This window comes from Phoenix dactylifera, unplaced genomic scaffold, assembly GCF_009389715.1.
Source record: "Phoenix dactylifera cultivar Barhee BC4 unplaced genomic scaffold, palm_55x_up_171113_PBpolish2nd_filt_p 000112F, whole genome shotgun sequence".
Lineage (NCBI taxonomy): Eukaryota > Viridiplantae > Streptophyta > Magnoliopsida > Arecales > Arecaceae > Phoenix > Phoenix dactylifera.
The window spans coordinates 637,569-691,126 of NW_024067684.1; the positions used below are offsets into that span (position 1 = coordinate 637,569).

The window sequence follows — 53,558 nt, forward strand, 5'->3', positions numbered from 1 at the left end:
TATATTATGATGTAAAGAGACACTTTCTATAATTATATGATTTTATTATAAATATTTGCTCTAAAAAAAAATTATACATCTAAAATAGCTTTCTGACGTATGCTAAAAGTACTTTTTCAAAGAAGCCCCATTTTGGAGCTTCTTCCATGTAGATATTTTCAACTTTCTGGTGAAGTTAAAACAACTTTTTAATTTTTTTACTAAACACCCCTATTCCATCCAAAAGTACTATTGAAGAATCAGAAAATACGTTATAGCCCACCAAAAGCTTTGCCAAACAAGGCTTAAGTGATAGACATGTAACTCTGTTTTTTTTTTTATGGTCCACTCTTCTTTTTTCTATATTTTATTTCCGATTTCAAAAATACCCCACCCACCACCCGGAAGAGATGAGCGAGGAGCGATCGAGTATGCTCTTCCGCGAGATGTTTCTTTCCTTTCTCAGTTAGGCAGCAAACGAAAGAAAGGCAGTGCAGGTTGGGGAGAGAACGAACGAAAAGGGACATCACAAGCTATTCAATAAAACTTGCATTTTGAGTAAATGATGAGCGTTCACAATTGATCCAGAAGGATCATCAGATATGATATGGATTACTTTGGCCACTATGGGTAGGACTTGATAGGGTCTAGAAATAAGATCTACCATATCAAAAAGCCGAAACACATGCCAAACTTTTGAAGGTCATAACTTAGTTATATGATGCCCGATTGAGATGATCTATTTTTATGAAATCGGATAAATTTTCGATATTTATGATGTTGCATGCCTTCTAAAGGGGACTACATTGCTAGCAATCAAGTTTGAATTACATCATTTGGACTTGGAAGCAAGTTGCTCAATTGAAAGTTTTTTTTTTTGAAAAGATTTTGATTGGGCATATCTCCTAGTCTGAGAAGAATTAAGTAGAATAACAAAAGGCAAAGTTGATATAGAAATCGAGATCAAACTTCTATAGAATTTTAACTTTTCAAGTTTATTTCTACTAGTAAAATCTATTTTAGAAAAGTAGTTTTATTAGAACTAGAAGAAGAATCTGATTCGAATCGTGCAATGATGAACCTCACTTTTGTAAATATGACAATATATCTTAGTTTATGGTCATCAATGAAAGAAAAGAAAACGTAAACCCTACTTTTGTCCCTTTTTTATTTTTTTTAATTTTCTTCTGGGAGGTTTAAGTTGAGCAGGTTGAGTAAAATTTTGCTTCTCTCTAATTAGATTAATGATCCAACCCACACGTAGCCTATCCATTTGATATCATTAGAAATTTCAATTTCGAGAATTAGTTTCAATCATTCTCCTACACATAGTTTATAATAATAAATGTATAATAAATAATTTATTGAAAAATTATTAGATATAAAACTTTATTTTGATAGCAACATGATGTGGCACTTGGTTGATGGTTGTCATAATTGCCCAACTCAAACAAAACCTAGCTCCACCACTAGTCCAATTGATCAGATTTTTTAATATAATTAAATGTGATAATTTTATTACTTTTATTTATTTAATAGAAATTTGCAAGACTTCGAATAAGCAAACTCAATTGCATAAAATTGTTTTCATTAGAACAAGACATAAAATAAATTAATAAATTGACATAATATATATTAATTTATTATTTTAAGATAAAATTCAATACATATGTCAAATATGCATCCAACACATGCCTCTCATTACGTAGTCTCATCTAATATATTCAATTCTATGTTATCTAAGTTGTATGCAAAATAATGACTTTAATAGCTAAAACTCTCGACATTACAAATGTCAAGATAGGAATAAACTTGATATTATCAGAAATGCCCAGAAAATGAAATATTCATGAAGTAGAAACATAAATGCATTATTGTGGAATATAAATATATGCGGAATATATTGAAGTATTCAAATCAAATTAGAATTGTCAATTCATCTAGAACTTATTAGGCAAAACAACAATTGATTTTTACCAAATCTATTTTAGAGTTTGTTTTAGATGATATTGGAGAGTTTTGCGGTCATTGTGGAAATTTTATTCTTGTTACGATTAGTTTAGTAAAAATTACTAAAGTTTACTTTGCTTGAACTCAAAAACTTCATTTGTCCTACAGTAACTGGAGCTAAAACTCTTGACATTACAAATGTCAAGATAGGAATAAACTTGATATTATTAGAAATGCCTAGAAAATGAAATATTCATGAAGTAGAAATATAAATGTATTATTGTGGAATATAAATATATACAGGATATATTGAAGTATTCAAATCAAATCAGAATTGTCAATTCATCTAGAACTTATTAGACAAAACAACAATTGATTTTTACGAAATCTATTTTAGAATTTGTTTCAGATGATATTGGAAAGTTTTGCGGTCAATGTGAAAATTTCATTCTTGTTATGATTAGTATTGTGAAAAATTACTAAAATCTCAGAATTTGGTTTACATCTATTCATTCAATATTTTTCTTTCTAGAGGGCAAATTATTATCATATATAATTATGTGTCAGATATATTAATACCTTATCCCATCCATCTAGAAAACTGTTGTCAGCTGAATGACCACATTGGCGTATTTTTCCTAGTAAACTAAAATATTTTAAAAACTATGTTACTACTACTATCTTTTAAAAGATGGGAAAGTTTTATCATGTTACATAGCTTTAGTAATTATGACCAGCATAAAAATAAATTATAAGAAGATAATAGGAATAAAAGTGGGAAGCACTTATTTAATGATAATTTTAAAAAATAAAAGGAGAATACATATGCATATCTATATTATTATATAATACTATAATAGAACTTTCGGATGTGTTTGGTACACCCCCAAGCTTTGTTTAGGTCCCACATTTTCTTTTGGCTCTATTTCTTTTTTTATTTTTTTCTCAAACACGTCGCAAGTGAAAAATCTTTTGAAGTCTTTCATTTTTTTCTTCAAACGTATTGTTTAGGCACCAACACTCTCAAGGCTCTATTTTGATTCTCTCTTTTTCATGCTTTTTGCTTTTTCAAGTGCCTCGAAAGTCTGTAACTTCTCTCTCCCTTTTATTTCTTTTCTAAAAGGGACTCCGTTTCATTTCTTGTCCCATATTTTTTTTTGGCTCCATTTCTTTGATTTTTTTAACCATTTTGCAAGCGAGAAATCATCTAGAATTGATCTTTTTATTTTAAATCTATGATACTTCACTATATGCCCTAACACTCTAATTTTGCTCTACCACAAAAACTGCATTGTACATGCTAAGTAATGATGATGCATCAAGAAATTTTTTTTTCTATAAATATGTATTAGCAAGTTTTGTAGAAAAATTTTACTTAAAAATAAATCATATAATATCCTAGTGAATAACGTTTGAAACAATGATGGAGCAGCGGAATGTATAAAGTATTTGACGAGTAGAAAACTAGTCATACTATCATTTTCCAATAATATATATAAATTCAAAAATACTATATATATTTTTATATTTAATTTAAATTCTAGTTAAAAATAATGAAATGTAAGTAGGAATAGTTAAAAAAGCATAGCCAATAGATACACCTAACTAATGCTATATCAATTATAGGGATTTGATATACTCCCTAAGGCTGCAAATGGGTCGGGTTGACCCATGACCCGACTCGACCCAACCCGATCTATTAGTCTTGATCCGACCCATTTTAGAGGACCCGTAGGGGCGGGTCGGATTCTAAAATTAGATCCATTCCATTTTTCGGATCGGATCTGGATTTACTGAATCTCAACCCGACTAGAAGCATTGGAAGCACTGAAATCGGTGGTCGACAGGTTTGGCAATAGCAATGTGTGCATAGGCGGGCATTCCTTGGGTGCTGGCATTGCTCTCCAAATAGGCAAAGCAAGGGGTGCTTGTCGAATGCCATCTGTTTAACCCACCCTCTGTTTCTCTTGCCATGAGTCTAAGGAGTATTGGGGAGAAAGTTGGTTCTGTTTGGAAGAGAATCAGGGCTGCAATGCCTCCGAGTGGTGAGGCTGTGCTTGATAGGGAGGAGGCAAAGGATTCTAAACCTGGACAGAAGAGACTGCATATAGAGGCCAAGAAATGGGTGCCACATTTGTATGTGAACGGAAGCGACTACATTTGCTGTTTGTGATATCCAGTTCAGAGCATGTGTGCATTTTCAAGCTGTAGATCCGAATTTTTTAGGTCTGATTTGGATTATATATGGACTCAACCGAATGACTTGTTGGGTCAAAAATTGTAGCCGTAGATTCCATTCGATTTTCAAATGGATTGGATCTGGGTCTAAAATTAGGATTCGAAAAAAAAAACCGAATTGGATCGGAATCACTCAAGATCCGATCAAAAATCGCAGCCGTGGATCCGACTCGATTTTCAAATGGATTGGATCTGGGTCTAAAATTATGATTCGAAAAAAAATCCGAATCGGATCGGAATCACTCAAGATCCGAGCTGATTTGACCTATTTACACTCTAATACTCTCTTGTCAAAAATGGAATCCTTTGAGGCTTTTATTTTGAATGAAAAATGAGTAGAGGAAGAGCAATAGACGGCAGCCCTGCGCATCCATCCCACAAGGAACAGCGCTTGCGAAACATATTTATTTATCATAAAAATGTTATTGTGGTCGGACGGCCAATGTTGGACTTGTCTACCAGATCGGACGGCTAACGTGGTCCAGCTTATATAAAACTATGTGCATGGAGAGAGAAACCCCCTTTAGTAACTTAGTTTGGCGCTTTGAGTCAAGATTTTCTACCCGAATTTTTTAAATCAATAATCTCTCCAAGATGATCACCGAATTCTTTCTTTCTTGCTACGAAATCGGAGACAAATTTCGCTCTCAATCCTACCCAAGAACTTTTCCCTTTCCCTCGAGGATTTTGATTCTTCACACCGCCCCCTTTGCTACCTTCTCGGTCTCTGCTCTTCTCTGAGCTTTTATTAGGGTTTGCTCTGGAGTCCGCCTAGGGTTTTGGGTCTCTGGCGATGGGTTTGCCGATTTCTTCCTTGAATTGAGAGGGGGAAGGTAGATAGAGGCATTGGAGGTCCAATTGAAGCGGTGGGAACAAGAGAAAGAGAAGATGATTACGGAGAAACCCAGCTGGATTCGTCATGAGGGGGTGCAGATCTTCTCCATTGACGTCCAAGCGGGCGGTCTCAGGTTCGCAACCGGTGGGGGAGATCACAAGGTGAGATTTTTATGTCGAATCCATTTTTGATTATTCACAACTTGAAGTAATATCGTCGATTATAGTCATCTTTCAGTTGTTCTTCCAGTTCCTTTTAGTATCTCGTTAAGGGATTTGACAGGAGTGTACTAGAGTGCTATTCGTCTTCTTGTTTTAAATAATTTGCTGATTTTCAGAGTAATAATACTATCTATTTTGTCTTCCATTAAGTTTGGTAAACTGAGGAGATGATGATTTATCTATGAAATTTGACGGATTGTGTTCAAATTTCAGTCTTGATATAATTCTTGGTAGGCACTTGTTTTCAGGAAGTTTGCACTCAATTGCCTTTAGTACATGCCTTTAAATTCTATTTTTGGTTAACTTTATAGGTCAGCTAGTTATATATAAAAAAAAATATCTTTTGGACAATTGTATGTCCTCTATGCATTTGTAGTTGACTGTGATTTGAATTCTTAACATTTTGATGACATACATAAACAATATGTAATTTGATTATGACAGATCAAAAGATGTGATGGATATCTTCATATTGGTTGCCAGTGACCATTTTTTTAACTCTTTTAGCTTAAATCTGTTTCCATTTTGCGACATGCGTTCCATGTTAGTATATCACTTCTGTCCACTAGTTGGTACCTGAAATAAGTTATATTTGAGGAATATTGTCTGTAAACAAACAACGATTTTGTGGCCATGTTTATGGTTATCTTGAATAGCCTATTGAGTGAATAGCTGCTGGACTGATGTTACATATCGTACTTTTTTTTGCATCATATGTTAGAACATTTATATGTTGTTCATCTGATGGCATATTCTTGATGTAGGTTCGAATATGGAACATGAAATCAGTGGGGAAGGACTCAGACAATGATCATTCCACCCAAAGATTATTGGCAACTCTTCGTGATCACTTCGGATCAGTAAATTGTGTTAGGTGGGCTAAGCATGGCCGTCATCTTGCTTCTGGGTCTGATGATCAGGTTATTCTTATTCATGAGAGAAAACCTGGGTCAGGAACGACTGAATTTGGCAGTGGAGAGCCTCCAGATGTAGAGAATTGGAAAGTCATCATGACATTAAGAGGTCATTCTGCAGACGTGGTAAGTACCTGCTTGCACTTATCTTGATATTAGCTTTGTTTTTGCTGCAGCCAAGGAAGCTTATTGACTTCTAAATTTTTCTTTCTTTAATCTTGGATTGAATATGTCTAACAGAGGAGTTTTTATTTTGCTCAATGCCTGAAGTAGGTGGATCTTAATTGGTCTCCAGATGACTTGACATTAGCTAGCGGCAGTTTGGATAACACTGTTCACATCTGGAACATGACCAATGGCATGTGCACTGCTGTCTTGAGAGGGCACTCTAGCTTGGTTAAAGGGGTTGCTTGGGATCCTATTGGTTCGTTTATAGCGAGTCAGTCAGATGACAAGACTGTCATCATATGGCGCACTAGTGACTGGAGTCTTGCTCACAGGACAGAAGGGCACTGGGCAAAATCTGTACGTGTTGAAATATATACTTGTTTATTACTTTTTCTGATATAATCAGATACTTACATAAAATTGGCACTTTTCAGCTTGGTTCGACATTTTTCAGGCGACTTGGGTGGTCACCTTGTGGCCATTTTATCACTACCACCCATGGGTTTCAAAAACCTAGACACTCAGCACCTGTGCTAGAAAGAGGTGAATGGTCTGCTACCTTCGACTTTCTAGGCCATAATGCACCTGTTATTGTAGTAAAATTCAACCATTCTATGTTTCGGAAGCATCTCTCCAGCAGTCAGGAGTCCAAGGCTGCACCTACTGGATGGACCAATGGAGCCTCTAAGACTACAGCAAAAGAGCTACAACCATACAATGTCATTGCTATTGGAAGTCAGGATCGCACTATAACTGTATGGACAACAGCAAGTGCCCGTCCTCTATTTGTTGCCAAACATTTTTTTACACAGAGTGTTGTTGATTTATCATGGTACATGTCTCTATCTAGTTAAAAATTGTGATACTGCATTTTTGACTTCTTATGTATCCAATTATTGCCCTTAATCCTAAAATTTACCTTTTCTGAAACAGGAGTCCAGATGGGTATGCACTTTTTGCCTGCTCCTTGGATGGAACAGTGGCTACTTTCCAATTTGAAGTGAAGGAGCTGGGACATAGGTTAACCGATGCTGAACTGGATGAGTTGAAGAGAAGTCGATATGGTGATGTCAGAGGAAGGCAAGCAAACTTAGCTGAAAGCCCAGCACAGCTATTGCTAGAGGCAGTGTCTGCAAAGAAATCAGCTAACAAGAAAGGTGCCTCCAATATTCAACAAAATCAGATTCCTGGTAAGTCCTCTGCCGATATTGCGAACCCAATCATCAGTCAGTCTATTCCAAAGGCTCCCGAAACCCAACTGGAAGATGGAAAGAAAAATGGAATAGCCAGTGGTGATGGTTTAAATAAAATTGCATCTGCTAGGGTTACTAGTCCTGTGAAACAGAGAGAATACCGGCGTCCTGATGGACGAAAACGAATAATTCCAGAAGCACTTGGAGTTCCTGCCCATCAGGAAAATATCTCTGGTGTGGCCCAGGCTCAGCAGGTGGATTTCTCTTCCTTAGCCTTGGGTCAGCAGAAGGATGATTGTGGAGTGCCTCTTGCTGATGGAGGAATAAAGGAAGCTTCCTTTAAGAGACTTTTAAGTGGAAGCTCTGATCCTGGCAAGTGCAACACTTGCGGGTCAAAGGAGCGTTCTGGTGTTACTGCAAGGGCTAACATTAATGAAAGTCTTGTTATTGAGAAGGCACCAGCCTCTGCTAGCAATGATGGAGGGATGAATATAGAATATTCAGGGTCAATATGTATGCCAAGTGCTCTAGCTTCTTGCAATGCTCTTTCTATTCGGGTATTTAATAAGAGAGATAATGATGACAGCTTACCGCTTTGCTTGGAAGCTAAGCCCATAGAAAGATCTGTGCATGACATAATTGGTGTTGGAAATGCCTTTTTTACGAAGGAAACTGAAATAACCTGCACAATTGGAACTCAAATTCTTTGGTCTGATCGTGTATCCGGAAAAGTAACTGTCTTGGCTGGGAATGCCAATTTTTGGGCTGTTGGTTGCGAAGATGGCTGCCTGCAGGTACTTTAGGAATCCTTATGCTGTGAATGGAATGTTATTGAAGTTATACAGCCTCTTAAACTCTCAATATATGGTTTATGCTTTAAGTAGCACTTATTTGGCAATGATTATTTTAACTATAATTTACCGAATAACAGGAAAAGTGCAGGATGGATGTTTCTTGATGGCATGAGAATACTTTCACATGAAGTGCATTAAGACAATTTGGACTTATAGGCATATAATATGATTATATTCTTCTTGGTCAAGTTTAATGGGACAAATATCCTCTTGAAACAGTTTTGATACCAAAGGTAGTCAAATTGCCCAAGTGGTTGTAGATGGTGAAACTTAGGTATTACCATGAAGTATGTGTCCAATATAAGTTTGTATATGGAAACTATTAGCAGTGGAAATATGCAATTCCATCCGATGTTTTGATTTAGCGAATGAACAGTAAGATTAGAGATATGAAGTGTCCCATTCTATTAGGGAATGAAATAATTAAACTGGCCCTTGCTTTACTGAGTCTATTGAACCGGCTGATTTATGGATCAGCTCAACTGGAAAATGGTCCATCCTGCAATGAAATAGTTCCCTGCTTAGAACCTTTAGCATAGTGGCTGCTGTAGTAGGCTTTTGCCCGATTTTTCGGCTACTTCATACTCAAGCGTGATATAGCACCACTATGATGCTTAGCATAGTGTTTAAGGCTACACCCACTATAGTGACCACTATTAGCAGTCATAACGGCATATTTTTAAAACAATCTTGTTTTCTGCCTTAGTGAAAACTGAAATAAGTGAGATAATTTCTTAAACCTGAGAGTGACTGTTAGAGGTGGGGAGAGTGGAAAACTGGTAGGGCCATAGAATTTGCATCATGTTAGTAAACGATGTAAAAGTCTCCATGTCCGGCTCCACTCATGTGCCAAGCATGTGACATGATGAAACCCATACTGACTGCACATTGTCAGGATCAGAAGTTTTCATGCTATATACTGTAAGATTTTAAGCTAGTAACAGGAATATGCCCATGTGCAACATTTGCAGATAAATGCATTCTCTTTCTTCTACAGATAAAGGAGACTGCTGTGCCTTAGTGTAAATATGAGAAAAGCTATATATTGTTGCTTAATTACTTTTTCCGTTTTTATCTTTTACGGATCATATCTCTTTTCAAGCCCTCTCTTACTGGAGTTGCTGGGATGTTTTGATAATATCCATGACATGTGGACTTCTATTCAGGATTATTCATAATTTCATATCTTTTGTTTCATTATGTTTTTTGCATGTGCCTGTGGACTAGTATTTCAGATGAACAAAAAAGATTATCTGCATGATATCCAAGCAGATTTGATTACAAATTTGTAACTGAACAAATGAACCAATGAACCAGAGAGGTATGATTAAATTACCGACTTCATGAAGGGGTAAAACTATGATCCAAAGTGCAATTATAGTTTTTTAATGACATCTAGGCACTCATGCAATCATATCTAATTTCTTGATGAGTTAATATAGTTGACATTTATAACTCATGCTCATTATAAAGTTTTAGTAGACTTCCTATAAACTTAACTAAAGCTCATAATTGATTATCTGCTTACCTTGCTCTTTGAATTTCAAAAATTGCTATATGGAGATTTATTCCATCAATTTTGTAGTTAGATTTCACTATGCTACCTACACTAACAAATCTCATTTCATGTTTGCCAATTAGTTGACATTCTCTTAAAGCCCAATTGCTTGGCATATTTACCATGCTTAAAATCGTTAGATAAAAGTAGCAATGACCTACATTGATCTCTTGTAGACCAATAGTGTAATAATGGTTACCATGATGTTCTTCTACAAAAATGTGCTTCAATAATGACAAGTCATACCATGTATTGTGACTTGCACTATATTGATTGTCATTCTTGATGCTTACCTCTAAGTGAAAAGTTTTTTCATGCCTTTTTTCGTTAATGGCATCCAAGTTAATTTTGTGCTTTCAGTTCCTTTTTTTTGCTCCCTTTGACCTGAATGTCAAATAACCTATTTGCTGAGATTGTCTTGTCTGAACTGGACACCTTCTTTTTTCTATTATTGTAATTCTTATGGTACCTTTGATATGTTTTTGTCACACATTCTGCTCATCATCCTCATATTTGCTTGCACATAATATGTTCAGAGTTCCTAGTTAATCTCTTTTGGTTTCCTTGAAAGTTTGCAAATTTACTCCACTAGGAATATTAAGGAAATTCATAATTTATGTAAATTACCCAAAAGCAATACCTCCAGTGGATTCGAATTCTTGTAGGAATTTCTTGTAGATTTCTCTACATGCAGTCAGAGTCAGTTGCTTTTCTACTTCCCAATTTGTTACCCTATTGCCTTCCTATTTGATTTGTTTGAGCCTCGTTAAAGGTTTTTCTCTTCTCCATTGGGACCCAAACTTTCCAGACTTTATACTTATATTGCGAGATAACTCCTCTCCACTCTCTTGACAGATACCAAATATTTACTCTCTTTCACATTTATTTGGATTATTCATATCAAATATGGATATTATCTCCATACTGGATCCAATCCATGCATGAACCCTGTATTACAAGCCAATGGCCATCAAATCCCATGCTTAATTCCTGCTTATTTGATCTAATGGCTTAGATATTGGAAATACACAGCCTTACAGTCTCGAGATGATATGCTAAATATCAAGTGATCAAACTGGTCAATCTCTCTGTCTCCTTACTATGTCATATTCCCTTTTGGTAACCCATGCTAAAATGATGTTCATAAGGTGCCGAAACAACTCCCCCTTCACTCGGTAATAAAATTTATCTCATGATGAACTTGACCGCTAATCTATCTTGGCATCCCACTATCTATTTCCATGGATGACATGAGAACACATTGGAATGGGCCAATCTGGTGATGTTGGTGGTGTACATGAAGGCCAGCATAGTGAATGAAATCGCACAGTGCTAAGCCTACAATATGATTCCAGACCTCAAGGCCTTGGTCAAAAGTCTATCATGTTCAACCATTTAAGCTATAGATATGACCTTTACTCTATAGACTTGAACAAGCTTTAAGAACTTAACATACATTGATGCAATGAAATGGTATCTGAAATAAAATTAAATACATTTTTTTTGCTTCTAGCAGTTTGTGGCCCTTGTTTTAGTTTCTTGTGATATTCTTGTTAGTCTAACTTGGCTAAATGTATCTCTTAGTTTAGAAAGGAAAACTAATTTAACACTCAACATCTTGTCACTCTCCTCATAATGAATTAAATATTACTTCATTTTCACCTTAACTGTTAAGTCTCATGATCTTATAGGAAGCTGTGTTTTTTTTTGCATTCACATTATTTGCATGGAATTAGTAGCAAAAGAAGCATCAATTTAGCATTTTTTTAATTCGTTCTAGATGTCACGTGTTGATCTAAATTAAGATATTGTTATCAGTCTATATTTACAATTTTCTTTAATTAGAATGAGTAGGTCCATGGGAATTTCTGCATGTGCTATGCAATTAGTTTTCATACATAGATGTATGTGTATACTTACATATATTCGTGCATGCATACACACTTGTTTTAACATATGTGCTGATGCATGCACTTGCAAAAGATTGTAGACTTGAGATATTTTAACTAAAATTTAAATTCTGAAAACATTGAAATTCTTTCTTGACAGGTCTTAGAATCTATATAAAAGATATCTTTTTTAGAAGTTTTTAGAGTCTTCTTCTCAGGGTTTGCTGCATCATACCGAATTGAACGATACGGGGCGTACCATACCATACGGTTTGGTACCAGTAGTGTGCGAAAATTCGGTATGACGAGGCGGCCCCGTACCTTACCGACACAATGATAGGATAACACCGGTATGGGACCTAGTACCGAGATGGCGTATCTTGCTTCTTCTATAGAAGTCTACCTTGTTTTAAGCTTTTTAAAGAGAAATCTAATTGTTGTTATATTTGGCTTCGAAAAATTGGGAAAACATAAGCTGCTTTTGTATTTTTTAAGGATTTCTTGAGTACATATATACATGGGGAAGTCATTTATAGTCTTATATTGTGCATCAATTGTTTGGTGTCTTGGACTTGCAAAATTTTCTAAGGGTAAATTTCCCCATCACTCAGCCTGTTTTGGATTTGTGAAAGACTTATTTGGATAATCTTTTGTCTATTAGTTCCAACTACATCAATAACTTAAGTCAGCCATTGCCCATAGCTTGATGCCGTCGTAGTACAAACATGTCCAATCTGATTATCGATGTAAGGAAACAGCATATGATACCTCTTATGGAACATTCAAGTACAATATGACTATGGTTATTATGAAAAATGTTTTAGGCATCTATTAGAATTTGTGTGCCAATACTATCTAGCATTATGGTACTAAACTATCTGGTTTTGTGTTGGATCAGTGTGAACTGTTCTGAGTCACATGCAAATTCCTCATTACTTTGTATTTTGCCATAGCAGTTCATAGTTATATAGCATAATGAAAAGATCTTTTCCTTCCATTTGATAAGATATACACGAAGTGTGGAAGACGAGCAATGCCAGCCATGATGATGGGATCTGCAGCAGTTTTTATAGATTGTGATGAGTGCTGGAAGTTACTACTTGTCACAAAGAGGGGATTGTTATATGTGTGGGATCTTTTTAACAGGACATGTGTTCTGCATGACTCTTTAGCTTCTTTGGTCACTTCAAGAGAGGATCCGTCAGCAAAAGATGCCGGTATGAATTTTCAAAAATTTATGCTTTTGGTATAAAAAAGTCTAAACATTTCAGATTTTAGGCTAATAATGCTTATACTGCACCTTGATTGCTGAAAATGGTCATTCTAGGTATATTATATTTATGTAATCTGCATTTGGTTCCATGGCAGGCACAATTAGAGTTATATCTGCAAGGTTCTCGAGGTCTGGCTCACCCTTGGTCGTTCTTGCAACTCGTCATGCATTTCTTTTTGACATGAACCTGATGTGCTGGCTAAGGATAGCTGATGATTGCTTTCCAGCTTCCAATTATGCAAGCTCTTTTAACTTGAGTTCTATTCAGAGTGGCGAATTAGGCAAATTGCAAGTTGATGTGGGCAAATTCATTGCAAGAAGGCCAAGCTGGAGCAGGTTTGTGCATCTTTTACATTGTTGGCGATTTTAAGAACTACAGAGCAGCCATAAAAAGTCATTCCATCATCTTGCTGTTCCTTTAGTGTCAGATGCTAGCATTTTCTAAATCTTCATATAAGCACCAATTCATCAGGAATTCTACTGTGGCCTTATGCTGCAGGGTAACAGATGATGGGGTGCAGACACGTGCTCATCTGGAGACACAGCTGGCATCGACACTTGCTTTGAGGTCACCTAATGAATATCGCCAGTGCTTACTCTCCTATATACGGTTTTTGGCCAGGTTAGTGTGTTTACATTTATCTATTATAGATGCTTTAATAATTCTTCAAATTGTTAGAATTATTTTAATTTGCTGCTTATGTTTTTAACTTTTCATCTTTAAAATTGAGCGAGAATTAATTTTCAGCCAACTTTCAAGGATGCATGTTGTGTGATGAACTCATATAACGGTATCTTGTTTCGCTGCATTTTGTTTACTAAAAAAAAAAAGAAAAAAAGAAAACAGGTAAACTAGAAGATTGGATTCTTCATAGAATATTTATCAATTTAGGCAATATTCCTGACTTATTGTAATACTGCTGGGTAACAGGATATTTGATGAAGTTAAATTCGCAGAAAGCAAGATACAAACTTGTCAAATTTTTTTTTTTTTCCTTTAATGATTCAGAACAATGAATTATTGATAATAGACATTTGATAAGACCAAATGATAAAAATTTCCTGAAAGCAGTATACAGACTTGTAAATTTTGAAACTTAAAGTTGAAAACATAGTTAACTTTGTATTTCTACTATAACCATTTGATCCGAGCTTGTCCAGTGTGTGTGTGTGCGTTTCAAAATCTACTCTCTCATGGGAGTTACTTATCATACTTGATGTAACAACTTCATTATTGGAGCAGTTAAGCCCTTTTGGGCTACCAGAAAATTTCTGAATTCTGTTTTATAGCTTGCTTACATTCATTACATTAGACCTCGCTTATAGATTGACTAGAATTTCTGATCCCATGTGCCAGCTGAACTTACATTCCTACTAAAGGGCTTATAAAAATTGTGTACAGCTTTGTTGGGATGCAGCCTATTACGGGTGCATAGGAATTGGTCATATGTAAATATGCCGAGCCATCCAATTTATTTTGTAATTAATGTTCGACATTGAAAAGTTGTAATTCTAGATGTTATGCTGATAATCCATTTATTTGGGTCTGTTCTACTCTCCCATAACTGAATCTAGCTGCAGGTTTTTGTGGCTGCAAACAACCATAAAATGTGCTTCATCTGCACTCTCAAGGTGTAGGCACAGTGGTTGTAAGCAAGCCCCAATTACCTGCATCTAAATTCAGTTTGAAGGGAGTAGAGCAAAATTTCTTTTGTTATGTTACAGAGAAGCTGATGAATCCCGCCTACGTGAAGTCTGCGAGAGCTTTCTTGGCCCTCCCACTGGAATGGCCGAGGCTGCATCTGCTGATGCAAAGAACCGAGCATGGGATCCTTACGTGCTTGTGAGGCTCTCTCAACCTCTGCTTGTCATATGTTTTTATATTCATCTTTATCACTAAATATATCTTCTGTTGTTCTTTCAATTTGATCAATGTCTTTGCCATCACAATCCACGAGCTGACTTTTAAGTAGATTGATCCTATCTGGGGAAAGTAAACTGAATATAAGTAATGCATGCTGTTCTGCATGCCAATTAAGATGTCTTGCATTGCTGGTTAGAATTGTCCAGTAATTATTTCTGCTAGCATCATTGCTTTTTTTTTTTCTTGGGTTACTCAAACCTTCTAAGACAATTGAATATTAGTAAGCTTTCTATAATTCCTATGCTTCAGTTGCCTTCCCCTTTTTTTTTCATGTTACTTTGTAATGGCCATTTAATTTCCCTCCCAAGTTATAAAATCTGTGTGTTATTGCAGGGAATGAAAAAGCACAAACTCCTCAGGGAAGACATCCTTCCAGCCATGGCATCAAATCGGAAAGTCCAGCGGTTGTTAAACGAGTTCATGGATCTCCTTTCTGAATATGAAGCTGCTGAAACAAATGCAGATCAAATGGATGTGGCCCCACCAACAATTGATGCCAGCTAGTAGTTTGGCTTATGTCAGTGGTGCCTTTGCCTTGACACATGAGTATTAGTCACCTGTTTGTGTTGATGTAAGGAACGCACTGAAAGAGAGAATGAGATGGTACATTTTGCCATCATCTCTGTCTGTCAACATCTAGCTTATGCCATGGAATAGCCTCACGACTTCACTTTTTACCAGTGTTGTCTCTCTAATGCCATGATGTAACAGTTGACTGTGCAACAAGGGGATAATGTAAGCAACATGAAATCTAGGGAAATACTACCAGTCCAATCTCATACTTTCCTATATTCCTCAACTTCGTTATAGAATTGGTGCTATATGGTTATTGGTTGTTGGCAGTTTTATTTGAGTTTTTCCACTTGTTGACTGTGTTATCTAGCAGCTGCAACAGGCCCCTCTATCAAAGGTTCTTTTATCGAATTTATGTCTCTCATATGTTTAAAATTTATGGTTATCTTTTCTAGTTCTTGTATAGCTTCTTTTCCTCCCAAAGTCCAAAGTTTCAGGGTGGCTTGAGACCATGAAAAAAACTCCGAATTGGTTATCAGCGTGTCGACTGGTTGAATTGGCAATGTTACTGCTGTCTCTCTATGCATATGTTTCTTTCACTAAAGTTCATTGTGGGGATTGCCGATGAATAATTGCCGGAGCTGGTATTTATTCCATTACGCAAAATTGTTGAAGTTCACAAAAGCACTCTTTTAGACAGATGGTGTAAAGTAGAAAACTGATACAGGTTTAGGCATTGAGGATCTGAGCTCCGAATTTTGGAGAGATCAACATGTACGGAGAACGTATGGAAACATAGGTGGACACAGCACCAATCCCGGGGAGCAACTCTTAGGCATGAAAAGAGATTTAGTTATAATAGCGAATCATATCAAAAACCCTTTGCAGTACTAATTTTTGGATGCTGAAATCAAAGAGTTCAATTAAAAAAAATCATAGTTTTTGAGTCTTGAAAATGAAAGGAAGGAAGAGGGGAAAATTTTTGAACATGTATGTGAAAGCATTTTCTGGAATATTTATGATTAAGATGTAGGAACTGAAAAAAGGTGGAAAGTGAATGTGCCTTGACCGACTTTTTTTTCTTTTTCATTTTTTTAAGAATCATACTTTACTTGATACCAAACGACTTTCTTTTTGCTGAATTATGAAATTATAAATCATATGTAAAGTTTATAGGTTATGAGATTCTATATAGACTAGCATACATGTACATGCACTGTACGTTTAATAAGGAAAGTTAATCAGAAAATAGATGATCAAAAATATTAGATAAATACAAAAAATTAAAAAGAAAAGTGGGAGATAGAGATTTAAGATGGATAAGGTTGTTAGAAAAGTTTGTTAGGATAAATAGTGAGGAATTTAGGGCCAGTGGGTTTGGATGTAGGAAAGAGGATGCATGTGAGCTATCACATTTTTGTTTCCAAAATTACCAATGCTAATGATTGTTATGAAATAAAGTTTTGTATGTGAGTCAAATAATATTCCATTCATTGGCTAATTTTACAGATCCAAAGACCCACAATGTTATTTTTGATATAGTATAAATACAATTTGAAATACTAAAAGAGTATATTTTCCTGTAACCAATTCTTACGAGGGCTTTCATGTAAAATATAGCCAAGACAAATTGATGAAGCAGTAAGTGGAAAAAGTTAAATCCAGACAATAAGATGGAAGAGAATTGTTGATCACCAACTTCATTGATGAGGTAAAAGCCTCATGTCATCTCTTTACCCTTGATAGGAACAGATAATTAACTAGCCTAGGTATTATGGGATTATTTAGAGAGATTTTATGTTGATCAGTAAAAACTCCACAATCAAAACATCTCTCGCAGTGCTATGCTGTTTTATTCTTGTTGAGGAATGAAGAGTTTCCTGGAATCCTTGTGAACACCACCCCAAATCCCCACTTTGTCTAATTTTAGTTTTATTCATTTGTTGACCCTGCTGTTGGGTCTGTTTTTACTTTGTAGTCATTCATTTCCTTAATAGTTTTGATGGGTTTCACCTTTACTTGAAAGGATTTTTAGACCAGTCTCTTTTATTCAACCCAATTCCAACAGGGCCATCATAAAGACAACTGCGACTGACCAATGATGATTTTTTTGTTGTAGGAATATAAACTCTAATGATTTGCATCTCCACTCTCGGATTATACTAGTAGAATAGATTAAGATTATAATTACCACTCAAATATAAAGAATTAAGAAAATTGATTATCGATTGGACAATAGGGACTATTTTGGTTAAGTTATACGTGAGTTAGGTCGTAAATGTCTTTATGTTGAAATTGGGATGATAAGGGATGATAAAGGATGACTAATACACCAAAAACCCTAAAGTAAAATAATGAGAGAGAGAGAGGGGGGATGGGCAAGTTCTTCAAGGAGTTGTTCTTTGAAAGACAATGAAAATTCAATGCTTAAAGAAATCTCTGCGGCATGTTGAACAATGGCTGGTTATAATTAAGGCAGCAGCTGGATGGTTGACAAGGATAGCCATATCATATTACTAGAGAAGCTTGCTTTCTGGAGTGAACAGAGATAAGCAGGAACATTATCATGAAGCTGGAATTTTTTTTCTCCCAGCTTCTTTAATGATATAAAAATTCATTAGGGTCCTCTAGGTTCTTTTAACCAGCATGCTACGAGCAGTTTGCCTTTTTATTTTTCCTTCCAATTTCACCTCTATTTGTATAGGAGTAAAATTTATATGCCCTCAAAGACACAGCCCTATGGTATCTTTCATGGACAGTAAACTGAAAGCAAAGTTGTGCTTCATTGAACACAGATCAAGGTTTCAGGCCACATGCTATTAAACCAGTCTCTTTGTAGGATCCCAACCACAAGGCAATCAAGACAGCAAAACATGATAGTTCGAGCAGTTCTCATATGAATAGATAGACAGATGACGATGTTTCAACCATGGAATAGAAATTGTACGTTCACTTAATAAAATATATAACATCTGTCATGTAGAAATTTCATGAAAGCACCAAAATATTTGGTGACTCAATGTGACAAGTTAAGCTTTCAAATCCAACATTTACAGTCGTAAAGAAGAAGAGAGAAGCAAGTTCCAAATAAACAGATAGCTAACACCTCCATATCAGATCCATAGCACAAATCATATTGGTAGCTGAGACTGATTTCTGTTTTCATGGTTTCATAAGCAGTTCTTTGATAAATGCAAGAACTCCAGGCACATCAACTGTCCATGCAACTGAAATTGGTGAATAGCCTGACCAAGGGTTCATTGTGTTCCACCTGCACCAAAAGTTTGGTAAAATCAGCAAGTACCAAGAATAAGCAATAGGAAACCCACTTACAGTCCTACTTTTTTAATCCTTGGTCCATTAATGTATGTCCTACACAGATGCCCTGTGTCTCCACCCTCACAACCCCTTTTCTGAATGTAAAGAGATCTGATCGGACTAGTGCTGCAAAGCTGACTGGGTCATGGAGGAAAATCCCTGAATTATAAAACTTGTCTAAGTCAAACCATTAGAAAGGTGGTTGCAAGTAAGAATGAGGAAAGATGGGGAAGAAATGTAAATATACCATAGACACCATCAGATTTTACATGCCAGTCTCTGTAGAACTTGCACATGTTACATATGAATTGTGTGTGCCTTCCTTTTGAATTTCTTAGTTCTGAGAGGTCTTCATCTGCAATCACAGATTGCACACATAATGAGTGAGAGTCGAAAATTACAAAGCAACTACGAAAACCAACTTGAAAACTTAAATCCCGGGACTAGAACCTGTAAATCTGACTTGAGTGGTGATGTTTATGCCAACAACAACAATATCTGCTCCACAAGTAAACACAATGTCAGCAGCTTCTGGATCCCCATAGATCTGCAAAGTGAGGAGTGAAAATCTTTAGAATTTTCTCAACTTTATTACTTAACACTACAATGATGGCTTGAAAATATTTAAATCAGCACTTCTCATGAACCAATGAAACAAACCCAAAGCAAGTACTGAAAAGTTAGAAAGAAGGTTCAAAGAGATTGTTCAAGAGAGGGAGCCAAGAGTTAGATCTTAAATGGTGTCTAATATACTGTTACCCGCCACATTCACCATCCAGGGGGGAGACCTTTTGGTTAGGAAAACAAGAAACTGAAACTTGGTTTGACATGCAAAATCCTAATACAGGTCTGAAGCCAAAGTATAGGGAACACATCAATGGAGAAGTGATATTGTGAGACAATAGACATGGACATGGGCCTGAAACCAAAGTAGCAAACTCCTCCCCTTGGTACTCATATACTGATTCTTGAGACCTTGTATTGTGAAGGATGATATGGGTGCAATACTTTTGGTGGCATCAAGGCCTACTGAAATGAATACTTTAAATATAACAAAGGGCCCTGCCTTGTTGATACCACATGAGAAGCAAGCTTTAATTCTGATAATAAAATTATCATCCAAGGTGATGCAAGCTAAACAATTTCATGGGCCAGGGAAAGTATATTACATCTCAAAAGATATTTATAATATTGTCACAGTTATAAGTTTGCCAGTTTCGGTCGAGGAAGCACCCATCACAATGTTAAGAATCAACAAAAATTCAGCGTAGACAAAATCCATGCTCAAGTAATCAGGGGCGATTTGCAAATTTGTTAGAAGCTCAGAAGAATTAAGATAGACCAGTAGTTAGTGTACTTTATAACAAAGTTAAGAACAATATGTGAAGAAATTCATGTAGTCATGTGTTCTCTGCTAATGTAACCAAGAATACTTAGGTTCGCATGGAAAGATAAGAATCATAAATTAAGTTGGGAATAATTGGAGGATTTCGTAATAATTCAAATAATTTCATTGCTCAAGTAGCACATAGAAGAAACTATTCCATAACATGCTCTATGAGAGGCCACTAGGTTAGCATATTCTGTTCCTGGTGTTAGAAAACGAGTACTTTTTTTTTGTGCTAAAGTGCTACTTCGATTGACCCCTCATGGATCAATTAAGGCAATTCCTTTCTTTCAATAAATTGTACTGATTATAATAGCAAAAGTATTTATGCTGCAGTAAGAAGCTTTTACATGGTACAAGACAACTTTTGAAGACCAATAACTAGAGAAAGATAAACAAATAAAGTGATAGAGAACATATCGAATTGTTTTAGTAAAAAGATGGCTAAAATCCTAGTCAAATGCATGCTTTTCCATAAATATGTAAAAGAAGATAAAAAAAACCATAAAATATCATGGAAAGAATGATGGGCCCATTCTTTTACATTTGCTTCAGCAGCAGGATTGACATTTCCAGATGCAAAGAAAGCCCCGCCAAGTATAACCACCCTCTTCACCTTTCTTGCAAAGGATGAGTCCCTTTTGATGGCCTAAGCAAGTAACATTCAGGTCAAGAAAATCAAAATCATAATGATGGCAAAGAAACTAACGTAAAAGACACAAACCATCGTCCAACTAATTAAAGTGAACTTTCCCAGTTTAAGGTTCTATCATAAATTTCAGTAGGAGACATAAGCATCTGTTGCAGAAAAATCAAATAGAAGATGGAACAATCGTCTTACCAATGCTAAATTTGTTAATGGTCCCAATGCAAGTATTGATACATCACCAGGATACTGAGAAACCTTCTCAACCAAAAACTCAGATGCACTTTTCTCAGATTTTTTCCCTGCAGGTGGTGGATGAAATATATTCCCAAGGCCATCAGATCCATGTACAAAGTCAGCAACACGTGGCTTTCCTCCCTACAAAAATGAGGTAACTTTCTCTGTTCAATAACCATAGAAAGTCATTGCAAGTTAACACAGAACTTATGTTCTCTTGAATAGAATATGTGACAGGATACTGCAACAAAAGCACCCAGGCAAAAGGACATTGCAGCTTAAAGGTTTACAAGCTGCTGTTATGATTACCACTAGCAGAAAAGTAAAAATGAACCATGCAATTTGTTCATTTCATTAACAATTAGATAAGAGAGGTTGGACTCAAACAAGAATCTGAAAAATGAGGTAATCTAGACAACTCTCTAATATACATCCATATCATAATAATAATATATGACATTACAAGTGATTTTTTTTTAATCAGGGGTTCTAAGTGTATTGTTTTCCTGCCTAATGAAGAGTTTTTAAAGTAATACAAAATCTTGAACTTCTAATTTGCTAGTGCGGTACATCCAATATGCACTAAAAAGGCAACAAAAAGAACAAAATGTAGAACAGAAGATCAACAAATAGTTTATCATGCAATTCTTATCATGGCTCGAAAAACATTTTCTTGGTTTCATTTATGTGACAGTTTTCTTAATTTAGATAACAGATACCTTTCTCAAATTTGGAAATAAATATCAGCGTTACAAGTGGTGGTGCTGGGAATTCTTCGCTTCATACTTACTGAATTGAAGGATCAAAAGTTTTATGATAATTGATTTTTTTGGGACCATTAAAGCTTTTGATTTAGATGAAATGAACTAAAATTCATGATGCCAACCATTCCACAAAATCGTCAAAGCAGAGTGTAACAAGATAATGAATATATTCATATCCATAAGTAACATGAAGTGAACAAAAATTAGATTTGTTAAGTGCAATAGCACCACATGGACATGAAATTATATCAAGGAGAGTTTGTTCTAGGAATCTCTAGGGGGTTGAATGATTATTAGATGGCTTTTATAATGGAAACTACCTTGCTATTTGGTGGCTAATTGTTCATACTCATTAATAAGTATGCACTCACTATCATTATATATAAAAACTTTTATGATGGAAACTACCTTGCTATTCGGTGGCTAATTGTTCATAGTCATTAATAAGTATGCACTCACTATCATTATATATAAAAACTTTAAATGGTCTGACCATGTGCAGTACACATCAAATGCCTCAATAACACATCTCAAGCATAGACAGGGATGCATCATCATCTGAGAGCTCCTTCCAATGGGCACTTAGGAAGAAAAAGAAACCCGGAAACAAAAAGGGACTGAAGACCAATTTTTTAAGGCCTTCAACATAAATGATTTATGAAGTATGATATATAAAGCTGAACTCAAATGAATATAATGAGCCTTTCTAATTTTATATATAATTACCATGTAGCATATAATGCTCGTGCATTGTCAGTACAAGAATGCTTGGCAAAATCATAAGAGACTTCATAAATGCGTAAACACTTTTTTTTGGGGTTGTGTATGAAAAGTATGGATAATTTACTAAATTTACATAAAAGTGTGTGCAATCATCATATATAATCATCCAGGTTACCCAAAGACTCAGACTATTAGAAAAAGTACAAAATAAGTCAAATAACACTTGGAGTTTGTAGAGACATTCCCATTTAGCCCAATGACAATCTCCATTAGGAAAAATCAAAGCTGGAAAAGATTTCACAACATAGAAAAAATTAACCAGAGTAATGAAAACCAATGCTCAGCACTGAAAAAGAAGGTCATCAATATAGAATAAGGAATAGAAAATTTTGCTGATAAATTGGAATTCTTAGATGACACATATATCAATGACAAGAAGTCATACCTTTAAAGGCTCATGGCTGCCCTCTGCTACCAGAACATTTGGACGCCCTGCGATCTCACACTATCCTTTTACACATTATATGTTATATGTCATCATGAATGTGTTTCTAAAACATCAGAACAATACTCCAAAGAAATAATTCAAGAAAAGCAGGCAAGTGAGATTAAACTGGACACACAAAAAAACCATATTCTAGCATGCAGTATAGGAATCAAGGAAAAATACGTACCAATAGTAAAGCATTGCGAGTAGCATCTTCTGTACTAACATTGCCAAATATTGTAGTTAAACCTAAAACTTCAATTTCTGGTGTTTGAAATGCCATCATAATAGTCATGCTATCATCTGTAATCAAGGGGGAGAAAAACTGAATGGTTATTAATAGAGATACATTTTTTACATTGATTCAAATAATAGACTGCCATACCACCCCATACTACCCAGTACGGAGCCTACCGTACCGTACCAGATGGGAACGAATATGAAACTCAAGTTTAAGTCAGTATAGGCCCCGTATCGAGGCATACCGAGGTGTCTACCGACCCATACTGAGGCATACTGAGATAAAAGGTGAGAAAAATAGTTAGAGGACTATTTTAATATAGGGTGCGTATTGTACCATACTAGCTATATCGCACCAAATCAATAAGGTACCAATACAGTACTTGATATTGAGATTGCAAACCTTGATTCAAATAGATATTATATGTTACAAGTTCTACAAAGGGTAAACACAGTCACTTCAACATATCACATATCACAAAACTTTTTAAAGTATGGCAACATCAGAACTTAAAACTTGAGAAATAAATCGATTAATTGTGAGAAATGAAGGATCAAAGAAAATCAACGGGGTGGAAGCTTAGGAGATATTGTTAGGAGTATTCTGCATTGTCTTGAAAATGTAGATGTAGAGCAGAGGTTGCACCTGTCCTCCAAAATAGTAGTTCGGTCTTCAAATATTAGGAGACTTTTGCCACAAGTAATTCTTTCATTGTTTCTTTAAACCCAATAATAGCACAGCAATAGTATGATCGAAAAATATGTTACGAATTGTCCTAGATTTTTGAGATTTGCAGAGAAAATTTAGCAGACCAGAAATGATCGGTTTTGCCAGGTACCATGCAGTCGGATAGATTGGAGGCTACATATGCGAATAGATGAAGATGAAGATGAGAATGTTGAGGGGAATATGGATTTAGAAGTACTATTATAATGACTACTGCTTAGGAAACACCTAGGCAGGTCCTCCCAGGTGTCCACGAATGGTCTGCCACCTGAGTGGCACTCAATGTATATTTTGGCAATTGGTGATCTAGAGTGCTTAGGTAGCTGACTGATTATCCAGAGAATGTCTGGTATTCAAGAGCCCACCTAGATACACATCATATATAATTTAATCCAGCACTATATTATTATAAAGGGTACTCTTACTGAGATAATGAAGATCCTCAACCATTGCTTTCACTTTCCAATTCGGACCCTCTGTTATTGTGACTATTCTAGGAAGAAAATTGGCCATTTATTGTAAGATATTAACAAATTGGAAGCATAGGAAGAAGTGCACTTTCTCAAGAGGTCTCACCAAAGTAATAGAATTATTAAGGTAATAATATAATAAAGATACGGTAGGATGTGTGCATACATAAAACAGGTTATTAAAATTGCTAATATAATAATATCTATTGCAAACATGAAAGTTGTAAAATATGTATTACTCTTGCATTGGAATGTTTGGATTCCGTCGACCATAATGTGACAAAGAAATGGACATGGAACTAAAAACGTTTAATACATGCTAGCTTATATTCCTTTAACCAAATATAATTGTGTCATTTAGGAATTAGTAGATTTATTGCGAGTCAAGCAGTTATAATTTTTGAGACAAAATTAATTAAATTTCAGGTTTGTAAAACTCTAGGTGACAATTGAGCTAATTACATGCTCCCACTTAGACATCGAAGAGGACTCATTTGACTATGCTGACTAGGAAGGGTAACTTAAATGTGAATACATCAAAGAACAGGAGGCAAACTGATAGAAAATCCTAGTCAAGGGCTAAACCTACTGTTGATGCCAGCCTCTCTAATCCTTTCCCATCTTATCCAATCCAATGTCAAGTTCCTGTTCCTTCCTTGTTTTCGGTGATCAATCAAGAAAAGAGCAGAAAAGGTTATGAAAACAACCCCAGAAAACCAAGTGTTTCTTATAATTTAATACTAACATTAACCAAATCAGGCCAATAAACCTGGCTGACTCGATAATTAGGCAAGTATGAAGCAACCAAAAAAAAATGTCGCAAGGAAGGAAGCAATGTTCTATCTTGGTACATTCTCTCTTCCATACCCATCAAAATTATCGACAGAAAGTTGTTCTCAAAATCCATCAAACATAAGCTTTTTCTCTATTTGTTTTATTTCAGAAATATAAAATCTCCGAAAAGAGAAACACATAAATAAACATTTGGAATTATGCAAAACTTCCACCACCATGCCCGAAGTGAACATCAAACAGCAAATCAAAGAGGCAAAGGAATCGCTTTCAAGCAAAACAATGCAGAATGAGAGGGAGAAAAACAAGTGATACCGATCCCTGGATCCGTGTCGATGATGACCTTCTCCGGTCCAACAAAGGGCGCGTGATTCCTGCTGTTCTCCAACGATTTTCCGGCATTGGCGTTCGATTCCATCCCTCTCTTTCTCCCTCTCTTTATCCCTGGTGGAGGTTAAAAAATTTGGGTTTACGGGAGGAGGAAAGAAAGGAGGAAGGAGGAGCCGAGGAAACACGTTTCTGTTCTTCTCCACTCGCTACCTCGCTCCCTCCGTCCCTCTTCTTTCTTTACGTAATATAATATGTTTCCTCCCCTCTTTTTTACCAAAGACAGCTATTTTTTTTTCCCCTGGATTCACGTGGAACATGTGCACGTGATTGTATGCGCCCATATTTTGCATAAAGGGTCAGAGTGGATTGAATGATATACGTGTAGACTCGTTAATTTCGTTTCCATAAATATAGATAAAAATTTAAACATCTATTCGATCCATGTACAAATATTTAATTTTATTTATAATCCTATTTAATTTTATATAGTACTAATAAATATTTTAAGAAAATAGATGACCATATTAACATGCCATTAATTTGATTTATCATATACATAATAATATTTTTGATTTTATGATCATAAAGTTTAATTATTCGATTTACATCTATATTGGTATTAATTTATATTTGTATCCATTTGAAATAAATATGAATATAAATTTTTGTAACCACCTAATATCCGTATCCGTATTTAAATTCGTCAAGCAAAATGAATATGGATATGCATATATTAATATCCGATCCGGGTCTAATTTGATATTAGTTATGCAAAGCTTACCAAGAATGGAACTCCTCTAGCTGTCTGTTTTGCTCTTAGACATTAAACCAAGTGGTTTCAAAATTGAGATTGGCATTGCCTCTATCGTTGAAAATACTCAAATACAAGTGACTAGATAGAAAGATTTAGCATATGGAACAGGATCCTCTGCATCGTGTGCTTTTGGGGCTAGTATAAATCTCGAGATAAAAAGTTTCTCTTGATTCTTCATCTCATGTGTACAAATTCTTCATCTCATGTGTACCTTGGATAGCACCAAAAAGTTTCTTGAGATAAAAAGAGACCCATCAATCTCCGAAATGGATGACATGATAGCTTTTTAAGCTTGTACTATACTCTACAGTGCAAAATGCATATTGCAAAAGATTTAGAACTCATGGTATATTCTATGTATGTAAAATGAAACATGGATAATTATGCCTTTGTGAAATTTTTTTGAAGTTTTTGTTTTTAATTTCGAAAGATTATGCTCAAGGTTGCTAACAGCTGCTCTACTTGGTCAATTTGTCTTGTTGCGACTCCTAAAAGCATGATTAAGAATCTTATTGTAACTTTTAGAAATTTCTCCTAACCATTCTGTCTATATCAAGCACCCCATCTTTTCTATTCTTGTGGATTAAACTTCTTCGAAGGGTATTTTAGTAAGTAGGACTAATTTAGTGAATTCTCAAAAATACATACAAAGAGTATTTCTATTACAGAGAGAAAAATTGAGATTATGAACAATAACATCAAGCAGAGAATAAAAATTTGCATGTGGAGTGAAAGCTTCTTCCCGAACTTGATAGGATCCATACTCAATTGATATCATATATATAGTCAAATATAGGGGTCCTACCCTTGAGAGTTTTAATTATAAAAGTATAGATAATAATTTCATTATTTTGTGTCTGGTTTGCATCTTTCATGTCATATTTTTTCATGCTTATAGTTTATGCAATTTATAGAGAGTTGATTTCTTTTCGAAGATAACATGACACCTATCTATCACATATCGCCATCACAATATGGAGTGCCAAACTACTTTTGAGCAAAATAATCATATGATATTGGGCTAAGTTCTTCATTCTACTTTCAATAATTTACATAAAACATGAAAAGTTAAAAATATTGATAATATTAAATAATGATAATATTGAAAGTATTATATCATAGTTTAAACAATACAAAATATGAATAAGTTTGGCAAATCACAAGCTTTTTCAATAATTTATATTTTGAGCTTAGATTTTAGGTTTAAGCTAACTGGTTTGTGAGCTACATTGAGATGGCAATGATCCGTTGAGCTAACTCATTTATGAGCAACATTAAGATGGCAATGATCCGCTGACAAACATCTCTAAGTGGCAACACATCGAATTCCCTTGTTTTACTAAAAGGAGAGCTATGTTGGATCTCAATAAAAAATCAATACAAAGTTAGTAAAAGAAGCCTGGTGATGGAGATGCATGTTGAGGTTATTCTTTATTTGGAAGCTTGAATCATATATTCAATGAACTTTGTGATTGTACAATGTCAAGGAATCGATTAATGAAAGAAGTATTTATTGATTGAAAGGAGAGAGCACATGAAAAACACCTAGGTTAGCAATTGATATGGCTTTGATTTGCCATTTCTAAAATTTCGTCTGACAGCTCAGCCTGCCACCCAACAATGATAAGTATCAAGTAAAATCAATAGCCAATCAAATCTTCGAATAATCAACATGATCAGCTACAGCTCGATACAATCTCGACATGCCCTAAAAAGAAATGACGTAACCTATCAACATATAAGAAAAGTGCTCGATCATGGTATACTTGAAAAGAAATTTCTAACCACTCCCATCAGCGGATAAAAAAAGCTCAACTGCTCATCCTCGAATCGCATGATCTTAATCACGTAGATTTGCATCCTCTCCTCTATATATAGCAAGCATGGGGACCCTAAGGTATAAAAAGAAATCTGAATACCATTTTCATACTTTTGTCTCTCTTTCATCTCTCTGTTTTCTCTTGAAATTTTGTTGACTTAAGCATCGGAGGGCCCCTAGCCAGACACGTTTCAATGACCCTCTGAGTATTTTTTGTGGTTGCAGAACATCAAGTGCCATGCTATGCTCCTCCAACTCAACCAACTAGAGCAACCATCTACCGTCAAGTTGGGTTTAAACAGGAACAGATTGGCATTAGACAAGGAGTCCTCTTCTTTCGAGATTTTTCTAGAGATTTAAGAGAGATGAAGTCCAAACGAAATATCTACCATTCCACCAATCAACCATAATTGAGGTCTAAGGACTCCCAACCTACTCCTCTGCAGTCTTCGATTTCACAACCAGCTTTGGAGGTAGTAATGGCTGAGTAGTTTAATCTGCTCGTTCAACAAGTACAAATATCGATAAAGGTAGTTCAAGATATGCAGCGCCTAAAATAGCAAACTACCGCTGCACCACTAGATCGACAGAATGGCTAGCATAGCATACTGGTTGTCGCCCCAAGAACTCCGGTCATCACTAAGAAGATCGTCTTTCTGGAGCTCATTCCGAAATGGGCTCCAACCCAAGAGATTCAATATCCCTCCAGTCAAAAAAGCTCTCCAAGAGAGGCCGACCTCGATTGAACAATCAAGGAGAAAGCAACAAGATCGAATCCTTGGGAGAAAGGCAAGCCGACCAAGAAGAAGATTTAGAGATTACAACCAACCCATAATTCTCCACCGTAATTATGGATGAACCATTCTCGAGGAGATTCAAGATCTAGTTTGAGATGCATGTAGGTACCTTGGATCCAATGGACCCATCAAGAGCTTTAAGGCTCTCATGATATTACAAGGGGCAAGTGATGCAGTTTTATGCCAAGTTTTTCCTACCAATTTGAGAAAAGCAGCTCGCCTGTAGTATTAAGATCTCCGACCAAGATCTATTTATTCTTTTGATCAGCTCAGCAGACAGTTCGTGGCTCACTTTGTGAGCAGCTAGAGGTAGAAGAACGATACCACCAGCCTAATTGTAGTGAAGCAGAGAGAAGACGAGTCTCTCAAGAGATACATCAACCTTTAATATGGAGTTGTTGAAGATTCATGCCTTGAACAAGAAGACCGCAGTATCAACGGTAAAGAATGAGCTAAAATCTTTCTACTTCTACTTCTCCTTAGAGAAGAGGACTCCTAAGGTTCTTATCCAACTGCTATCCCGAGATGAGAAATACATGAAGGCCGAAAAGGCCATAGCAGCTTGAAAGGACGAAAGCAAAGGTATGAAGGGTAGAAGAAGGGGACAAGAAAAAAAGAGAAGAATCAAGAAAGAGGCCAAGACGTGAAAGGGACAACTGCCAACGATCGAGGAGCCCACCACCAAGGTTTGACATGTGCACTTTTGTTAGCACGTCCAAAGCCCTAATTTTGGTGGAAATAGAACATCGAGATGAAGACCCCTTTAGCTATCAAGAATCCTAGGAAATATTGTTGTTTCCACAAGGATCATGGCCATGACACTATAGAGTGGGTTCAGTCGAAGGATGAGATTGAAGCTCTTATATGCTGAGGATATCTTGGTTAGTATGTAGAAAATTGACATCGAGAAGAGGGAGCATGGTAGGACAGACGCTCACTCGAGAAGTCAAAATACCACCAACCTATGGTAGGAGTTATTAATACCATCTCCGGTGGACCTGCAATAGGAGAGTCGAGTTCGTCAGCCCAAAAGGCTTACACTTGAGCAGCCTGAGCAAGAGATTCAGCCCCAAAGAGGTTAAGACCTAAGGAAGTTATATCTTTCTTGGATGCCGACTTGGAGGAGGTACAAACCCTCCATGACAATGTAGTTGTAATCTCTCTTACAGTAGAAAATTATGACAAAAGAAGAATTTTAATAGACAATGGAAGCTCTACAGATATCTTGTTCGATGATGTATTCCAAAAAATGAATTTGCCAACAGATCAGCTAAGAAGAATAGATTCTCCCTTGATCAGTTTTTTAGAAGACCTTATACCAGTGGAGGAAGTAATCATCCTTTCGGTCATAGCCGACCAAGAACTTTAATAAGCGACCGTCATGATAGACTTTCTAGTCATCAAAGTTTCTTTAGCATACAATGCAATCTTTGATCAGCCCAAATTGAATATGATGCAAGCTTTGGTGTCCACTTACCATCTGATAATGTGATTTTCCAAGAGCAATAGTGTCAGTGAAGTCAAAGCCGACTAATAGTGCTACATGGCCACCCTCAAAAAAATGCCAAACCTTTGGAGATGTTGCCCATCGAAGGTTTAGATGTCTGACACAAACAGAAAGAACAACATGAGGAACCAGCTGAGGAACTTATCTCCATTCCGCTTTTCGATGAGGAAGACAATTGAGCAATCTAGATCGACTTGTTGCACGATGAGGAAATAAAGAACCAGCTCATTTAGTTCCTCCACTTCAACACTGATGTGTTTTTCTAGTCGGTCGTCAAAATGATAGGTATATATCATTTTTTTGTGATGCATAGGTTAAATATAGACCCCAAGCATCGGCCGATACATCATAAAAAGGGGAGTTTCACGCTTGAATGACAACCAGCCATTAATGAAGAAGTCGATAAGCTCCTAGATACTAGAATTATTCATGAAGTCAACTATCTAGAATGGATAGCCAACATCGGGCTCGTCAAAAAGACAAATAGATATTGGAGAGTCTGCATCGACTTTACCAGTCTTAACAAGGTTTGCCTGAAAGATAGCTTCCTATTTTCGAGGATCGACTAACTTATTGATGCCATCTCAGGCCACTAGCTTCTCAGTTTCATGGATACATTATCGAATACAATCAGATAAGGATGTACCTAAAGGATGAGAAGAAACCTACATTCATCACCGACAAGAGATTATATTGCTACTAGATGATGCCATTCAGACTGAAGTACCCATAGCTACATTTGAATCACTACTCAATCGAGTTTTCAAGGATCAAATCGGCCAAAATATGATGGTATGCATGGACAGCATGCTTATGAAGAGCCAGAAGGTTGAACATCACGTCATCGATCTATATGAAGTCTTCTAAATCTAGAGGACATACAATATGAAGCTCAATCCGAGCAAATGTATATTCGGAGTGACCTCGGGGAAGCTCCTAAGATTCATGGTGACCCTATAAGAAATTTAAGGCAATTCAGAGAAAATCTGAGCAGTGTTAGCAATAACTATTCTGAATACGATGAAAGAGGTCCAGTAGCTTGCTCGTCGGGTAACTACTCAAAGCTGATTTGTGTCTAGATCGACAGAAAGGTGTCTCTCCTTTTTCAAGATTCTGCAAAATGCTAGAAATTTTGAATGACCGAGAAATGTCAATCAATGTTTGATCAGCTAAAGCAATACCTCGGGTCTCCCCCACTCTTCATTAAACCCCAGGTCAAGAAGAATATATAAGTCCACATGGTCATCTCTCCTTCAGCAATTAGATTGATTCTTGTCAAAAGAAGCTAAGCATTAGGATGAAGAGTCATGCTTTAAACAAATGACCAAATATCCGGAGGGCCAAATGACCTACCTTTTTAGGAAAGGGGAAGTAGGCACTCGGATGACAAGTCGATCTCCGACCAAAGAACTCAAAGATTCAGAGGGCTGGATAACCCACCTAATAAGACACCAAGATATCAAACCACGTAGCAACAACAAAGTAGGCATGACCCATCATCCTAAAATCGACAATGAGTAGGAGGCAAGGGTCCAATTTGTCCACAAACACATATCTAAAAATCTGCTCATAATTCCCCAAGCTCATCAGGTCTGAACAAGGACCAAGAGAACTCAGACCTCTGATCTACGAGTTACATGCCCATGCCTAAAGGCCCAGGTCTACAACCTTGACAAAGTGAGCTGAGAATAGGAGGTAAGGTTCCCACCTTGTAGGCAATTCCTGCCTTAACCTCCAACATATTGGCCCAAAGGAACGATGAATTGCCAAAGGCCCAAAGGAGCCTAATCAAAGCTTGGCCAGCTCAAGCGTGCAAAAATGAGCTATGAAACTTAGTACTGCCAAATCATCATGGCAAACAAAACAAGAGTTACGAACAAAAATATTTTAATTAATATTTGAAAGTTACAGGGTAGAAGTAGCTTGGCAACTGAGCAGTACAAGCACGATGAGACCCAATTGCACTAGGCCCTACAAAGTCGATGACCACAAAGAAGGTCAAGCTCGTCGGAAGCAGACAATGCCTGTAAGATGCTCACCTCGGAAAGCCATCCTTTGCTTCGTCCTATGCCTCCTTGGTGGTGCCAAGAAGCGAAAGAAAAGACGTACACCAAGCCTCGAGACTTGGTGGGGGGAGCTCGAAGGTCGGAAAAAGTTGGTAGTATGTAGAAGGGACCAGTAGCATCTCCACCCTGCTGCACTTGCTCAACGGTACCTTGCTCTTGTTCTGCAGCCTCATCCTCATCTCATTCCTCCTCAACTTCCTCCTCCACATCATCCTTAAGCAAGACAATGTGACGATGACCTTCAACTTGGCCCCCAGATCATCCATTTGCTTCTTCGCCTTGTGCTGCTCCTACACCACCTCATGGGCATGCTTCCAAAACTGGCAATACCATCCATGAATAAGCATCATATGAGTAGATCTATGAAGAAAAATGATAAATTATTAGCGATAAAATAACTCAGCAAAAGATCCACAAAATACAAGATGATGCTCACATCAACAAGGGTCCCCGCATTTCCATTCTCTAGCATTTTCCAGTCAGGGAGAATAATCCCCCTAATTAGCTCTTGGGCCAACTTCAGGTCTGTCAAAGCTGAGGTAGAGCATAAAGGAAGACATTGGTGCATTAGAAGGGATGGACTAAGGAGTTGGCAAGATATCCACTTCAAGGTATGCTTGAGGGGGTTCCAAATAGAGCCTGATTGGCTTGAGGGGCTAGGGCAGTTGTAGCCACACCCCGACCTGGGCAAGAAGGTGAGGCCTCATGTGGCTTCTTGGGGAACGTTGACATAACATCTTCTATCACTGCCTTACGCTTAGTGACAACCGCCTTTCTCACTAAGAACTTGTCCATGTCTATAGAGACAAAAGTGAAGTCAAGAAAAGTTAGTGGGAACTCTAAGATTGATTGGAGGAACTCTTATCTTGAGGCTAAACAGGGCTCAGTCTGGCATTGACTGAAGTTTGCTTAGCTAGCTCCCAAATAGGAGGAGCCTTGATGTCATGCAAGGACTCCAAGATCTATTGTTTAGCATCGGAGAGAACGGAAACTTGATTCATACTATTATTGGGGAAGCGGTCCTTCTAGCCATGCACTAAATAAGGATTACCCTAAATCAGCCAGAAGCTCTTTCAATCTAAGATGTACCTCAAGCCTTGCATGATAGGGTGCTCCTGAGGATATAGCATGCACAAAATAGCTCGACAGTAGTTTTTATACCATACAAGGATAGTTTTGGTTACCATCTATTGCAATTGGATGGTATAGTGATAGAATAGGGTAGGAACGAGATTCATTATCTTTATGCAATAAATGAGGAATCAAATCTTCGGTATCTTATTACTATTTGTGTTGTGTTCAGTACAAACAATTATTTATATAATAATACCAATCTTTTTGAATTATTTGCGAGATTGTGACAAGTTACCATTTAGATAATCATATTAAGCCTTATTTATTAGATATTTTGCTAAAATATTATTATATCAAACTTTTTCAAGCATTACTGAAATAGTTGTTTGTTGGGGAGCTCTTCTATCCCGAATCCTCGTCATATTTGGCATGGTTGATATATATATATATATATATATATATATATATATATATATATATATATATATATATATATATATATATATATATATATATATATATATATATATATATATATATATATTGAGATGGACATGGTTGATATTTTTCAATTGCTAATGTTTAAGAAAGTTAAAATTTCTAGAATAGAAATTAAGAATTCACCATAGAAGCCCATTAGGTAGACAAATATTTTTCTCCATCATATTGTGTATTTAAGATGTTTGGCCCCATACATTTTTCCACGTTGACTCCATTAATGAAGTTTTTCCCTTTTTTTTCCCCTTCTACCATATTTAATGTGTGATTTCTTTTTGGTTTTTAATAGCGCTTCTTTCGTGGATGCCACTATAATAGGCAGCCCTTATTGATCAGGACTTTAATTGCTGGTCCGCAGGACAAAGATTTTATAATTAGCAGTCCCTAGCCCATCATTATACTTCTTAAAATTTCGAGAATACTAAATTCCAAGATTTTAGCAAATCCTGCACATCCAATTCTCTTCTTTCCCTTCATTCAATCATCTCCTTCTTTAAAAGAAGCCCTTGAAGAAATTCCTTTCAGCTCTGTTTATTCCATCAATCCCTAAAAAGTTCTCCAAAGAAGATCCCTCCCCACTCTATTTTATCATTCTCTTTTCCTACATCATTAAAAAAATTATAGAAAATCTCTTCCCACTCTATTTCACCATTCTCTTTTCTTACATCATTAAAAAAAAGTTGTAGAAAATCCTTTCCCACTTTGTTTCACCATTCTCTTTTCCTCCATCAATAAGAAAATATATAAAGAAATCCCTTGCCTGCTCTGTTTCACCAATCTTTTTTCCTCCATCATTTAAAAAATCTGTAAAGAAATCTCTTGCCTTCTCTATTTGACCATTATCTTCTACTCCATCCAATTCTTTCCTGATACCTCCCTAGAAAAATCCTAAATTGGATCCAAAATTGATGGGTTGGTATGAGCTTATCCATATAGTTATGCACTCTTTAAATAGAAATCAATTTTTTGACCCAACTTTCGTGCTTTAGTGAGTCGTTTCTTCACTACGCCCTGTTTCACCATTCTCTTTTTCTCTTTTATCTAAAAAATTTATAAAAAATTCCTCACCTAGTCTATTTCAACATTCTTCTTTTCTACCTTATTAAAAACTTATAAAAAAACTCTAAACGACTATATTTCACTATCACTTTTTCCTCTATCATAAAGAGAAATCGCTAAAAAAATATCCCCATGCTCTTTAAAAACGATCAATAGCTTCAAAGGACATAAACAACCTGATTTTCATGGACATGTGCTCCTATGGTAATGAAATTCATATTATTTTTATCCTACAAGACATAACCCTCGATCATATTTCCAGTAAAATAGTAGAGAATTAGAAGCATCTATCTCTTATAATGATAGATGTGAAATTCTACGTTCCAAATAATAGTAGAATGCTTGTTACTGTTATAGTGGATAAATATGTTAGGAATATGCATGAAATTCATGTAAAGTTAAAGGCTGTGATAATTGCAATGGTTGTCCATCATTCCAGGAGGTTAGAATGTGCGTGCACCTATAGGTTATTTGTATTCTATTGTATAGTAAGTGTGTGTAATTGTGTGCATTGTTTTGATGATTAGGTCCAAATTTGCAGCATTTGTACCAAACTTGGATGGAGAAGAATGTCACGGTACTGGGACTCAAATTAGGAGAAAATTAGGTAATTCAAGTGGATTTCTACAGGGAAAATGAACTATAGCAATCAAAAAGAACTTAGTCATGATCACATAATATACTCTGAGTAGTGACTTCAACTTAGAAAAACATCTGGAGCTAGGATTTAAGTGATTCACAATAATGATCACCGATTGAAAGCAAATGCAGCAATAATGTCACCTTCATTTTACCATACTATCCATTCACCAATCCCCATCTTCTAAACTAGCAGAGTACAGCCAAATCTCTAGATTTGAACAAGAACCACAGCATCAAAAGAGCATGCTCTATCAAAAGTAATAGTGTTCCATTCTTGTTAATAAATATTGTTTTAATCTTATTAATCAATCACAATTTCTACAAAAAATGCGCAACAAATATCAGATTCGCATTGGAGATTACAACTAGAACTAAACAACTCACGAAGATTTTACAATATATATTGGTGCATAGTGGACTTAGTCATGCCCCTTTTTACTTTAGTTGTTGCATCCCTGCTGCAGCAAATCAAGGAAGGGCCTTTTACATGTTTGATAGCCTCCTCCAAAGAAAAGGTTACCTATGCATGAATGAACTATTTATAATTGTTATTACAATTATAAAAAATTATTACAACTGATAATTATGATGCTCAACAAGAGATGCCAAATTGTCATTAAACAATATTCGCAAAATATCAAAAGAATAATTTGCATTCCAGTAATGATTCATGTTCCATCAATGTGAAATTTGCAAGTCAATCTACAATATGATTTGCCTGTGGGTATGCATGCTAAGGTATATGTTGTTCAGGTGATTGGAATAGATCCTGTATATTCTTCACAATGGGTTTAATTTCAAAGTATTCTCTCACGCTTTTGCAGAATATTGATTACATTCGATGATTAGCCTAGTAAAATGAAGGTTAGAAGCAACAGAGAGAGCATCTCCAACCATTCATGCACAAGAAAGGCTATTAGGAGGAAATACCCTTGAATCTATAACGGTAAGTTAGCACTGTGATCTTTAAAGATAAAACCAACACCTGCAACAACATCACAATTATTAAATAGATTTATCAATTCAACCTTAACCCAAATTGAAAACGTAAATACTTTAGATTAACTTATGCACTACTATATTCCAGATTAGATATTCCAACCCGAGAAGATTTGGTTGACCAGTACTATATTTGTTACCATATCAAAACAAACAACAATAAATATCCAATGTGGTTGATTGGATCAAAGAGCCGACACACTCTAATCTTTCACCCTTTTTCAGAAAGATCATGCATCAATCGAAGAGGAGATCGAACAGAAATCAAGAACCATCCGAAAATGGCGAGCTGCTTAGTCCGACCCATGGCTAAAATGATTGGGGAAGCGCATGAGCAGCGACTATGATGGAAACCCAGGGAGGGTGGTGGAGGTAGGGAGCCATGAATGGAGAGGCGGGTGCTAGTGAGGTCGTAGATTTGGGATGGAGAGGTTGAAGAAGACGCAGAAGAGGGAAAGGAAATTAAGTGGAAAAATGTATATAGATCATTTTAGAATTAGAGAAAATAAGCTGGGAGTTAGAAAAACTATAAATTTTGGACGGGGTGTTATAGTTTTGGTAATCAGAGATTAAAAATCCAAGCTCGGTCCACGGAAGGAGACCTAGTGCCTTCCATGATTATAATAGTAGAGATTAGAATTTATAGATTATTAATTTTTAGAAAAAATAAAATTTTTATTTAAGGTAATCAAAGCAGAGCAAGAGAGTCTGAGACCGTGGGTGAGAGCAGAGAGGGAGGGAGAGGGAGAGAGAGAGAGAGAGAGAGAGAGAGAGAGATGGGGAAGCGCGGGAAGAAGCTGACGGAGCGACAAAAGTCTCGATGCCTCCCTCGCGCCGGCGACGACGACGTCTTGCCTTCTTCCGCCTACGACCTCCCGTCACCGCCAACAAGGGACCAGGAAGGAGGCGAAGAAGAAAAAACCGAGGAAGTTGAAGACGAAGAAGAGCAAAATGGAGATGGAGAAGGGCGAGCTGAGGAGTGGGCTTCTTCTGGTCCTCCATCCAAATTCCATCTCTATCAGAGATCTGTCCAGGTACCCTTTCTTTATCTCTTTTTCCGGTTCTTTTTTTCCTCCTGTCGTTAGCTAGGGTTTGTTTCTTTCCTTTCTCTGTCTTCGCTGTTCTTTAAATATATTTTTTGGTGAGTTTGGATGGTGGGATTGGGTGCAGTCGCCGAAGGGGGACATAAGCTACATGCAGAAGTTCTTCCTCATGTACGTCGGGGGAAGATTTCCGCTCCACTTGCAAGAGGATTTCTGTGGCACCGCCCTTCTCAGGTGGATATGTTTGTCATATCTTGTCTTGTGTTTTTTCCTTTTTTTTTGGTACTTTGTGGCCTTCCTTGATTGAAATTTCTGCTTATATTTTTGCTTTAGGGGATAGGTTTTATGATGGAGGGACTAGAAACGTCACAGAAAGAGATGATTTAGGACAAAATATGTACAAATTTTTCCTCTTGTTGTTGTGTATCATGTCTATAGTAGGATCTTAATGATAAATTGATGTTTTATTGAGCTGGCACTCCCTTAAATTAGAATATGGGGTAAATATCAATTCTCGAGAGTGTAAAGATGTTTGGCACTCTAATTAAGATATGGAAACAGAGATGAAGGACATATGGGAGAAAAAACTCCTGCAAATACTTCTACATTTTGATGTAGCCATGTGTGTGTATGTTTTGGGGATAGAGGGATTAATGAAAAAGGTAATAGAGGGTGCAAAAGCTAGAAAGGTTGCCCCATGCAGGTATCCCATTTCTTCACACAAGGTACATTAGCATAAAAACAAGGTTGCTTAGCTACTTAGGAAGCTAGGAAAGAGTTGGTTGTATCCTATGTGGGTGATTGAGGAAGGACGGCTTACTTAGGAGGCCAGTTTTACATGGTCTTAATGGTGGCTGGATTTCTTCTAAGTTGTGTTTTGTGATAGCATGCAGGAGAGCTCATCCACTTAATCAAATCTGAAGCAAGGATAGCTTCCATAAGACATATTGGTTTCCTTATATATGTTGAGGATATGACTAAGTGGTTCGCTTTGAGGCCTACCTTGATCAAGGGATACAAAAAAGATTTAGGTCCTGTTTGGAAAATCCAGCAGGTTTGGGTTGGATTATGAATTGCACAGTCTATTTAAGTAAGGCTCATGTCAACCCAATCCCTCTTCAGCCGACATCCTGTGAGAGAGAAAAATGCATCTATAGGTCTTTCTTTCATCCTGCAGTCCAACAGGCCCATAAATGGGATTTAGGCCAAGGCTAGGATGGGCCTTTAAAAAAAATGGATTGTGCAGGCTAACAAACCCAATTCCTAAGGGAAATCCATCCCAGTTGTGCCGAATTTTCCAAACAGACCCCTATTATTTCATATCCCTAACCAAACCCTCCTACATTGGGATTGCTTATTAATGGTTGATCAAGCTTGATGGATTCACACTCTGAAACAAGTAGTTCTAGTCTTGGAGGTACAATATCAAACACTTGATGTCCATATGATGCATCATCTATCTTTATTTCATATCCTCCTTTTTCTTTACATACTATTTTGCTTAGTTTACTTGCTGATGTAGCATTATACACTATATTGATACACTTGCTCCCTTCAAGATAAATCCAACCCCTTTCGTTGTTCCCACAGCAATGGTAGAATCATCTCAAACTATCCAATTCAGGATGTATCGAGCTGTACAGACGGCGGACCGGAATGGTTTCGGCCTTCATATCGAGCAATCGGCAAGATAGGGAGAGAGGGAGAAGGAAAGAAAGGAAAAGAGAGAGAGGGGGAGGGAGAGGAAGGGAGAGAGAGAGAGAGATGGAGGGTCGCAGATGTCGGCGGATGGATGGGAAGGGGTGAGGAGGGGCCGAGGAAGGGCTCCACCCTCCGATTTTCTGTTTTGTTCGAAACAGGAGTCCCGGAGAGGGAGGGCTATTTTATTTTGGAGAAATTAAGCGAAGTCGGCAAGGAGGTCTTCACTTAATTTTTCCAAAATAAAAAATGGCCCCCCCTTCAGTTTTCTATTTCGAACGAAATAGGAAAATCGGAGGGTAGAGCCCTTCCTCTGCCCCTTCATGCCCCCCCACCCTTTACGGCCGTCCGCCGGCCTCCTTTAGCTGTCCGCCACCCTCTTCTCTCTCTGCCTTCCTCTCTTTCCCTTCCTCTCCTTCTCCCTCTCCCTCTCCCACAATGATCCTTGGTTCCCACCAATCTATATAGGGTGTTTTAAGAAGTGAATTTCTTCATAGCAAGGTTAGGGGAAAGAATGGAAAAGGCAATTTCACTATATTTATGTCTGAAACGGGGCCTATCACAAGAATATTTCTTTTATCAGGATGATAACTCTGAAAGATAGATTTTCCATCTTTTCTCTCACCTTGGAATAAATATAATGGGGAGAGGGGGCTAATTTGAATCACTTGGGTCAAATAAGAACAGCCCCTACATTCAAAGCCCCCTTTTTACCATTAGCAAGAACTTGTTTCAGTTGCATATCATAAGGGATTCGAACAACTGCTTCAAATACAGTATCAGGAAGCACGGCTTGTGGATATATCCATGTGCTTATTAGCTAAATGAAAATTAGCACATACAATTCGTCCAATTGCTTCTTGTGGATTTCAGTAACCCTGCTGCGCAAAAATGGGATATGCATTTGAAATAGATGCCCGAGTTATTACATATATCATGATCGATATAGAAATCGATTGAGTCATCTGTTCCTTTACCCAAGAAAAAGTATTTCTATTTTGCATGTCCAATCATTGATCCCGGAATTTCTACAAAAATAATAATATGTATATATTTATTTATTTATATGTGTGTATATATGTGTGTGTGTGTGTGTATAAAAGGGTGGTTGGGGGGGGGGGTGGTTTGCTCCTAATTAGGGTTGTTAACGAGCCGAGCCGAGCCCGAGCCTGGGAGAGCTCGGCTCGGCTCGTTTCACATAAGCTCGGGCTCGGTAACGAGCTCTATATTGGGCTCGAGCTCGGGCTTGCTTGGCAAAGCAAAAGCTCGGGCTTGAGCTCGTAAAGCTCGTTTCAATTACGAGCTCCAGAACGAGCCCGAGCTCGGGCTCGTAATCGGGCTCGAGCTCGGGCTCGATAACAGGCTATTTTTCTCTATGTGGTCAGATTTTTATGAATTATGGTGCTAAAATAAGATCTTTCAGTGGGAGACTAGAGCTTGTTTGGGCTAGTGAGCTGCTCGGGCTCGAGCTCAGGCTCGGATGTAAACAAGCCTCATATTGGGCTCGGGCTCGGGCTCATTTGACTAACGAGCCGAGCCTGAGCCGGATTTTTACCGAGCCGAGCCTGAGCCGGATTTTTACCGAGCCGAGCCCAAGGCCGAGCAGCTCGGCTCATTAACAGCCCTACTTCTAATCACCGAGGTTTTATGTCACATATAATCAGATTTCTAGTCCAATATATCCTTTCTAATCTATTTAAAATAGGGATACTCCTAACAAGTTTGGCATTGTGTATTTAAAGCTACAGAGTCTTCAATCTGCAACATTTGTTTTTTGAGAGTGCATAAGACCATCATAGCGTGGTCTGAGATAGCTGCAGGCATTAATTTAATTTTGGTTTCGTGTCAAGGCACATTATATGTGAGGATAGATGGTGCTCGTGAGACGTGAAAGGTGACCAATTTTGTAGCTATTAACTGGGGTTCTATCTTGATGCTTGGAAATCAAGGATGATGATATTTGGTTTGATCTTGAAATGCTTTATGAGGAAATTGGTAACATAGAGGCTATACAAAATATAAGGCTGTATGTGTTTTTGTAAGGTGGTTTTGCCTACTTTTCACTTTCATCTTAAATATGTTTTCCTGCTATAATCTCTGGAGATGACTTAGCTTTTCCAATGATGCCTGTATTTCAAATAACAAGTTGGACCAAAGACAAGTTCATATCACCACTCGGGAGGAGCATTGTGTCACTGGGATGTTTCAAGAGATCAGGAAAAAAAAAGTGAAAAGAATGATCCGAAGCTCACTCCTTGGACTGGTAGTGATGCATTTAGACCAAGAAGAGCTTATTGAACTATCAGTGATATATGCGGCACATTTTCTTGATGAGTGACCCTAGGGATGTTGTTTGGCCACCCATGTCTACTACTGTAGTATTATTTTTCTTTCTTTTGTTGGCTGCCACAATAAGTTTTATTTTGTTCAAAAAAGAGAGCTATTAAGTGAATTGGTCTAAAGTGTTTTCACCCCTTTTTTCTCTCTTCTAGAACTTAAATGAGTTATTGGGTTTCCTAACCATTAGTAGCAGTCCTTGTTTCTAGTTTCGAGACTTGCTATCTTGCTTTCTATTCATTAAGGCTATGTTTGGCATCACTGTCACTTTTCTTTTTTAAAAAAAAATTGAAAACCGAAAGTCTATTTCGATTTTTTTCATATTTTTGACAATAGAAAATATGTTTGGTTCACTCCTTTTTTATAAAAAAAACAAGAGGAGCCACTTGACCATGTTGAGGTTGAGAAGCAGCATCAGGAGGAGGAGGCGGGCAGCTTGAGCATTGCTGATGGCCTCGTGATTGGTGCACTCGCCAAGGGTCTCGAGGATGAAGCTGGTTTGGGCGACATTGGAGATGGTGGTGGCCATGGCAGAGTCCAACCATGGCCACCTGGATGGCTGCAAGGCCACTAGGCAATGTCGTCATCGCCAATAGGGAGCTCATTGAGGGCGTAGGGGGGGGGGGATTGCAGAGCGGGGGAGAAGGCAAGGAGAGGTGGGTTTGGTGGAAGAGGCCAGCGGTAGACTTGATCTAGATGTCGGCTAGGTGGGAGAGGCAGACATGCTCAATGGCGATGACGTGCTCGATGGCGGTGACATGCTCGATGGCGTGCTCGAGGCAAACAGGGGGAGGTAGGGCAGAGATAATGCAGAGAGGTTAGGCGGAGGGGATGAGAGAGGGGTGAAAGCCCACTTTTTATTATAAAAAAAAGTGAAAAGTTTCACATCTACTTTTTATAGAAATAATAAAATTTGTTTAAAGAAAAACAAAACAAGGTAACCAAAAATGATTTTTTGCATTGGATTCCGTGTTTCTGTTTAAAAATAGAAAAAAAAAGAGGGGAAAAAATAGTACCAAACAGGGCCTTTGACTCAGTAGGGTCTTTCAAGAGATCGGGAAAAAAAAAGAAAGTGAAAAGAATGATCTAAGGTTCATTTGTGCTGGTGGTGATGCATTTAGATTGAGAAGAGTTTAATCAATTGGATAGAACTATTTAGAAATACATGCAGCACATTTTCTTGAGCGACTCTAAGGATGCTTGGTGTGGCCACCTATATCTACTACTATAGTAGTTTTTTTCTTCCTTTGTTGGCTCCCACAATGTTTTTTTTTTTGTGTATTTTGGAGTGCAGATTAAAAGGAAAAAAGAGAGCTAATAAGTGGATTGGTCTAAACTGTCCCCCCCCCCCCCATCCCCTCTTTCTCTCTTCTGGAGCTTAAATGAGGTATCGGGCCTCCTAACCATCAGTTGCAGTCTTTGTTTCTGGTCTGGAGACTTGCTATCTTGCTTTCTGTTTATTAAATCTTCTATTTCTTATTTGATCTTTTAGATTAAAAATGACACTGTTGCTCTAACATTTGTGTCTCCTTAATTTTTTGTCCTGCAACATGCATCAAAATTAATGTAGATGATCTATATTTGCATCAGAGGGATTTATCTCACTAGTACGCTAATGAACAAATAATTCCTATTTCCGATCTTTGAAGCTTCATACACTGCATGGCATCATATCTTTCAATCTTATCCGGATGAGATTGAAGGGGATTAACTTCTAGTTCTTGCAACAACCATTGCAATGTGTGAATTTCTTAACTAAACTTTTAGCATAGAATCTGTCACCTGGTTCAAGGCTTCCTAGAAGCTAAAAAAATGGATGCCTTCCAAAAGCTTGATAAATTACCAAAAATTACCGGGTTGAGATTCTTTTCACTAAAAAGTGTATAAACACTCCACCTCCACTCCATACTCATCCTCCTCATGATGTTGGAGGCAGATAGTGCTCGCTTTAGAAGTTATAAATCTGGGAGCTGCCTTCTTGGTATCTGTATCTCAAGTTCAATAATTAGAATGATACGAAAAGAATTTAATTAAGGGTTGGGGATTCAATGTGATTGGCTCAATATCATTTGTTTGACCAGTAAAATTTTGAAGCATTCTGTGTGAGCCATGCTGTTTTTCTTCCCACTTCTCTAGTGCTCTAGTAGTCTTAGTGACTATAACATTATGCAACATTATGAGTTCATAGAGGATTCGTCTTGTCAAGGCCGGAGCTATTTTAGCAATTTCGCTCCACATACCTGTCAAAGGAAGCCTCTGGAGCAGCTTGCCTCACATGAAGCTTTGGTATTGGCTTTTGGTGTTCCTGTAATGCCACATCTTGAGGATGATTTTTTTTTCCCACATGTTACTCTTATCTTCGACATTTTTTGCCCTTTCAATAGAAGTTCTCTCTTTTATCTATTAAAAGGATCTAGATACTGATATGGGTGCCATATTTTTTTAGAATGTGAATGGAGAGTAGCTTTGATCCACGTATTATGGTTCAAAAATGGTGTGATTATTTTTTTTCTCTAAGTATTATTTAGAAGGATGAGGAGATATGAAAACATGAGGAGCATATGTATCTCAAGCCTTATTACAAGCGTATATATTTCTCTATGGTTTCCACTGCCACCTTATGTAACCTTCACTGAGAATCTACATCTTCACAGCACTTTTAAAGAAAAAGACCTAATTGGCATCTTGCCTCGTACTTGATGGACTCATCTCTCTCTCTCTCTCTCTCGCCCCACCCCTCTCTCTCTGTCCCCCCATCCTTTTTCCTTTAACATTAGTAATATCATAGACAAAAGAATAGTTGTTTTTGATTTTCACTTGGAAAATATTATTGATTTGAGGCCTTGTTTCCATGTGCAATCCCTGTAAAAATTAAATTTCGTTACTTCAGGAAATGAAAACAACAATCCTTGTCTTAGCAACTTGAGAACATGCTTTTTGTTGACATCATTTGCCAAAAAGCAAAATCTTCATATAATTTGGTCATTGAAAAGAGAATAACTGATGTGGAAGGTAGCACTAAATTCTGTATTAATTATGCAGGATCATCCCTATAATTGAGTACGAAAAGAATGACGGACTTCACTGACCACTAATAGATGCATTTAGAAGAACTTGGCTTCATAAGCTGCTCTTGTTCTTTTTTTAATTGTCTTGCTCCTTTTACTTCTAAGATGTGGTTCTTAGATTGTCATTTGGATCACATATGTTCCTTTTCCTTTGTGTGATTGTAATTTTGGGACTAAAGTAGCTCATTCCCTTTATATTTGGCAGTTCTGAGTGGCTCCATAGTGACCCAAGACGGACGGCAGTGGGTCTAGATTTAGACCTTGAGGCACTTAACTGGTGCCTTGAGAACAATTTAAATAAGGTTGGGGCTGATGGATATTCTAGGATCTCGCTTTTTCATGGTAATGTTCTGCAGCCTCAAATGGCCCGCCTGGTCAAACACAGAGTAGAAGATCTCATGAAAGATCTAGCTTTAAGTGATGAAGATTGTTCCATTCAAATGTTCTCTAGCAGTTCAACCATGGAAGAAGCTGTTCTGCCTGGCAGAGACATCATCTGTGCATTCAATTACAGCTGCTGTTGCCTCCACAAACGCACAGATTTGGTCTTGTACTTCAAGCATGCTTTTCATGCATTGTCTAAAAAGGGTGGTATCTTTGTAATGGACCTGTATGGTGGTAGATCTTCAGAGTGCAAGCTACGGCTGCAGAGGAGATTCCCTGACTTTACAGTAAGTTCTGCACATTATATGACCAGTAAAGTCTGCGTAAGCAGGTACTTTATGATTATATCATAAGCAATACCTAATGCATAGTCGGAATATACTCCCCAGATAGGAAGGCAAGCTATTCTTTATGCAGGGAGAAAAATTTTGGCGACCCTTTTTCAAAATAATCACCTAGCAAGTTAATTTTAACCTTCAAACCCTTTGTAATTTTCCTAGTTGGAGCAGCTCTCAGTAATAATTGGATACAGGAATTTAAGCTAAACAGATGGATCTGTAAGCATGTGAATACAGGTAACTTTGAAGGTCTTCATATCTCCATCTATTTCATGAATAGGGAAGTATACATAAGGCTGCTTTGACAAATTAAAAATTTATTATCTGGCTTACATTAAACAATAAAAGAAACTGAAACTATTGATCAATTTTCACCATTTCTGTATGTTGGGTTTTTACCTATATCAGGAACAGTAAGTGCTTGTTTGCTTGAGAGTGCTTGTTTTATTTGTTGGCTTACTGCTTAGCTTCATGTGCAGTATGTCTGGGAGCAAGCAGAGTTTGATATCATAAACCGCAGGACAAGAATCAGTCTTCACTTTCATCTTGGAAAGAAGCGGATGCTGCGGCATGCATTTGCATACGACTGGCGCTTGTAAGTTGCATCCAACAAATGAATGATGATATTGTTTTGCAAATCTATATTGTACCAGATATTTATATGATATTCTGCCAGGTTTGGATTTTGTGCATTGCTATACATGTACACCTCTTATGTTTGGGATGCTTGTAGAGGAACTCAATTTCTCTCCACAAAAAGATTAATATGCAGATTGGAATCTGGCATTTCTTGTTCTAGCATTGCCTCTCCTTCCAGATTTATTAGTATTCAAAAATGTTTTTATTAAAAGGCAACATATCCTTTTCTTCATCTACCCTAAATAGTTGGAAAAAAGCTAGATGATTATGACCTAGATGTAGCATCTAGGTCATCAAAATTTTCGTAGTAGCTTGCTGTAAGTAGTCCGATTAATGCAGAATGATGGTTGCAGATGAAATAGTAATGCCAATGAATTATATTGGGTTTTAAGAATAAAGTGGCCTTGAATATTTAAAGACTGGTTGGAAAAGTTTTATCTTCAAGTTTTGCATATAATCCTTGTTATTTTCACTTTTTTGATTGCATTACTCATTTTTCAACTTGAATAAGTAGGCAGGCTTTTGGCCATTGACAATGTGTAATATTGCTCTGCTGGATTGTTTTGTGGTCCATTCTTAATTAGTTAAGGAAGAAAGCATGGAAAGGTACCAGTTAAATGTTGAGCTTGGAATGAGTGCTTGGCACCCAATGTATCTTGTAGCATTATTTTAGAGCATGAGCTGTTTCTTCATCAAATCTCACTTCTCAGGAATCTTCAGTGTTAGGATGCTTCAGCCATCAGACTGATTACAAACTGAGTTGTTTGTTTCTTCTCGCATAAAATATCACCAAAGTTAGATGATCATAATCTTGCTGATGCAGGTGGTCATTGCCAGAAATTAAGGACTGTTTGGAGGAGGCTGGATTCCAATCTGTACATTTTTGGATGCGACAGATGCCAAACACCAATGATGATGAAAATCTGGAGGAATTCACTGTTGGTCGTGATGTCAAGTATGAAGAATTGTCATCTTTTCAGCAGCAAGATGCATGGAATGCATATATTGTTGGTGTGAAAAACAAGTAGCAAACATGTACAATTTTACCCATCTCATTGTTGCAAATATTTGACCTTAGCTCGACATAAAATTTAGCACTCATCCTATCGCATTTGACTTTACATAGAGTTCTGCTCGCCATTTCTGTTAATCCAGGCCCTCAATTTTGTTTCAAGGATATAGGGGATGACAGATAGTTTTAGGGAATGACAGATTTTCTGTCTGACTATTTCGTAAGCATGCCATCAGTCAGGTTGACAACTTAGTTTCTTGATAGTAAAACTTGTATTCCAAAATCAGCTATCCTTAAATCTGTCCCTTTTGGGGGTTTTGCTGGTTTCTTTGCTACTTAACAAACATTAGTTACATTGGACAACTTGAAAGAGTAGATGCCCTATAAGCCAATCATTTGATGGGTTTCTCTTTGTAATCCTCCAAATCATGTACTTTGACACTCGATATATATCAATAAAGGCATTGTGTTTCATCATTTGCTGCTTATCTATTTTATTATTGGATGATGAACCCCATAAATTAGGACATTGGTTTTAGGGTTATGATGAGATCATACCAGTGAGACCTAAAATCCTAAAATCCTAATTTAGAATATTCCCAGTCAAATTGGTATATTGAGTCGGGGATCAATATTACCGGAAAGACTGGCACATCTTATGTATGCTCAATGTAGAGGGTGATTGATCTCACAATCACTTGTGTGAGACACTAATACAAAGATGTGGGTGCTCATTAGAGGAATGAGTTCACTGAAATGACCAGCCATGAGAACATCTTATGGATTCTTACTTAATTATCAAAAGATGGTTCTCATAGTGGGAGTTGTGCAAGTGATCCTTAGACCTGAGATCACCATGGTACCTTGTGCACTTGAAGCTATGTTTTGGTTTACCCTCATTCACGACATTGCGTTGTGTACGGGGTATTCTGGATATGGTGGATTTTGTACGAAGGTTGTGAGTAGGTCAACAAGGAATCAGTCACTTCTAGTAAGAGAAGGTAACATCCTACTTACTCTAATCTTATGATGATTCAAGAAGCCTTTGATCAAAGCAAAATGAATATTAGAAAGAGTTTCTAATGTTTCATTATTTGAATTATCATATAAAAGATTGAGAGAGACATGAATAAGTGATTGAGTTTGATATTGATCCATACTCGAGCACTTATTCAGGATGTAGTATGACTGAGGGATTGAATTGCACAGTAACTTTCCACTGAAGGGTATGTTTGGATTTGTCCAATACATTCCTCATCTTCCGGGTAGACATGATACGTTGCTAGACGTCAATCATGTCTTGTGGGTTGATCGGATCAAAGAGTTTGATTAGATCAAAGCATCAGAAAGGTTCTGATTGCTAAGTCAGGTTTAGCACTAAATTGAACCTAAATTGGATTAGAGGTATTCTAATCAGGTTAGGTCAACTTGCACCTGCACCTACTGCTGGCTAAGATAAGGAACCCAATGGGTCACACACAAGGGAATTGATCAAGGGTCTAATTGGATTAGATCATGTTTGCAAGATGAACATGCTAGCACGTGTTGCAAACCCTAGCTCCTGATTCGAATTAAATTCGAATATGATTCTTAGATTAGGTTGATCTAATATGATTAGATCATGACCTAATATGGGTTAGCCAAGAGTTGAAACCCATTTGGCTTTAATTAGACCTGATTTGATTAGGTTTAATGTTTTCTTTAAGTTGGTTAAACCCAATTGGATTGGGTTTGATAGGGCCTTCACTTCTGGACCATTGGATCGCTTCCTGGATGAAGGATCTGGTCCACTGGTTGGCGCCTTCATCTGGACCATTGGATGGCTTCCTGGATGAAGGATCTGGTCCACTGGTTAGCGCCTGAAACTGGACCACTGGATGGCTCTCTGGATGAAAGATCTGGACCGTTGCTCAGCGCCTGAATCTGGACCACTGGATGGCTCTCTGGATGAAAGATCTGGACCGTTGCTCAGCGCCTGAATCTGGACCACTGGATGGCACCCTGGATGATGATGCCCTGATCTGGACCATTAGATGGCGCCTAGATCTGGACCATTGGCTTTGGTTCACTGCATTTGGGCCCTTGGATCATCAGGATTTAAGAGGGAGATGTGAGAAAGAAGTTGATACACCCTTCTCCTTAGCACCCCATCATGATGGGATGCATCTCTTGGCACATGCCTCATCATGATGAGGTGTGTGGATGGGATGCATCCCTTTATGATGCATCCCTCCATCTCTTATAAATAAGGAGGTGCCTTGGGGTTCTAAAGATCATCCAAGAAAAAGCCTCTCCTTCTCTCTCCCTTATCCCTTCTTTCTTACAAGCCTCTCTCTTTTGTCCTAACCCAAGACAAGAGGGTCTTCTTTAGGACAAAAAGGCTAGTGAATGTTTTAGAGGTAGAAAGGAAGAAGGAAGTGAAGGAAAATCAGCCAATTAAATCCTTTGGAAGGATTGAACAATTAGAATCAAGTTTTGGTGGAGCTAGAGTCTTGAACCCATTCCTGTGTGGATCAACATCGGAGGGTGAACATTTGGGCACCTTAGGACATCTTCAGATATATTGGATATAGCGTGATAGGTATTCTTCTATACCAAGATTATATTTTCTATATTATTTGGTTATACTATTAAGGCGATCTTGGCTTATTAGGGTTTCATATAATGGGTTTTATAAGAAAATTTTATAATCCCGTATCTTCCGCTGCGCCCTAGGGCACTGGAAAACCCTAACAGTGGTATCAGAGCCACCCTTAATCAGTTTAACCAAATGATAATACATGCTATTATCTTGATGCTATGAGATAGCTAGGTTGTTTGTATGCATGATTAGTTTATGCTATGAGATAGTGTTATATTCATGTTGTAGCACAGTATAATTGCTAGTACTAAATTATAGAATGTGCAATGAGACCAATATAGTAGTATGAAAATTTTGGGCTGACCCATTCTGGAACAATCGACTCAGTTGGTGTCTAGGAAGGAAGCCACAGGTGGTTACTTAATTAGGACCTCACTCTCTGAGTGAGGGGTGCCTCCCACCTGCTTTCCTGGCCAATTATTTGATTGTCTTTTATGGTTGAGCTTAATGTTAGTAAGATACTACTATTTGAAAGCCCTCACTAAATTCATAATTAAGTCGTAGTGTTAATTGCTTTAAGCTGAGCCATTCTGAATCAATTGACTAAGTTGGTGTCTAGGAAAGAGGCTACAGGTGGTTATTTAATTAGGACCTTACTAAGTAAGGAGAGCCTCCCATCTGCTTACCTGGCCAACTATTTGATTGACCTCCATGGAAAAGCTAATTGCTGATATAACACTATAAAGGTCCTTCCTTCATGCTTAGATATTATTATGTCAATATCTACGCTAGCTTGTTGTGATTCCCACAAGGCTAGTATTAGGGATTGATATTGTAATATCTTGGTGCATATGATGCATATGGCATATTTTAATATGTTGCCTTGTTGTGATTCCCACAAGGGCAGCATTATTCAAATATGACTGTATAAAAATGAAGGGTTTGACTTAACTAGACACAATAGTTTGTTGTGATTCCCACAAGACTATATGTGTGCTAGAGGACAGAATAAAGTTGGGAATTGCATGGGATGCAATTGGAAAGAGTTTCCTACCTTTGAACTTATAAGGGCTTGTTGTGATTCCCACAAGGTCTTTTATAAGAAATTTGGATCTCAACCCCACTAAGAAAATTAGTATTTTCTCGTTCATCATACTTGAGGGTTATGATATTCGATAAAAATAGTGGGAGTAACAATTAGATAAAAGTCCTTGTCTGATTGAATACATGTCATCATGATTGGTCTGCTTATATTAGTGTTCTTTGTAATTATAGATTAATTCTGCAAAAATGGCATCTTCACTCTCACTTAGAGGTATCTTAGATACAAACAAATTGACTGGTCCCAACTATGTGGATTGGTTGAGGAATTTAAAGATTGTTCTCACACAAGAAAAACTTTCCTACATTCTTGAAACCCCTGACCTAGGGTCAGCAGGGGAAGATGCAACTGAGGAGGAATTGGCCACATATCGTATGTGGAAAAATGACAGTTTGACTGTCAAATGTATCATGCTTGCTTCTATGAATAATGAATTGCAGAGGCAGCATGATAGCATGGATACTCACTCCATACTCCTTAACTTAAAGGAGCTATATGGTGAGCAGAGCAGAACTGCTAGATATGAGATATCTAAACAGTTGTTCCGTGCTAGAATGATCGAGGGATCGTCTGTGCAAGACCACTGTTTAAAGGTTATAGACTTAATCACTCGATTAAGTCAACTTGGTTTTGCTATGGACAGTGAGCTCAGTCAGGATTTGATCCTGCAATCACTACCCGACTCATTCTCGCAGTTTGTCGTGAATTATCACATGAACAAACTGAATTCCTCCCTGCCTGAGCTTCTAAATATGCTGAAAACAGCAGAGTCTCACATCAAGAAGGACAAGGGTCCGATCCTTCTTGTTGGTGAGAGCTCAAAGAAGAAGTCGGGCAACAAGGGTTCAAAGAAAAAACTAAACCCTAAGAGTCGCATCAAAAAGAAGAAGGGAAAGAAAATCTCTGGACCCGGTACCTGTTTCCACTGTGGCAAGACGGGGCATTGGAAAAGGAACTGCAAGAGCTTTCTTGCAAGTGTGAAGCCTGATGCAAGTGTTGCATCAAAAGGTATGTTTTTATTACATGCCAATATGACATTAAGTTCTTCTGATTCTAATTCATGGGTATTGGATACCGGTTGTGGTTCTCACATATGCAAATCTTTGCATGGACTGCAGAAAATTAGAAGACTGAAGAAAGGTGACTTCGAGCTATATGGCGCTGGAGGAGAATCCATCCAGGCTGAAGCTGTTGGCACCTACATACTGGAGCTACCCTCCGGAAAGTTCTTGAAGCTAGAAGACTGTTATTTTATGCCAAAAATCATTAGAAATGTAATTTCAATTCCTTTGTTGCTTAAGAAAGAATTCGAAATAAATGGAAAGAGCAATGGTTGCTCTATTTCTTTATCTAATGAGTATTATTGTCATGGCATTATGGAAAATGGTCTTTTAGTATTATGTCTTAATAATGTTATGTTTCATATTGGCAAAGATAATAAAAGAAAAAGAGAAAATATTAATAATACCCTCCTCTGGCATTACCGATTAGGTCATATTAGTGAGACAAGGTTACATAAGTTGTATAAAGATAAATTCTTTGACCCTTATGATTTTGAATCATTAGGAACTTGTGAATCTTGTCTTATGGGTAAAATGACCAAGTCTCCATTCTCGGAACATGGAGAAAGGGCAAGTGAGTTGTTAGAACTCGTACACACTGATGTGTGCGGTCCTATGTCAACTCAAGCTAGAGATGGATACTCTTACTTCATCACATTTACTGATGACTTATCAAGGTTCGGTTTTGTGTATCTAATGAAACATAAATCCGAAGCCTTTGATAAATTTAAAGAGTATCAAAGTATGGTCGAAAAACAAACTGGAAAGTGTATTAAAATCCTTCGATCTGATCGAGGAGGAGAATACCTTTCTAGTGAATTTTTAGACTATCTTAAATTAAAGGGTATACTCTCTGAATGGACACCTCCATATACGCCACAATTAAATGGTGTAGCTGAAAGAAGGAATCGTACCTTATTAGATATGGTACGGTCCATGATGTGCTTCACAAATCTTCCAATTTCCTTCTGGGGACATGCCCTAGAAACTGCTGCATTAGTATTAAATAGAGTACCATCTAAGTCTGTATCTAGCACTCCATATGAGATATGGAAAGGAAAAAAACCTAATCTTAAGTATCTTAAGATATGGGGTTGTCATGCTTATGTCAAAAGAAATTTTGGACATAAGCTAAGTGCTAGATCGGACAAATGTATATTTGTAGGTTATCCTAAAGACAGTTTAGGATATATCTTCTATAATCCTACCGAACAAAAGGTATTTGTTGCTAGGCATGCCACTTTCTTGGAAAAAGAGTTTTTTTTAGAAAAGGGCAAGGATAGAAGAATTGAACTTGATGAAGTTCAAGACCTACAAGGTGAGACACATAATAATCCTCAACCAGATGTACCCATGGAAGAGGTACAGCCACTACACACTACTCCTTTTC

The 53,558-nt window shown here is 37.2% G+C and overlaps 3 protein-coding genes across 11 annotated transcripts; 2 read left to right on the top strand and 1 right to left on the bottom strand.

Moving 5' to 3' along the window:
- The first annotated feature begins 4,692 nt into the window (after window positions 1-4,692).
- Window positions 4,693-15,844, top strand: LOC103715391 (protein HIRA). 4 transcript variants are annotated; one of them, XM_039116567.1, is made up of 11 exons: window positions 4,693-5,163; window positions 5,988-6,263; window positions 6,411-6,662; window positions 6,740-7,137; window positions 7,239-8,292; window positions 12,806-13,016; window positions 13,168-13,408; window positions 13,572-13,694; window positions 14,648-14,704; window positions 14,798-14,915; window positions 15,330-15,844. In XM_039116567.1, exons 1-11 carry the CDS (start codon window positions 5,056-5,058, stop codon window positions 15,498-15,500), a joined length of 3,009 nt encoding a protein of 1,002 aa, XP_038972495.1. In that variant the 5' UTR covers window positions 4,693-5,055; the 3' UTR covers window positions 15,501-15,844. The 4 variants fall into 4 exon arrangements, with proteins under 4 accessions (XP_038972495.1, XP_038972496.1, XP_008801226.3 ...); XM_039116568.1 differs by having other exon boundaries at window positions 14,654-14,704; XM_008803004.4 differs by lacking the exon at window positions 14,648-14,704 and having other exon boundaries at window positions 4,694-5,163.
- Window positions 15,845-18,430: 2,586 nt separating this feature from the next.
- Window positions 18,431-25,854, bottom strand: LOC103715389 (uridine nucleosidase 1-like). Of its 5 annotated transcripts, none has more exons than XM_026807799.2 (10): window positions 25,616-25,854; window positions 23,491-23,587; window positions 23,259-23,374; window positions 23,030-23,089; window positions 21,056-21,238; window positions 20,759-20,863; window positions 19,278-19,374; window positions 19,075-19,182; window positions 18,851-18,986; window positions 18,431-18,780 (listed from the first exon to the last, which is right to left on the bottom strand). In XM_026807799.2, the coding sequence occupies exons 1-10, from the start codon at window positions 25,700-25,702 to the stop codon at window positions 18,672-18,674; spliced, it is 1,098 nt and encodes a 365-aa protein (XP_026663600.2). In that variant the 5' UTR covers window positions 25,703-25,854; the 3' UTR covers window positions 18,431-18,671. The 5 variants fall into 5 exon arrangements, with proteins under 5 accessions (XP_026663600.2, XP_008801225.2, XP_008801224.2 ...); XM_008803003.4 differs by having other exon boundaries at window positions 23,496-23,587; window positions 25,616-25,850; XM_008803002.2 differs by having other exon boundaries at window positions 23,457-23,587; window positions 25,616-25,749.
- Window positions 25,855-36,854: 11,000 nt separating this feature from the next.
- Window positions 36,855-47,533, top strand: LOC103697503. 2 transcript variants are annotated; one of them, XM_039116571.1, is made up of 5 exons: window positions 36,981-37,939; window positions 38,076-38,182; window positions 45,257-45,722; window positions 46,253-46,368; window positions 47,236-47,533. In XM_039116571.1, the coding sequence occupies exons 1-5, from the start codon at window positions 37,682-37,684 to the stop codon at window positions 47,438-47,440; spliced, it is 1,152 nt and encodes a 383-aa protein (XP_038972499.1). In that variant the 5' UTR covers window positions 36,981-37,681; the 3' UTR covers window positions 47,441-47,533. The 2 variants fall into 2 exon arrangements, with proteins under 2 accessions (XP_038972500.1, XP_038972499.1); XM_039116572.1 differs by lacking the exon at window positions 38,076-38,182 and having other exon boundaries at window positions 36,855-37,939.
- Window positions 47,534-53,558: the final 6,025 nt, after the last annotated feature.

What these genes read in the sequence shown, in the direction of transcription:
- LOC103715389 (XM_026807799.2), bottom strand. Translation starts at nt 25,702, where the DNA reads ATGCCGGAAAATCGTTGGAGAACAGCAGGAATCACGCGCCCTTTGTTG. An exon ending in ATTCGTTCCCATCTGGTACG is followed by an intron (nt 23,375 to 23,490) that starts GTACGGTAGGCT and finishes CCTTGATTACAG; the next exon opens with ATGATAGCATGACTATTATG. An exon ending in CACTCAAGTCAGATTTACAG is followed by an intron (nt 19,183 to 19,277) that starts GTTCTAGTCCCG and finishes CTGTGATTGCAG; the next exon opens with ATGAAGACCTCTCAGAACTA.
- LOC103697503 (XM_039116571.1), top strand. Translation starts at nt 37,682, where the DNA reads ATGGGGAAGCGCGGGAAGAAGCTGACGGAGCGACAAAAGTCTCGATGC. An exon ending in GGAGATTCCCTGACTTTACA is followed by an intron (nt 45,723 to 46,252) that starts GTAAGTTCTGCA and finishes CTTCATGTGCAG; the next exon opens with TATGTCTGGGAGCAAGCAGA. An exon ending in TTTGCATACGACTGGCGCTT is followed by an intron (nt 46,369 to 47,235) that starts GTAAGTTGCATC and finishes TTGCTGATGCAG; the next exon opens with GTGGTCATTGCCAGAAATTA.
- LOC103715391 (XM_039116567.1), top strand. Translation starts at nt 5,056, where the DNA reads ATGATTACGGAGAAACCCAGCTGGATTCGTCATGAGGGGGTGCAGATC. An exon ending in AGTGTTGTTGATTTATCATG is followed by an intron (nt 7,138 to 7,238) that starts GTACATGTCTCT and finishes TTTCTGAAACAG; the next exon opens with GAGTCCAGATGGGTATGCAC. An exon ending in TCCGTCAGCAAAAGATGCCG is followed by an intron (nt 13,017 to 13,167) that starts GTATGAATTTTC and finishes GTTCCATGGCAG; the next exon opens with GCACAATTAGAGTTATATCT.